At 39.9% G+C, this 67,169-nt stretch overlaps 1 protein-coding gene and 2 long non-coding RNA genes across 11 annotated transcripts; all 3 read right to left on the bottom strand.

Annotated features, from left to right (window-relative positions):
* Positions 1-14,065: 14,065 nt before the first annotated feature.
* On the bottom strand, positions 14,066-32,085 carry LOC147871316 (uncharacterized). Of its 3 annotated transcripts, none has more exons than XR_015532471.1 (4): positions 31,802-32,085; positions 30,820-31,347; positions 30,539-30,714; positions 14,066-15,216 (listed from the first exon to the last, which is right to left on the bottom strand). It is a non-coding gene; the product is annotated as an uncharacterized LOC147871316 (long non-coding RNA). The 3 variants fall into 3 exon arrangements; XR_015532472.1 differs by having other exon boundaries at positions 30,820-31,280; positions 31,802-32,080; XR_015532470.1 differs by lacking the exon at positions 31,802-32,085 and having other exon boundaries at positions 30,820-31,519.
* Positions 32,086-38,533: 6,448 nt separating this feature from the next.
* Positions 38,534-43,861, bottom strand: LOC147871315 (uncharacterized). Of its 7 annotated transcripts, none has more exons than XR_015532466.1 (6): positions 43,533-43,861; positions 42,040-42,109; positions 41,396-41,520; positions 40,481-40,632; positions 39,927-40,024; positions 38,534-39,057 (listed from the first exon to the last, which is right to left on the bottom strand). XR_015532466.1 is itself a non-coding variant. In XM_087339999.1 (6 exons), exons 4-6 carry the CDS (start codon positions 40,521-40,523, stop codon positions 38,683-38,685), a joined length of 516 nt encoding a protein of 171 aa, XP_087196125.1. In that variant the 5' UTR covers positions 40,524-40,632; positions 41,396-41,520; positions 41,853-42,109; positions 43,533-43,861; the 3' UTR covers positions 38,534-38,682. The 7 variants fall into 7 exon arrangements, 6 of the variants coding, with proteins under 6 accessions (XP_087196125.1, XP_087196126.1, XP_087196124.1 ...); XM_087339999.1 differs by having other exon boundaries at positions 41,853-42,109; XM_087340000.1 differs by lacking the exon at positions 43,533-43,861 and adding an exon at positions 42,356-42,427 and having other exon boundaries at positions 41,853-42,109.
* A 274-nt stretch (positions 43,862-44,135) lies between these two features.
* On the bottom strand, positions 44,136-44,985 carry LOC147871314 (uncharacterized). The gene is made up of 2 exons (XR_015532467.1): positions 44,712-44,985; positions 44,136-44,454 (listed from the first exon to the last, which is right to left on the bottom strand). It is a non-coding gene; the product is annotated as an uncharacterized LOC147871314 (long non-coding RNA).
* Between the last annotated feature and the right edge of the window lie 22,184 nt (positions 44,986-67,169).

Raw genomic sequence — 67,169 nt, 5'->3', positions numbered from 1 at the left:
GAATCTGAGAGACAAAACTTATGTCACTTTTAGGGAACGTATATGTCAACGTCCTGTCAGAGTCACGTCAATGTATGTCCAAGGGTTTGGAGGATAGAGACATTTAAATTCTTGGAGATTATTCGAAAGTGAATTTTTGAAAAGGCAAATATCTCCCGATCAATAGGAATCTAAGAGAGAAACCTTATGTCACTTTGAGGGAACGTATATGTCAACTTCATGTCAGAATCTCGTCAATGTATGTCCAAGGGTTTAGACGATAGAGACATTTAAATTTTTAGAGATTATTCGAAAGTCAACTTTTAAAGGCAAATATCTCCCGATCTGTAGGAATCTGAGAGACAAAACTTATGTCACTTAGAGGGAACGTATATGTCAACTTCATATCAGAGTCTCGTCAATGTATGTCCAAGGGTTTGGAGGATAGAGACATTTTAATTTTTCGAGATTATTCGAAACTCAATTTGTGAAAAGGCAAATATCTCCCGATCTGTAGGAATCTGAGAGACAAAACTTATGCCACTTTGAGGGAACGTATATGTCAACTTCATGTCAGAGTCACGTCAATGTATGTCCAAGGGTTTGGAGGATAGAGACATTTTAATTTTTCGAGATTATTCGAAAGTCAATTTTTGAAAAGGCAAATATCTCCCGATCTGTAGGCATCTGAGAGACAAAACTTATGTCACTTTGAGGGAACGCATATGTCAACTTCATGTCAGAATCTCGTCAATGTATGTCCAGGGGTTTGGACGATAGAGACATTTCAATTTTTCGAGATTATTCGAAAGTCAATTTTTAAAAGGCAAATATCTCCCGATCTGTAGGAAGCTAAGAGACAAAACCAATGTCACTTTGAGGGAACATATATGTCAACATCCTGTCAGAGTCACGACAATGTATGTCCAAGGGTTTGGAGGATAGAGACATTTAATTTTTTAGAGATTATTCGAAAGTCACTTTTTAAAAGGCAAATATCTCCCGATCTGTAGGAAGCTAAGAGACAAAACCAATGTCACTTTGAGGGAACGTATATGTAAACGTCCTGTCAGAGTCACGTCAATGTATGTGTAAGGGTTTGGAGGATAGAGACATTTTAATTTTACGAGATTATTCAAAATTCAATTTTTAAAAGGCAAATATCTCCCGATCGGTTGGAATCTGAGAGACAAAACGAATGTCACTTTGAGAGAACGTATATGTCAACTACATGTCAGAATCTCGTCAATGTATGTCCAAGGGTTTGGACGATAGAGACATTTTAATTTTTCGAGATTATTCGAAAGTCAATTTTTAAAAGGCAAATATCTCCCGATCTGTAGGCATCTGAGAGACAAACCTTATGTCACTTTGAGGGAACGTATATGTTAACTTGCTGTCAGAGTCACGTCAATGTATGTCCAAGGGTGTGGAGGATAGAGAGATTTAAATTTTTAGAGATTATTCTAAAGTCAATTTTCGAAAAGGCAAATATCTCCCGATCAATAGGAATCTAAGAGGCAAAACTTATGTCACTTTGAGGGAACGTATATGTCAACTTCATGTCAGAATCTCGTCAATGTATGTCCAAGGGTTTGGACGATAGAGACATTTTAATTTTTCGAGATTATTCGAAAGTCAATTTTTAAAAGGCAAATATCTCCCGATCTGTAGGCATCTGAAAGACAAACCTTATGTCACTTTGAGGGAACGTATATGTCAACTACATGTCAGAATCTCGTCAATGTATGTCCAAGGGTTTGGACGATACAGATTTTTTAATTTTTCAAAAGTCAATTTTTAAAAGGAAAATATCTCCCGATCTGTAGGCATCTGAGAGACAAACCTTATGTCACTTTGAGGGAACGCATATGTCAACTTCATGTCAGAGTCTCGTCAATGTATGTCCAAGGGTTTGGAGGATAGAGACATTTTAATTTTTCGAGATTATTCGAAAGTCAATTTTTGAAAAGGCAAATATCTCCCGATCTGTATTAATCTGAGAGACAAAACTTATGTCACTTTGAGGGAACGTATATGTCAACTTCATGTCAGAATCTCGTCAATGTATGTCCAAGGGTTTGGACGATAGAGACATTTTAATTTTTCGAGATTATTCGCAAGTCAATTTTTAAAAGGCAAATATCTCCCGATCTGTAGGCATCTGACAGACAAACCTTATGTCACTTTGAGGGAACATATATGTCAACTTCCTGTCTGAGTCACGTCAATGTATGTCGAAGGGTTTGGAGGATAGAGACATTTAAATTTTTAGAGATTATTCGAAAGTCAATTTTTAAAAGGGAAATATTTCCCGATCTGTAGGAATCTCAGAGACAAAACTTATGTAACTTTGAGGGAACGCATATGTCAACTTCATGTCAGAGTTTGGTCAATGTATGTCCAAGGTTTTGGACGATAGAGACATTTTAATTTTTCGAGATTATTCGAAAGTCAATTTTTAAAAGGCAAATATCTCCCGATCTGTAGGCATCTGAGAGACAAACCTTATGTCACTTTGAGGGAACGCATACGTCAACTTCATGTCAGAGTCTCGTCAATGTATGTCCAACGGTTTGGAGGATAGAGACATTTTCATTTTTCGAGATTATTCGAAAGTCAATTTTTGAAAAGGCAAATATCTCCCGATCTGTATTAATCTGAGAGACAAAACTTATGTCACTTTGAGGGAACGTATATGTCTACTTCATGTCATAGTCACGTCTATGTATGTCGAAGGGTTTGGAGGATAGAGACATTTAAATTTTTAGAGATTATTCGAAAGTCAATTTTTGAAAAGGCAAATATCTCCCGATCAATAGGAATCTAAGAGACAAACCTTATGTCACTTTGAGGGAACGTATATGTCAACTTCATGTCAGAATCTCGTCAATGTATGTCCAAGGGTTTGGACGATAGAGACATTTTAATTTTTCGAGATTATTCGCAACTTCATGTCAGAATCTCGTCAATGTATGTCCAAGGGTTTGGACGATAGAGACATTTTAATTTTTCGAGATTATTCGCAAGTCAATTTTTAAAAGGCAAATATCTCCCGATCTGTAGGCATCTGAGAGACAAACCTTATGTCACTTTGAGGGAACGCATATGTCAACTTCATGTCAGAGTCTCGTCAATGTATGTCCAAGGGTTTGGAGGATAGAGACATTTTAATTTTTTGAGATTATACGAAAGTCTATTCTTAAAAGGCAAGTATCTCCCGATCTGTAGGAATCTGAGAGACAAACCTTATGTCACTTTGAGGGAACGTATATGTCAACTTCATGTCAGAATCTCGTCAATGTATGTCCAAGGGTTTGGACGATAGAGACATTTTAATTTCTCGAGATTATTCGAAAGTCAATTTTTAAAAGGGAAATATCTCTCGATCTGTAGGCATCTGAGAGACAACCTTATGTCACTTTGAGGAAACGCATATGTCAACTTCATGTCAGAGTCTCGTCAATGTATGTCCAAGGGTTTGGAGGATAGAGACATTTTAATTTTTCGAAATTATTCGAAAGTCAATTTTTGAAAAGGCAAATATCTCCCGATCTGTATTAATCTGAGAGACAAAACTTATGTCACTTTGAGGGAACGTATATGTCAACTTCATGTCATAGTCACGTCAATGTATGTCTAAGGGTTTGGAGGATAGAGACATTTAAATTTCTAGAGATTATTCGAAAGTCAATTCTTAAAAGGCAAATATCTCCCGATCTGTAGGAATCTCAAAGACAAAACTTATGTCACTTTGAGGGAACGTATATGTCAACTTCCTGGCAGAGTCACGTCAATGTATGTCCAAGGGTTTGGAGTATAGAGACATTTATATTTTTAGAGATTATTCGAAAGTCAATTTTTAAAAGGCAAATATCTCCCGATCTGTAGGAATCTGAGAGACAAAACGTATGTCACGTAGAGGGAACGTATATGTCAACTTCATGTCAGAATCTCGTCAATGTATGTCCAAGGGTTAGGACGATAGAGACATTTTAATTTTTCGAGATTATTCGCAAGTCAATTTTTAAAAGGCAAATATCTCCCGATCTGTAGGCATCTGAGAGACAAACCTTATGTCACTTTGAGGGAACGCATATGTCAACTTCATGTCAGAGTCTCGTCAATGTATGTAGAAGGGTTTGGAGGATAACGACATTTTAATTTTTCCAGATTATTCGAAAGTCAATTTTTAAAAGGCAAGTATCTCCCGATCTGTAGGAATCTGAGAGACAAAACTTATGTCACTTTGAGGGAACGTATATGTCAACTTCATGTCAGAATCTCGTCAATGTATGTCCAAGGGTTTGGACGATAGAAATTTTAATTTCTCGAGATTATTCGAAAGTCAATTTTTAAAAGGGAAATATCTCCCGATCTGTAGGCATCTGAGAGACAAAACTTATGTCACTTTGAGGGAACGCATATGTCAACTTCATGTCAGAATCTCGTCAATGTATGTCCAGGGGTTTGGACGATAGAGACATTTCAATTTTTCGAGATTATTCGAAAGTCAATTTTTAAAAGGCAAATATCTCCCGATCTGTAGGAAGCTAAGAGACAAAACTTATGTCACTTTGAGGGAACGTATATGTCAACTTGCTGTCAGAGTCACGTCAATGTATGTCCAAGGGTGTGGAGGATAGAGAGATTTAAATTTTTAGAGATTATTCTAAAGTCAATTTTCGAAAAGGCAAATATCTCCCGATCAATAGGAATATAAGAGACAAAACTTATGTCACTTTGAGGGAACGTATATGTCAACTTCATGTCAGAATCTCGTCAATGTATGTCCAAGGGTTTGGACGATAGAGACATTTTAATTTTTCGAGATTATTCGAATGTCAATTTTTAAAAGGCAAATATCTCCCGATCTGTAGGCATCTGAAAGACAAACCTTATGTCACTTTGAGGGAACGTACATGTCAACTACATGTCAGAATCTCGTCAATGTATGTCCAAGGGTTTGGACGATACAGATTTTTTAATTTTTCGAAAGTCAATTTTTAAAAGGAAAATATCTCCCGATCTGTAGGCATCTGAGAGACAAACCTTATATCACTTTGAGGGAACGCATATGTCAACTTCATGTCAGAGTCTCGTCAATGTATGTCCAAGGGTTTGGAGGATAGAGACATTTTAATTTTTCGAGATTATTCGAAAGTCAATTTTTGAAAAGGCAAATATCTCCCGATCTGTATTAATCTGAGAGACAAAACTTATGTCACTTTGAGGGAACGTATATGTCAACTTCATGTCACAATCACGTCAATGTATGTCCAAGGGTTTGGAGGATAGAGACATTTAAATTTCTAGAGATTATTCGAAAGTCAATTTTTAAAAGGCAAATATCTCCCGATCTGTAGGAATCTCAGAGACAAAACTTATGTCACTTTGAGGGAATGTATATGTCAACTTCCTGGCAGAGTCACGTCAATGTATGTCCAAGGGTTTGGAGTATAGAGACATTTAAATTTTTAGAGATTATTCGAAAGTCAATTTTTAAAAGGCAAATATCTCCCGATCTGTAGGAATCTGAGAGACAAAACTAATGTCACTTTGAGGGAACATATATGTCAACTTCCTGTCTGAGTCACGTCAATGTATGTCGAAGGGTTTGGAGGATAGAGACATTTAAATTTTTAGAGATTATTCGAAAGTCAATTTTTAAAAGGGAAATATTTCCCGATCTGTAGGAATCTCAGAGACAAAACGTATGTCACTTTGAGGGAACGTATATGCAAATGTCCTGTCAGAGTCACGTCAATGTATGTCCAAGGGTTTGGAGGATAAAGAAATTTTAATTTTACGAGATTATTCGAAAGTCAATTTTTAAAAGGCAAATATCTCCCGATCTGTAGGAATGTGAGAGACAAAACTTATGTCACTTTGAGGGAACGCATATGTCAACTTCATGTCAGAGTTTGGTCAATGTATGTCCAAGGTTTTGGACGATAGAGACATTTTAATTTTTCGAGATTATTCGAAAGTCAATTTTTAAAAGGCAAATATCTCCCGATCTGTAGGCATCTGAGAGACAAAACTTATGTCACTTTGAGGGACCGTATATGTCAACTTCCTGTCAGAGTCACGAAAATGTATGTCCAACGGTTTGGAGGATAGAGAAATTTAAATTTTTAGAGATTATTCGAAAGTGAATTTTTGAAAAGGCAAATATCTCCCGATCAATAGGAATCTAAGAGACAAACCTTATGTCACTTTGAGGGATCGTATATGTCTACTTCATGTCATAGTCACGTCTATGTATGTCGAAGGGTTTGCAGGATAGAGACATTTAAATTTTTAGAGATTATTCGAAAGTCAATTTTTAAAAGGCAAATATCTCCCGATCTGTAGGCATCTGAGAGACAAAACTTATGTCACTTTGAGGGAACGTATATGTCAACTTCCTGTCAGAGTCACGTCAATGTATGTCCAACGGTTTGGAGGATAGAGAAATTTAAATTTTTAGAGATTATTCGAAAGTGAATTTTTGAAAAGGCAAATATCTCCCGATCAATAGGAATCTAAGAGACAAACCTTATGTCACTTTGAGGGAACGTATATGTCAACTTCATGTCAGAATCTCGTCAATGTATGTCCAAGGGTTTGGACGATAGAGACATTTTAATTTTTCGAGATTATTCGCAAGTCAATTTTTAAAAGGCAAATATCACCCGATCTGTAGGCATCTGAGAGACAAACCTTATGTCACTTTGAGGGAACGCATATGTCAACTTCATGTCAGAGTCTCGTCAATGTATGTCCAAGGGTTTGGAGGATAGAGACATTTTAATTTTTTGAGATTATTCGAAAGTCAATTTTTAAAAGGCAAGTATCTCCCGATCTGTAGGAATCTGAGAGACAAACCTTATGTCACTTTGAGGGAACGTATATGTCAACTTCATGTCAGAATCTCGTCAATGTATGTCCAAGGGTTTGGACGATAGAGACATTTTCATTTCTCGAGATTATTCGAAAGTCAATTATTAAAAGGCAAATATCTCCCGATCTGTAGGCATCTGAGAGACAAAACTAATGTCACTTTGAGGGAACTTATATGTCAACTTCCTGTCAGAGTCACGTCAATGTATGTCCAAGGGTTTGGAGGATAGAGACATTTAAATTTTTAGAGATTATTCGAAAGTCAATTATTAAAAGGCAAATATCTCCCGATCTGTAGGAATCTGAGAGACAAAACTTATGTCACTTTGAGGGAACGTATATGTAAACGTCCTGTCAGAGTCACGTCAATGTATGTCTAAGGGTTTGGAGGATAGAGACATTTTAATTTTACGAGATTATTCGAAAGTCAATTTTTAAAAGGCAAATATCTCCCGATCGGTAGGAATCTGAGAGACAAAACGTATGTCACTTTGAGGGAACCTATATGTCAACTACATGTCAGAATCTCGTCAATGTATGTCCGAAGGTTTGGAGGATAGAGACATTTTAATTTTTCGAGATTATTCGAAAGTCAATTTTTAAAAGGAAAATATCTCCCGATCTGTAGGCATCTGAGAGACAACCTTATGTCACTTTGAGGGAACGCATATGTCAACTTCATGTCAGAGTCTCGTTAATGTATGTCCAAGGGTTTGGAGGATAGAGACATTTTAATTTTTCGAGATTATTCGAAAGTCAATTTTTGAAAAGGCAAATATCTCCCGATCTGTATTAATCTGAGAGACAAAACTTATGTCACTTTGAGGGAACGCATATGTCAACTTCATGTGATAGTCACGTCAATGTATGTCCAAGGGTTTGGAGGATAGAGACATTTAAATTTCTAGAGATTATTCGAAAGTCAATTCTTAAAAGGCAAATATCTCCCGATCTGTAGGAATCTCAAAGACAAAACATATGTCACTTTGAGGGAACGTATATGTCAACTTCCTGGCAGAGTCACGTCAATGTATGTCCAAGGGTTTGGAGTATAGAGACATTTAAATTTTTAGAGATTATTCGAAAGTCAATTTTTAAAAGGCATATATCTCCCGATCTGTAGGAATCTGAGAGACAAAACGTATGTCACTTAGAGGGAACGTATATGTCAACTTCATGTCAGAATCTCGTCAATGTATGTCCAAGGGTTTGGACAAAAGAGACATTTTAATTTTTCGAGATTATTCGAAAGTCAATTTTTAAAAGGCAAATACCTCCCGATCTGTAGGCATCTGAGAGACAAACCTTATGTCACTTTGAGGGAACGCATATGTCAACTTCATGTCAGAGTCTCGTCAATGTATGTAAAAGGGTTTGGAGGATAGAGACATTTTAATTTTTCGAGATTATTTGAAAGACAATTTTTAAAAGGCAAATATCTCCCGATCTGTAGGAATCTGAGAGACAAAACTAATGTCACTTTGAGGGAACATATATGTCAACTTCCTGTCAGAGTCACGTCAATATATGTCCAAGGGTTTGGAGGATAGAGACATTTAAATTTCTAGAGATTATTCGAAAGTCAATTTTTAAAAGGGAAATATCTCCCGATCTGTAGGAATCTCAGAGACAAAACGTATGTCACTTTGAGGGAACGTATATGTAAATGTCCTGTCAGAGTCACGTCAATGTATGTCCAAGGGTTTGGAGGATAGAGACATTTTAATTTTTCGAGATTATTCGAAAGTCAATTTTTAGAAGGCAAATATCTCCCGATCTGTAGGAATCTGAGAGACAAAACTTATGCCACTTTGAGGGAACGTATATGTCAACTTCATGTCAGAGTCTCGTCAATGTATGTCCAAACGTTTGGAGGATAGAGACATTTGAATTTTTCGAGATTATTCGAAAGTCAATTTTTAAAAGGCAAATATCTCCAGATCTGTAGGCATCTGAGAGACAAAACGTATGTTACTTTGAGGGAACGCAAATGTCAACTTCATGTCAGAGTCACGTCAATGTATGTCCAAGGGTTTGGAGGATAGAGACACTTTAATTTTTCGAGATTATTCGAAAGTCAATTTTTGAAAAGGCAAATATCTCCCGATCTGTACGAATCTGAGACACAAAACTTATGTCACTTTGAGGGAACGTATATGTCAACTTCATGTCAGAGTCACGTCAATGTATGTCCAAGGGTTTGGAGGATAGAGACAATTTAATTTTTCGAGATTATTCGAAAGTCAATTTTTGAAAAGGCAAATATCTCCCGATCTGTAGGAATCTGAGAGACAAACCTTATGTCACTTTGAGGGAACATATATGTCAACTTCATGTCAGAGTCACGTCAATGTATGTCCAAGGGTTTGGATGATAGAGACATTTTAATTTTTCGAGATTATTCGAAAGTCAATTTTTGAAAAGGCAAATAAGTCCCGATGTGTAGGAATCTGAGAGACAAAACTGATGTCACTTTGAGGTAACGTATATGTCAACGTCATGTCAGAGTCACGTCAATGTATGTCCAAGGGTTTGGAGGATAGAGACATTTTAATTTTTCGAGATTATTCGAAAGTCAATTTTTGAAAAGGCAAATATCTCCCGATCTGTAGGAATCTTGAGAGACAAAACTTATGTCACTTTGAGGGAACGTATATGTCAACTTCATGTCAGAGTCACGTCAATGTATGTCCAAGGGTTTGGAGGATAGAGACATTTTAATTTTTCACTTTTATTCGAAAGTCAATTTTTGAAAGGCATATATCTCGCGATGTGTAGGAATCCGAGAGACAAAACTTATGTCACTTTGAGGGAACGTATATGTCAACTTCATGTCAGAGTCACGTCAATGTATGTCCAAGGGTTTGGAGGATAGAGACAATTTAATTTTTCGAGATTATTCGAAAGTCAATTTTTGAAAAGGCAAATATCTCCCGATCTGTAGGAATCTGATTGACAAACCTTATGTCACTTTGAGGGAACGTATATGTCAACTTCCTGGCAGAGTCACGTCAATGTATGTCCAAGGGTTTGGATGATAGAGACATTTTAATTTTTCGAGATTATTCGAAAGTCAATTTTTGAAAAGGAAAATAAGTCCCGATGTGTAGGAATCTGAGAGACAAAACTGATGTCACTTTGAGGGAACGTATATGTCAACTTCATGTCAGAGTCACGTCAATGTATGTCCAAGGGTTTGAAGGATAGAGACATTTTAATTTTTCACAGTTATTCGAAAGTCAATTTTTCAAAGGCATATATCTCGCGATGTGTAGGAATCTGAGAGAAACAACTCATGTCACTATGAGGTCACGTATATGTCAACTTCGTGTCAGAGTCACGACAATGTACGTCCAAGGGTTTGGAGGATAGGGACATTTGAATTTTTCGAGATTATTCGAAAGTCAATTTTTGAAAAGGCAAATATCTCGCGATCTGTAGGAATCTGAGAGACAACACTTATGTCACTTTGAGGGAAGGTATATGTCATAGACATGTCAGAGTCGCGACAATGTAAGTCCAAGGGTTTGGAGGATAGAGACATTTTAATTTTTCGAGGTTATTCGAAAGTCACTTTTTCAAAGGCATATATCTCGCGATGTGTAGGAATCTGAGAGACAAACCTCATATCAGTGTGAGGACACTTATATGCCAACTTCATGTCAGAGTCACGTCAATGTATGTCCAAGGGTTTGCAGGATAGAGGCATTTTAATTTTTCACGGTTATTCGAAAGTCAATTTTTCAAAGGCATTTATCTCGCGATGTGTACGAATCTGAGAGAAAGATCTCATGTCACTATGGGGTCACGTACATGTCAACTTCATGTCAGAGTCACGACAATGTACGTCCAAGGGTTTGCAGGATAGAGAACTTTTACTTTTTCGCGGGTATTCGAAAGTCAATTTTTCAAAGGCATATATCTTCCGATCTGTAGGAAACTGAGAGACAAAACTCCTGCCGTGTCTTCAAACTGTTGGTAACGTATCTGAAACACGCGTGTCATTGCTAAATGTACCTCTGCCTTTTCTTCACGGTGGTACTGTCTTGTCTCAATCTCGTACGTCTTAGGTAAATGTACTCTTGTCGTGTCTTATGGAATTCATCGGAATAAAGTATAAATATCACAAAACAACGCACTTGCATACAGCACACCAGCTCAAGGAACACAATACATCATCATACAGTAGCGTATGACACAATAAATTGCCATTTGAAATATTATAAATTCTGTGTGATGTGTGACTAATTTTTGTCTTAACAAACAAAATACGAGCTACAAAACATGCATGATGTGGGTGGGTGCGTGTTTGGGTTAATCTTCGTATGTATACATAGATTGGTAAATACATGAACGGATGGATAGTTATATAGATGGGTAAATAGATAAATAGGCAGACACATAGACAGGAGACAGAGAAACAGACACAGAGAGAGAGAGAGATAGAGATATTCAGATAGATAGAATAGATAGATTATATAGGTAGAGAAACCGAGATATCTAAAGCCGGCCTGATAATCTTTTATACTCCTACTATTCTGTGGCCTGAGTGAACAACCGTCTGTCATCAAATGTTATATGAGTAAGGATCGCTTTTCACTACATCCTCGAAGTTAATTCTGAAAATACCTAAACCCCATCTCTAATGAGTATTTGTATTCATAACATATTAATAATATAATTGGCTTCTTTCTCTAACTAACGAAACTAAAATATTTAATCCAAGAATGTATTCCACACATACTCAAGTGTATCCACTCATGTAGCCAAAAATCTATTATGTCATATGAAAAAAGTAACGCAGTCCTAATACACGCCATGTGGGACGCTTGGCTGGAGAGGCAGTACAGTGTATACACAAAAGAATGGTGCGGTTTGAAACGTTAATAAAAAATTTATTTACCAACTTAAATGTGCACAACATACACCGTCAGCGGCGGCAACTATCAAAGTTTCTCATGCGTTCATTACAATCCTTCAATGTGTGCATCCTGGATCACACGACACACATCCACACGGTAATCAAACTCATCCCAGACCAGCGCTGTGGAAAGACACGGTTGAGAAGCACTCGTACATTCCTGTGAAAATGTCCAGTTGTAGAATGTAATCGTCATAATTGGTATTCAGTTGGAGTAACAACCAGCTTTCCAACATGTCCAGAAATGAGTCGCTGTCTAAGTTGCTTCAGCGAAGAAAGATGGGCCGTGCACTTTTTTGCTGGACACCGCACAGAAAACGTTGACTTTTGGAGAGTCACGCTGGTGCTCGGTTCCCCAGATACGGACATCGTGTATGTTCACCTTGCCACTGATGTGGAATGTGGCTTCATCGGAGAAGATCAGTCTTTCGACGAACCGCATCTCCTCGCAAAAGCGTCGCCTTTTCACTTTGTCTGATGGTTTAAGGGCCTGCACCAATCGCAATCTTGTACGGTTTGGCATTTCCAATTCACTGCTTCCTCTGGCCACTGACTTGCGGGGACTTCGCTGAAACGCCTCACGAACTCTTTCAATGTTGTCATCAGTCATACGAGGTCGACCAGGACTCTTGCCTTTACAGCATCCAGTTTCTACAAACTGCTTATGTTATTCTTGTGTGGTGCGTCTTTTTGAAACCGTGCACGAAACTCACGCTCTGGACACCTCAAAACGGAGCACACAGAAAGCCTTCTCCTGCTGCAACGCCATCTTTGAAACTGGCCCCGCGGCCACGCAGTAAGCATGAGAAACTTGGACAGTTGCCGCCGCTGACGGTGTGTATGTTGTGCCCGTGTAGGGTTAGAAATAATTTTGTTATTAACTTTTGAAACCGCGCCATTCTTTCTTGTATACCCTGTAATTGTCCTCCTTCACTTCATACATGTCAAAAATTTAAAATTAAACTATATTAAGTACACATTTATTTCTGCAGTAATTTTTAACTAAATTATGATATCAATCTTATACCGCATTGAATCAAAGAAGCTACTCAGGCACCTAGTCTACAAATTATGTCTACCGATGTTCATTCCCATGTTCACAGCAGCTGTTAATATACATTATATTATCTTCACATCCAATTTTATGTCTTCCCTTCGGGGTTTTTTTCAGACCCAAAATCCGTATTCACTTGTAATTTCTAAGTCATCCCCGATTTTTACAACGATTAATACTTTATTTCTGGATCCTCTGCAAGTCCGCGGTTCAACTACCGACAGCGACACAATCAAGTTCGGTCCAATTCAATAATATACACAGAAGATACCGTGAATTTTTCCTTCGGGTAAAACCGGCTGGAACGTGATGCTGTCCACGTATCTCCATCTAGCTAGCTGTTAAAGATGCACGTACCTAAACCTTCAATAACCCATACGCCTTCATGCCGTAGTGCGTAATTAAACACGGACGCAACTTATCTTTAAAAAGAAATTAGTCTATCACGTGTAAGTAATAAGATGATGAGAAAGAACGAGATGATGAAGATTTGCAATTCGTTTTCCTTCAAGGATGGAAATAAAGACTTCATTAGATAAAACCTCTCAACTACGGGATACTGGCAAAAACTAAGCTACAAACTACTACGACTACTGCAACATTGAAGAGATAAATTTCACCCACCAGCGATGAACTGGAGGTTTCTTAGATGACGTCGTCGCTGGACATGGCAATCGTCCGTTGTTTCTCGTGTCGTCTGCTACAAGTTCACTCACGTTTCAGAGCTACGCGCTGCCTCCATTCACAAAGCAATGAGCAATTTGAGTTGACGTCTTTTTTTTGGGGGGGGGGAGGCTCTCTATGACTTCTGTATTATTTGATTTATATATAATATGAGCGACGTTCTTTGCAAATGACTTGACAATGCGAGCTTTCATAAGTCTGAAAGAACAAGGGAATTAATAGAAAGTGTCGGATGCAAAGTTGTATTTTTGCCGCCAAACTCGCTAGATTTAAATCCAATTGAGAACTTTTGGTTTGTCATCAATGCACACTTGAATTTGCTAGTACGCTAATATATAATTAATAATTATAATGTAACAAGTCATGGAAATTTTAGCTGCTGTTAAAATCTGATCTCATTTAAAGTCAACTCATATGCGAAAATTTAAAGACGAAATAGTGACATATGTCGTTCTTCTACCTGTTATAAAGGGTGATGGAAACAAAGGTATACAAGCAAGTGTTACAGTTTCCGTTGTTTCTACAATCGGAAAAAATAAAAGTACAAGTTATTTATTTATTTATTTATTAAATAACATCTTGAACATAAAACAATCTGAAAACTTCATTTAAAATCTCAGCGTCTGGCGTTTCACTTATTTCGCCTTCAAAAAGACTATATTATTTTATTCACACTTAATTTGCATGTGATTTCGTTGTCCACTACGTCTCGTCCCTAATTTCAGTGTGAATCTCCCATCAATCCACACTTTAATGTCCTAGTACCGATGCCTACGATACTATAAAATTTCAATCATTTCTCAATTACTTTCACTGAATGAACTTTGTCTACGTCAGAGGTGGTCAAATTTGGACTGTACGTCTGTCCTGCAATATGATTGTAATCTAAGGGCAAAGCTATGTAAATAAACAACGATTAGTTTTCAGCCCCATGAAATTTTCCAAATTGAAAATCTTCCCCGCTTTATAGTTTGTGTTAGCAGACGCTTAAGTCACCTCAAAATTACTTAACTTGAAAAGCTAGCCGTTACTCAGATCATCAAAACAGAAAATCCCCACTTTTTAAAATCCTCAATGTCTTCTATATATGCTTTACCGAAGCCCACCACTGCAACTTAACGCATGGTCTGTGACCTCACACCCTCAACATTTCTAATATTGTGGGCAAACTAACTGCGTCTTTGCTGGATTCCGCTGATATTCCGTTGCAGCGCAGCGGCTGGACTGCAGGGTCGATGATGTTGTTAGTGGTTAAGAATGCATGCAGCTACAACTCTACACTAACCCGTCCATCCTCTGAGGGTAGGAAGAAGGCGAAAAAGAAGAAAAGAAAGAAGAAAAAGAGTAAATAGAAAGAATCTGGATTCATTTTGCTCAAGGGATGGAAACAGCAAAACATTAATTGGAGACTCAAAATTAAGGAACATTGGAAGGAGTTTAACCCCTGCACCCCAGGCGTTAGTCGTGTGTTAATTTAAAATTAAAGTAATTCGTTTCACTCGCCAGCAAAGATGGTAGGAACGAAATATGCCGGAGAGATGACCGCCGACACTGGAAACACGACAAGAGTGCAGCGTCCGGGTGGAAGCGGCTGCGTGTAGACGCAACCGCACGGGTGAAAATGCCATGAAGATCCTCCTCTGAGTCTCGGAACCACGAAGATTCACTCGCTAGTGGAAAACCTGCATTTCCCCTGAAACCAGACAGAATGTCCCATATAATGACAAGAATTTATATGTAGGGTCTGAAGCTCCATATTATTTAACAGTTTATTAACATTAATTACGATGATAGCAAACCAAATTTAAACGTAACAGTGTGTTGTTCATTAATATTTACAACTTTTATTTATCAGACTAGAAGACAAAAGATTCTAAATTCATGGTCAACGTTATTTTGATTAGAACATACAAACAGCTTGGTTGAAAGTTATCTCCTAAACACAACACACTCTTTTCTGAAATGCTAGACTAATTATAGAAAAAGCACTCATTAAAAGCAGCTTGGGGGGGCGGGGGGATGCGGTATTATCTGTCCCGACACTACGCCTCGGCCTCGCAAGATAGAAATTTGTGCCTTACATCTTAAATCTGCGCGTAAATTGATATCTCCTGTTCTCACTGTGGTGATTGTGATGATTAAGTTTACCGACGTTTAGGAAGTGATATTGCTACCTCCATCATAACAGCGATGATGGTGGGCCCTTGTGATGACGCAACATCACAAAAGACATTCATAAAACATTCTTCGGTTATGATTATTTGCTCCCAAGTGATTTTGGACCTTACGGGATAACATTTATAAATAACCGTTGCCATGGTAACGCTGCTAAGAGATGTTGGGTCTAATCGGATAATTCTTATGATTATTATTGTTTACTACTTTACATTTTTGCCGTCATTCTTAGCGGGCAATTTATTAGTCTTAAAATTTTGTCCGTTATACCCCATAAAATGGCAGGATTCTTCTAAAATATGAACTTGAAATTACATTGAATAAAGCGATAGCTGTCTACATTTAATGTGTCTTAAAATCTGCTTCAAAATACTAAAAATCACGAGAAAGATCTCTAACGATAGTCTGTCGACGGGGAGAGATTCGAACCCGAAACCTATCGAGTAGGACAACTCAATATTTACTTCTTGTATGTTTACTTACCCAACACTCCTGATCTGTGGAACTAACCCTGACCGATCATTAAACAGACTACGTGCATGATGAGGGACCATTACATCAAAGGAAGACAGTGATTTCTATCTACACCAAGACATTCCAACAGCACCAGGTTCTAGCCAGTGTGCTCAACGGTTAAACGGGTACGGGGTTACTGCGACCTGCGGTAAACATCTGACCAGTAACGAAGTATTACGGAACAGAGAATGACGTCCACACGTTCATAATCCCATGCTCTGGCAAAACAGATACGGGTGTAATTTGTCAATATTCGATTTAAAAGAAATTGGACAATGATCATTTTATGCGGAAAAGTTTACAAAGATCTGAGAGACTCAAACAAGGAACAGAAATGTGATTAGTCCGTGAAACATTAAACAAGAATAATCTCTTTTAAAATTGACATATTGCAGAGGATATAGAGTCTGGATGTAATGACTCATACGACCCGGATTTAAAGAAATCAGATATTATTCGTTCAAGTATCATGTGGAGTAACAAATATTTCATAGGAACATATTTCTTCCATCCTCAGGGCTAAAGATTGGTGAGCATTAATGTTACATTCTACAACTGGGAGGATAATATTAAAATTGTTCTTACGGAAATACTTTTCAAGGTTGCGAAATGGATTAATATGGCTCAGGAAAGACACCAGTGACGGGATTTTGTGAACACTACGCTGAACTTTCCATTCAAGGCGGATAATTTGACTGGCTGAGCCTATTGTTAGCTCCTAACTCCCACCTCAGAAATTCTCAAGACTACCTTTGATGGTCATATCGATGGCAAAGCATGTAAAATTTAAAAAAAAAGTTGTACGGCATCTGGTGTCATTTCAATAAAATAAATTCTTTCTAAAATAATTAATAATGCCATACACGCATACGATAAAAATAGAAATTAAAGTCTCACTGATTATTACAGAAATTTGGACATATAATAATAATAATAATAATAATAATAATATTTGCTTTAAAGGGTTATTTTGATCTGGGACCATGCACAGCTACTGTATAACTCACAGTCGAACGCACGTATATGTACGATGGTGTCCGACGCTACCAGAAGCTTGCTGGAATATCGGCTGGATACCGGCCTTGCGATACGACCTTAAGGTCAAAACGTGGCCCCCATTTCCAAACAACCATTCGCAGTCAATACTCTTCGTTTCTAACACGTACTACTAACATTACACAGACCGATTTTCGTCAAATTCGATATTAACTGTATGTCACTATCTGTTACCATCCATTGGTACTATCAGCCATGACCCTCGTTATTAATTTATGTATTAAAAGTACAAATCCACGATTAAGAATATCCATAAATTTAAATTTGCATGCATCTAGGACAAAAAATTTCTGAATGGATTAGGCATTGGACAAGGCAGGTAGCTCCAAAATTGACTTTCGATATTACGCCCGTGCGCACAGACATGTTTAATTTGTTACCATGCACTTGGGCAAACATTACACGGATCCCTAGGGTCAAATCAACAGGTCACGCCGCCATTGTGCCAATTCTTTCAAGTACTGCATAATTTTTTGAAAGCGTCTCCACGAACAGCGGAGAATTTTATGGAAGTGCATTAAGACGCACTCTTTCAACCAAGGTCAACAGTTCATGACACGAAATAACAGGAAAAGATAATTATTTGTCTGAATTCGATTCTACAAGGAATTTAATCCATGGTTACACGTGATATGAGCAATGCGACAAAGTTGGAGAATGTGTAATATTCCTAAGAATTCCATTCACGCAGTGCATTTATTTTGACTATCTGCTGGTTTCTTCCAGCTTAAAACATGTTTTCAAACACAGCAGCAATTTCTTTCTCGTACTGAACACGTACACGTGTTCAACTTATCAAATGGGACACGAAGTGCTGGAAACAGCGACTTCTTCAAGTTTTGCTATTATTCTCGAGACAGTATTCAATGGCGCAACAAATATTCGAGCTGAGGAACGGCTGGATTTTAGAGCAACCCACACCTGAACGCGGTCCTAAATTCGTCAGAATCTGTCGAGAATCGATGAACCAATTTACTGTAACCTGAGTGTCAACCCATCCTAATCTTCGGAACTTATTAAAAACACAAACAGACAGAGAGAGAGAGATGCTTCAACTAAGTTAACAGTCCTATAATATTTCTTGATGATTCAGACAGGCGTAATACTTCGTTTCTCACTCTGTAAGACAATCCGAACTTGAAAACACTTAGGGAAAGAGATTCAAGAAGATTATTTACAAGCGAGTGGGGCGAAGTAATACTGAAAAAGAAAAAGGTATGTAAACGGTACATTAAGCCTTCAACAGAGAATGCTAAATACCAATTAGTTCAATTCTGAAAGTTTACTTCAACGTATGTACCAAGTGTTTTAATTATGATGCCTTTTATATTTATGGATTTTCTATGATTCTCGGAATAAACAGCGATCATTTCCTTAAACAGCGTTAACCAGTTGATCTTCGTAATGGTGAAGAGTTGTGTTTTCTTCGCGGTACGGACTGAATTCTTAAATATAATTCAGACGAACTACGATTCTCGGAATAAACAGCGATCATTTCCTTAAACAGCGTTAACCAGTTGATCTTCGTAATGGTGAAGTGTTGTGTTTTCTTCGCGGTACGGACTGAATTCTTAAATATAATTCAGACGAACTACAGCTTCATGGGGTTAATGATGCTTATTTTTTCATTTCAAAGAGCACACAAAATGTTAAGTTATGAACCCTCTTAGGAAGAAAATGAATTATTTCGGAAGATTTAGTAGCGGTGAGACTTAATATTAAACTGTGTTTTTGTATAAAGAGTATCTAGAGATGTGAATCAGACTGCAGTGACTCACGATAGACTCAAATTTCGGTTTCCTTGCACTTGTAAAGCTTCAGTTTCATTGATTAGGAAAATAGATCAGGTACTCAATTTGACGATATTTTATATTACTATACACAGAATAAACTGAAAGTCGACAAAACTGCAATTTTTATTAGCGAAGAGTAATTATAACTGTTATAAATTACGCCTTCATAATTTTCTGACTCGAGATACTGTAAACTGGTGCAGCTTTAATTCAATATATATCTCTACTGTGTTGCTACAAGTGGACTTGAATATCAACGCACTTCCTCTTGGTCTACGCTCCTGTATCCCATCACCATCCTTCGGGATACAACGCAGAACGATACTTCGTTCTGATGACTGCCTCAATCAAGCAAAGGATGTTGAAAATGTTTCTCCATATTTTGAGAACCTCTGCTCTACACAGCGCTACATTCTAGCAGCTCTGTCTAATTCCATCACCGCGTAAAGAACGCCTACTCAGTCGCGTCCCTGGCAGACGGCTAATCCAAATCAATACAGACTCCGTACGCAATACTCGGTCCACCTAACACCAACAGCATTTCCTTACGAAATTTATCCAACAGAAATGAAGTAAGGACGACCAGTCAGTTTTTAAAATTTCTGTGTCTATACACGAAGAGAAAGGCTTTGACCAGTTAAACGACTGTCAGCTACACGATGACTGCCGTACATGTTTACAACAAGACAGACGCAAGAAACTGGTCTCATACCGCAAGTGTGCAATGGTGAAGAGTTGTGTTTTCTTCGCGGTACGGACTGAATTCTTAAATATAATTCAGACAAACTACGATTCTCGGAATAAACAGCGATCATTTCCTTAAACAGCGTTAACCAGTTGATCTTCGTAATGGTGAAGAGTTGTGTTTTCTTCGCGGTACGGACTGAATTCTTAAATATTATTCAGACAAACTACGATTCTCGGAATAAACAGCGATCATTTCCTTAAACAGCGTTAACCAGTTGATCTTCGTAATGGTGAAGAGTTGTGTTTTCTTCGCGGTACGGACTGAATTCTTAAATATAATTCAGACAAACTACGATTCTCGGAATAAACAGCGATCATTTCCTTAAACAGCGTTAACCAGTTGATCTTCGTAATGGTGAAGAGTTGTGTTTTCTTCGCGGTACGGACTGAATTCTTAAATATTATTCAGACAAACTACGATTCTCGGAATAAACAGCGATCATTTCCTTAAACAGCGTTAACCAGTTGATCTTCGTAATGGTGAAGAGTTGTGTTTTCTTCGCGGTACGGACTGAATTCTTAAATATTATTCAGACAAACTACGATTCTCGGAATAAACAGCGATCATTTCCTTAAACAGCGTTAACCAGTTGATCTTCGTAATGGTGAAGAGTTGTGTTTTCTTCGCGGTACGGACTGAATTCTTAAATATAATTCAGACGAACTACGATTCTCGGAATAAACAGCGATCATTTCCTTAAACAGCGTTAACCAGTTGATCTTCGTAATGGTGAAGAGTTGTGTTTTCTTCGCGGTACGGACTGAATTCTTAAATATAATTCAGACGAACTACGATTCTCGGAATAAACAGCGATCATTTCCTTAAACAGCGTTAACTAGTTGATCTTCGTAATGGTGAAGAGTTGTGTTTTCTTCGCGGTACGGACTGAATTCTTAAATATAATTCAGACGAACTACGATTCTCGGAATAAACAGCGATCATTTCCTTAAACAGCGTTAACTAGTTGATCTTCGTAATGGTGAAGAGTTGTGTTTTCTTCGCGGAACGGACTGAATTCTTAAATATAATTCAGACGAACTACGATTCTCGGAATAAACAGCGATCATTTCCTTAAACAGCGTTAACTAGTTGATCTTCGTAATGGTGAAGAGTTGTGTTTTCTTCGCGGAACGGACTGAATTCTTAAATATAATTCAGACGAACTACGATTCTCGGAATAAACAGCGATCATTTCCTTAAACAGCGTTAACCAGTTGATCTTCGTAATGGTGAAGAGTTGTGTTTTCTTCGCGGTACGGACTGAATTCTTAAATATTATTCAGACAAACTACGATTCTCGGAATAAACAGCGATCATTTCCTTAAACAGCGTTAACTAGTTGATCTTCGTAATGGTGAAGAGTTGTGTTTTCTTCGCGGTACGGACTGAATTCTTAAATATAATTCAGACGAACTACGATTCTCTCTCATCCCAGTCGTGCGGCGGTCTTCAGGTAGTGAGGACTGTAAAGCCCGGCCAGGCACTCTGACTTGGTCCTTCGAGGGAACATCGAGCAGCGGAGAAGAATAGGACGCCAGCTTACGCCGTTCCCACCCGCGATTACCGAAACCTAACGGTGACAGCATAAGCAAAGGGACAACGCAGAAGCAAGGTCTGGCGGGCTGGTGCCCTCCAAACCGGCATACCAAAGCTAAGTGCAGAGGAAAGCGTTAGGGGCTTCCACCTCCTGGCAGGCGTGGGTGTTGGTGAGTACACCGCGTGAGTCAGGATGGTGAAACCCAAGGTGGTGAGACTTAACCCGCAGGGAGTAAAGAGAATGCTAGACGTCTCCGGCCCCTCAGGCCGACGAACCAAAACAAAACTGACTACTAAAACGGATAAAGACAAAGACATGAAACTGAAAAAACAGGCAAAACGCACACCTCGGTCGCCGTCAACTACTGACTTCGAAAATTCGTCGTCAGACCTTTCGGACACCGAAATGACGTCAATTTGGCCACAGGGTCAAGAAGGAGCTAGGGCAACGGCAACCTCGCCAGTAGCAGGCCCTTCTGGCACTAAAACTTTAATCGTAGAGGCGGAGGTCCACTGTTCCCAAGGCGGGACTAAAATTGATAAGGTCAGTGCGCAGAAAGCAACAGACTCTGCTACAGCGTCCTCTGAACGGTTGAATCCGGAGGAAATTGTGGAGGGAGATGACTTCACTGTCATTACCTCCAAAAAGAAATTTAAAAGAGCACCTCCAAAGCCCGCAATAACTGACGAAGCAATTAACGCTGAGTTACCTTCCTCTCCCACCCCTGAGACCCGTGATTCTGGGAAGACAGGACCCGCCAATAACCACTACTTAAACGCCCCGAGAGCAAAAATCCCACCGGTAATCATTCACCACCACTATGAAGGTGACATGACCCGACTCAACAAGGACTTCCATACAAAATTCCAGCCGCTGGGCTTCACTTCTCACAGAATAAAGTCCGGAATCGCTTGTCAAACGTCCACATACAAGGACTATCTGAACCTTCAAACCTTCTTGAAAGACAACAAGGTGCCGTTCAATTTACTCAGATCGAACGACTCCAAGCCCTTCAAAGTGGTCATAAAAGGCATTCCGCCAACCACCCCCCCAAAAACCATCCAAAACGAACTGATCGCACTGGGACTGGCAGTTCAAACCGTTATCCCAATGACCGCTTGGAGAGATAAAACCCCTCTGCCAATGCATATAGTCGAACTGGACAACGTTCCCCAGAGTCAAAAGATCTCTCAGCTGTCCCATCTCTGTTTTATAAATATTTCTGTCGAACCTTATAAGGGGCGAACCGTGCCGCCTCAGTGCGCACGGTGCCAACAGTTTTACCACGTGGCGGCAAACTGTCAGGCCCCTCCGGCCTGTGCCCACTGCGCGGAGGAACATTGCTCGTGGCAATGTGAAAATAGATTCCTCCCAAACTTCGTGCCGACCTGCGCCCTGTGCAAGATCGGGGAGCACGGCTCCAAGTACAGAGGGTGTCCCTTCTTCCGTGACCTCATGGAGAGGGAGACGAAGAGCAGACCTCCGCAGGAAAATTCAAAAAGAATTGCTGGAGCGCGGGTCTCAGCTCAACCCCAGCGACAGCCCCCCAAAACGTTCCGTGACTTCCCCCCTATGGGTGCTGCAAATGCCTGGAGCAGGCCACTGAACTTCGTCAGCTCACAACTAACACAGCCTCCACCACATCCCTACAACTACAACTTCCATCAACCACGGGACCTTTATTCTTCCTATCATTTTCCACAGCCGCACATCATACAACAACACGCCCGGCTTGCCCACAGTGCTAACTGTCCCTGCTGCGTCCGGTCCAACACATCAACACAGGCTGCAGCGAGCAAGCCTCCGAATTCTGTAACAGGCAGATCTTCGCCGGTTCCGGACAGACCAGTCTCTCCCGCTCTCTCTGTAGTAGCGCAGGACGTCACACCTGCCGAATCATCTCTCGGCCCAAAATCTAGGCCCTCAGGCCCCAAGACCAAAGTAACTAAGGGGAACAACACAGAACCACTCAGGCAGGGAAAAGAAGAACACACGAGCCAGAGAGAGACACACACATCTCATGAACGCACCCAACAATACCCACACCCTCCCGCGGGTCTGAGACTCGGAAATCCTCACACCCAGCAGCAGACAAGAGAATTTGTCGAAATTGTTCGGACTTTCAATCCGAACTTCTCTTTCCATTACCTTCTATCTTCCATCTCAGGAATGCTTTTACAATTCATGCAGCACCCTTATGAGAGCGCCCTCCCAATAATCTTTAATAACTTCCTAGCCACCCTCCTCGGTCTTCCTAATCATGGGTAGGTCCCTCAGCCACACTGACATCCTGTTCTGGAACGCCAGAGGCGTCAAGATTAAAAAATCAGAACTATTAGATTATTTGGAAACCAATAACATCCCCATAGCTCTAATTAATGAAACTCATTTACAATCTGCAACAAAATTTAAGTGCCCAAACTACACGACATTCCGGTCTGACAGGCTAAATCAGAGGGGTGGCGGAACGGCCATTCTAATTCGCCAGGGCTTCAAGCATTCGGAAATTCCCCTTCCCCCCCTCCAACACATGGAAGCGACAGCTATCCAAGTTAACATCAATAGGGAAACAATAGTACTAATCTCTATTTACAACCCCCCGGGCAGAATTATAGAGAGTGACCTGGACCATCTTTTGGAAACCGGAAACAAAGTAATTCTAGCAGGCGATTTCAACGCCAAGCATTTAACCTGGAACGCTCGGCAGAACAATGCAGCGGGACAGACACTTCTCACACATTACTATAAAAGTAATTACGTAATCTCGGCTCCATCCCACCCCACACACTTTCCAGATTGTAATCCTGGTGAAGCCGATATACTTGATTTTGCCATAATCAGTAACGTGCTTTCCAGCCACTCAATACGCACACAAGGCAGTCTTTCGACATCCGACCACAACCCAGTTCTTCTTAGAATACGTGGTCCACTAGAACCAGACGAATTAAAACATACATTCGTCTACAGCGAAGCCAATTGGAATCTTTTTCAAAATTACATTTCTGAAAACCTAAACACACAGTGCGTAGACGGGAACTGCTGTAACAGTGAGATTGATACAGCTGTTGACCACCTTACAGACGTTCTGAATAAGGCCACGCACCACTCTATTCCGCTCAGACGGAGAACTTTCAGGTCAATGCAAATTGCAGCAGCCACTCGACTTCTCATCCAAGAAAGAAACAAACTGAGAAATCAGTGGCAAAGAACCCACGACATAAGGCTTCGTCCCCTCATCAACGCCTTGAAACACAAAATTGACTCGGCCATTAAAGATCAAATTTCGAACACCTGGCAGCAAACACTCCAAGGCCTCGACACTACCAACACTAAAGACACGTGGAGGATAACAAAAAGCCTCACAAACACGGACACAAAAATCCCACCCCTGAAACACAATGGCAACGTTGCAATTACCAACCAAGACAAAGTGAATATTTTTGCTGATACTTTAGAAGAAATATTCCAAACGAACCCAAACGTAGACACCAACTTCACCGTTAGCACAGAGCAGGTAGTTACCGACTTCCTGATGCAACCTCCGCAGGCCTCCGTAAGGCTTACAAACCATTGCGAGGTCGAATGGATTATCCGCCACCTTAAACCCCGCAAGGCTCCTGGCCCTGATGGGATTCAGAACATAGTACTAAAACACCTGCCACGGCCTGTTTTCAGATTTATTGCAAAAATATTTAACAAGTCATTAGCTTCAAATTATTTTCCTACCCAGTGGAAAAACGCTAAAGTTATCATGCTCCCAAAACCAAAAAAGGACCATTCCTCCCCGTTAAATTATAGGCCAATAAGTTTATTAAATTCCCTAGGCAAAGTTTTTGAGAAAATCATCTTAAAAAGACTTAATTTTCAACTTAAGGAGCTCCACATTATCAGAAATGACCAGTATGGTTTTAAACGTGGACATTCCACAACGCACACACTATTAAGAAATATAGAGAGAATCACTCACGGATTTAACAATAAGAAAGCCACAGTGGCATTGTTCCTGGACATAGAACGAGCATTTGATAAAGTTTGGATCACGGGGCTAATAGCAAAACTCATTAAAGTCAAAATTCCGCCTCACCTAATCCACGTAATTCACAGTTACCTCCAGAACCGTTCATTTTCTGTTTCACATGGGAGCTCTCACTCAAGCTGCCGCCCCATCAGGGCCGGCGTTCCCCAGGGTAGCCTACTCGGGCCAACACTTTTTAACATCTACATAAATGACATCCCATCCATTGAGAATGACTCCAACGTGTCCATCTCAATCTATGCAGATGACACAAATATCAGTGCTCGCTCAGGAAAATTAGACATAGCGATAACGAAATTAAACAGAGCAATAGGCCTTCTGGAACCCTGGTTTCGGAGATGGAGAATTCAGATCAACATTGACAAGTGCACCACAACCGTGTTTTCAAAACGTTTACGCGACTATCGCTGCAATGTTCCCACCGTAAAATTTTTTAATAAAACCATAGCTTTTACCTCCGAAACCAAATATCTGGGTGTCACTCTAGATTCCAAATTGACGTACAAGGCCCACATATCATCCATTCTCCGTACAGCTAACTTCAGACTGAGGCAACTATTTCCTTTACTCAATAAATCCTCCAGAATGGATGTTAATTTATCGTTAATGATCTATAAATCACTCCTCCGGTCCATACTGACATATGCCTCCCCCGCCTGGGGCTACGCTGCTAACACTCATTTACAAAAACTTCAGACATTTCAGAACAAAGTCCTCAGAATAATAACCAAATTGCCAAGGGTTACTCCAATCAGTACCCTACACGAACAGACCGGAATGCCGTTGATCAAGAATTACATTAAAGGATTAGCGAATAGGCTATACTTGAAATCGGCCATCAGCTACAACAGTCAAATTCAAGAGCTAGGACAGTACGATCCCAGCATTGACAAATACCTCCGCCCCCGAGCCCTTCTTGCGAAGTGACCCAACCCGCGAAATCCTCCAATCCTTTTGCTCAATAAACGGTCAGAGGATTGCCTCTGTAGTACATTGTTCTGTAACATTAGCCCAACAGCACACCTTAAAATTCCTTCACCTCCTGCATAAACGCAGCTAAACCTCGGCTTTTCTTTTGTAGCCCCCACTACAGTGCACCACCAGCCCGTTATAGGTACCCCGGAGGGTCCAGTCCATAGGCGGTCACATCGACCACTCCCCTACGCTGGACCGACCGCGAACCAACGGACACAAGACGACCACGGCAAGAAAATGGAAAAATGATTTATGGAATGTGAATTGAAACTTTTTTTGTAATTGGATAAGCAACGAGCCAAGTTGGTCGTTTCTTATCCAAAACATATCTTTGTAAAAATGAAAAGAAAAAAAAAAAATGTATCAGTTTTTAATAAAGGAAGCGCACGGACAGAGGCTACCGTTAGGGCTCGCGATTTTAAATGCCGGACTGCTGGCTAGAAGTCAGCAGCACGCATCCGGAAGGTCCTGCGACCGGCCAACTCGACCAAGGTTTTCCGTGGTTTTCCTCGGTACTAGAGCAAATGCTGAGTTGGTACCCAAACTCCACGTTGCTCTGCATGCCTCCCATGCAGCCCTCTCAGAGTAATATCAAAATTCCGCTCTATAGTAGCCCCCCCCCCCAAAATTAACGTAAATTATTCCTAACGCCACCCCCAAGGCCAATATCAAAATTCAAAATTAACGCAAAGACCCGAATCAACTCCCCCCTACCCTATTTCTTACCCCATCCTGTCTCCTAAATCCCTTGTCCTCACTAAACTTATTCATACCAGAAGGACGAGCGGGCACTGCCTGGGAACCTTCGTAGCCCACAACCAACTTTATACCCCTCCCCCATTTATTGCAGTAGTGCCTATCGCTACTCCCCCCACTTTCTCTCTTCTCTCTCTCTCTTTTTACGATTCTCGGAATAAACAGCGATCATTTCCTTAAACAGCGTTAACCAGTTGATCTTCGTAATGGTGAAGAGTTGTGTTTTCTTCGCGGAACGGACTGAATTCTTAAATATAATTCAGACGAACTACGATTCTCGGAATAAACAGCGATCATTTCCTTAAACAGCGTTAACCAGTTGATCTTCGTAATGGTGAAGAGTTGTGTTTTCTTCGCGGAACGGACTGAATTCTTAAATATAATTCAGACGAACTACGATTCTCGGAATAAACAGCGATCATTTCCTTAAACAGCGTTAACCAGTTGATCTTCGTAATGGTGAAGAGTTGTGTTTTCTTCGCGGAACGGACTGAATTCTTAAATATAATTCAGACGAACTACGATTCTCGGAATAAACAGCGATCATTTCCTTAAACAGCGTTAACTAGTTGATCTTCGTAATGGTGAAGAGTTGTGTTTTCTTCGCGGTACGGACTGAATTCTTAAATATAATTCAGACGAACTACGATTCTCGGAATAAACAGCGATCATTTCCTTAAACAGCGTTAACTAGTTGATCTTCGTAATGGTGAAGAGTTGTGTTTTCTTCGCGGTACGGACTGAATTCTTAAATATAATTCAGACGAACTACGATTCTCGGAATAAACAGCGATCATTTCCTTAAACAGCGTTAAGCAGTTGATCTTCGTAATGGTGAAGAGTTGTGTTTTCTTCGCGGTACGGACTGAATTCTTAAATATAATTCAGACGAACTACGATTCTCGGAATAAACAGCGATCATTTCCTTAAACAGCGTTAACCAGTTGATCTTCGTAATGGTGAAGAGTTGTGTTTTCTTCGCGGTACGGACTGAATTCTTAAATATAATTCAGACGAACTACGATTCTCGGAATAAACAGCGATCATTTCCTTAAACAGCGTTAACTAGTTGATCTTCGTAATGGTGAAGAGTTGTGTTTTCTTCGCGGTACGGACTGAATTCTTAAATATAATTCAGACGAACTACGATTCTCGGAATAAACAGCGATCATTTCCTTAAACAGCGTTAACTAGTTGATCTTCGTAATGGTGAAGAGTTGTGTTTTCTTCGCGGTACGGACTGAATTCTTAAATATAATTCAGACGAACTACGATTCTCGGAATAAACAGCGATCATTTCCTTAAACAGCGTTAACCAGTTGATCTTCGTAATGGTGAAGAGTTGTGTTTTCTTCGCGGTACGGACTGAATTCTTAAATATAATTCAGACGAACTACGATTCTCGGAATAAACAGCGATCATTTCCTTAAACAGCGTTAACCAGTTGATCTTCGTAATGGTGAAGAGTTGTGTTTTCTTCGCGGTACGGACTGAATTCTTAAATATAATTCAGACGAACTACGATTCTCGGAATAAACAGCGATCATTTCCTTAAACAGCGTTAACTAGTTGATCTTCGTAATGGTGAAGAGTTGTGTTTTCTTCGCGGTACGGACTGAATTCTTAAATATAATTCAGACGAACTACGATTCTCGGAATAAACAGCGATCATTTCCTTAAACAGCGTTAACTAGTTGATCTTCGTAATGGTGAAGAGTTGTGTTTTCTTCGCGGTACGGACTGAATTCTTAAATATAATTCAGACGAACTACGATTCTCGGAATAAACAGCGATCATTTCCTTAAACAGCGTTAACTAGTTGATCTTCGTAATGGTGAAGAGTTGTGTTTTCTTCGCGGAACGGACTGAATTCTTAAATATAATTCAGACGAACTACGATTCTCGGAATAAACAGCGATCATTTCCTTAAACAGCGTTAACCAGTTGATCTTCGTAATGGTGAAGAGTTGTGTTTTCTTCGCGGTACGGACTGAATTCTTAAATATAATTCAGACGAACTACGATTCTCGGAATAAACAGCGATCATTTCCTTAAACAGCGTTAACTAGTTGATCTTCGTAATGGTGAAGAGTTGTGTTTTCTTCGCGGTACGGACTGAATTCTTAAATATAATTCAGACGAACTACGATTCTCGGAATAAACAGCGATCATTTCCTTAAACAGCGTTAACTAGTTGATCTTCGTAATGGTGAAGAGTTGTGTTTTCTTCGCGGTACGGACTGAATTCTTAAATATAATTCAGACGAACTACGATTCTCGGAATAAACAGCGATCATTTCCTTAAACAGCGTTAACTAGTTGATCTTCGTAATGGTGAAGAGTTGTGTTTTCTTCGCGGTACGGACTGAATTCTTAAATATAATTCAGACGAACTACGATTCTCGGAATAAACAGCGATCATTTCCTTAAACAACGTTAACTAGTTGATCTTCGTAATGGTGAAGAGTTGTGTTTTCTTCGCGGTACGGACTGAATTCTTAAATATTATTCAGACAAACTACGATTCTCGGAATGAACAGCGATCATTTCCTTAAACAGCGTTAACCAGTTGATCTTCGTAATGGTGAAGAGTTGTGTTTTCTTCGCGGTACGGACTGAATTATTCCTCTTGGTCTACGCTCCTGTATCCCATCACCATCCTTCGAGATACAACGCAGAACGATACTTCGTTCTGATGACTGCCTCAATCAAGCAAAGGATGTTGAAAATGTTTCTCCATATTTTGGGAACCTCTGCTCTATACAGCACTACATTCTAGCAGCTCTGTCTAATTCCATCACCGTGTAAAGAACGCCTACTCAGTCGCGTCCCTGGCAGACGGCTAATCCAAATCAATACAGACTCCGTACGCAATACTCGGTCCACCTAACACCAACAGCATTTCCTTACGAAATTTATCCAACAGAAATGAAGTAAGGACGACCAGTCAGTTTTTAAAATTTCTGTGTCTATACACGAAGAGAAAGGCTTTGACCAGTTAAACGACTGTCAGCTACACGATGACTGCCGTACATGTTTACAACAAGACAGACGCAAGAAACTGGTCTCATACCGCAAGTGTGCGTGTCTATCACCGGACACGCAACGTCTCTGTGATTGTCTGCATTTTCTCCTTTTCCAATCTTTCCCATCAACAATTCTCAAATGATCTGTAACTTTTCCTTTCTGTTTCCAACTCATAAAAGAACTCGATTCCTTACCGTACGTAGGGGGGGGGTTTCAAACATTCTTTGATTTTGGCGATATCGGTACCTTCGCGAAACCCCATCCACGCAGACCAGGCTTTACTCAGACACTACATTACCGTCGAGACATACTAATTTCTAATTTCCCACAGAACACTATCTACGAAAGTCATTATAATTTTTAATCAACCTCGAAATAATACATCACCGTACTCACCCGAGTCCATCGCTCGCTGGTGCCTCATCGTTTCAGACGTCTCGAGCCAGACGACGTCACAGAGCTGCGTCCAGGAGCGAGACGTGGTAAAATCTTCTGGTTCAGAGGTTCACGACGGCGATGAAGAATGATGATATCATAATCACCGTGAATGTGAAGAGGGCTCCGCCAATCACCTCAAAGCAGACATAATGACAAGAATTTATAATTACGTCGCTTCTGTACGTACGCTCTGAAACTCGATCAGTGGGCATTATCTGACAATTTCTCATTGTACTCACCGGAGTCCTTAGTTCGCTGCTGCTGTAATATAATTTTCGGGTTGTCGTGTTAGCGACCTCACGATGTAAGCGGCCGTCATCCTCACCGCTCCGTAAACCTCAAGTCTTGAACGAGTGTCACGTGGTTGTTACCACTGACCTAGAAGGAGACGGAATGCGTGGGCAGAATCACAGAACAATCAAAACGTAAAATAGAATAATATCTCAGAATACTTAGTTCAGTATTGCAACGTCATTTCGGCCATCTTGTCTTGTGTAACGTAGGCCAAGTCACGTTGTATCGGGAACAGCACGCAATATAAGTTTTTCTCTCAACGTACTTTCAAAACTCTCTACTTCAGAGGACGGAATATTTCATGCAACTCACCTTGAATGACTTAAGCGGGTTCGCGTTGTACAAGACGTAGCACCCGGGGACACACAACAGGACACATGTACTCTCGCATGTGCGTGTCACAGTCCTAGAGAAAAATATATAGACGATCTTATATCACTCCACTTTCTCCATGGAAAAGCGACGTAATTCACCTGTAAAGCCGCCAGACAGAAATGCCGATAAGTCAGGGTCGTTATCTATCCGACCAGGTTAAATCTGTATTCATTATGATAAGGTCAAATCCAGGAGTCAATTATAATCAATATTACAATTTTCATCGATTTGTGCTTACATTACACGTACAGTGAATGGCAAAAGAGGTGGAAATTCACACAATAAGAATTTATTATTATTATTTTCGCTTCAGATTCCAGGATTACATTTTCAATGGTGCAAGGGTTAATAAAATCTAACTCAAAGACGTTTGTAATTTCTAGAGAAAATCGGTTAGTATTTTCACTATCACGAAATCGCCTGCATTCTTTAGAGCCTCGTACTACCACCACGAAACCTTCAACAACTCTTTGGCTGTCGAATAAATCGAGAATTAAACCAAACACAAGCTGAGACGTAATATCAAAATGGCCGACTGAAGCCCCAACTTACCTAAAGACTGCGTACATACGCGCTGTACCGAAGCAGGAGACAGACAAACGGAAAGAACTCAACTTGTTCGAGGAAACAAGTTTCGCGGAGCATGCTGGGAAAGGCAAAGATGAAAAACTCATCCAACGCGTGTCGGCAGAGATGACTAAGGGGCAGATAAAATTATACGTCCAGTAATAAAACACTAAAAGCGAAAATACTACGAGCAGCGAAAACTCAATGATTTAATCGAATGAAACCAAATCGCGGGACGGAGGGTCAGCCTCAGACTGTAAATGGTCGTAGAGAATAAAACAAGGCTCGAAAAACGTAAAATAAACGGCAGCGTCCTCTGTGCGGGAACATCGGGACCCACCACAAGCGCCGTCCCGCACAGAGGGCGCAAGTTATTATTTTGCTTTAAGAGGTTTGTTTTAAGTTCCTATGACCACTTAGCGGCTGGGGTTGAGCCCCCCTGTCGGTATTATTCCATATCAATTACCGCGCTTTCGTTGCTGGTACTATTTTCGAATTTTGAGTGGTCCTCTCATTATACCTAATCTTACTATGTTCCTGCTATATCCCCTAGACAAGATCTGTTGCCAGGTCGGTTAGTCGAAAGAGTTGAACGATTCGCCTCGACCACGAGGTCCTGTTTTGCGTAGCGTGCGAGCGCAAAGCCAACGAGTTGGACTCGTCCGACTCGGGCGGTTCGTTGGAACCCGCCACCAGGCGCCCGGGCCATTGTCCGGAGCCGGGTCCGCGCCTCTGCTCGCTCAAGAAACGGCCTGGGCCTCCACCTCCCTTCGTGGGGCGCGGGGGGGTTAGGGCGCGGGGGTTAGGGCGCGGGGGTTTAGGGCGCGGGGGTTAGGGCGCGGGGGTTTAGGGCGCGGGGGTTAGGGCGCGGGGGTTAGGGCGCGGGGGTTAGGGCGCGGGGGTTAGGGCGCGGGGGTTAGGGCGCGGGGGTTAGGGCGCGGGGGTTAGGGCGCGGGGGTTAGGGCGCGGGGGTTAGGGCGCGGGGGTTAGGGCGCGGGGGTTAGGGCGCGGGGGTTAGGGCGCGGGGGTTAGGGCGCGGGGGTTAGGGCGCGGGGGTTAGGGCGCGGGGGTTAGGGCGCGGGGGTTAGGGCGCGGGGGTTAGGGCGCGGGGGTTAGGGCGCGGGGGTTAGGGCGCGGGGGTTAGGGCGCGGGGGTTAGGGCGCGGGGGGTTAGGGCGCGGAGGGTTAGGGCGCGGGGGTTAGGGCGCGCGTTTTGAATTCTGGTTGTAGATCCTATGTGGGATAATATGGGGATTTTTGGTGGGGAATCCTGCAGGATCGTGGGTAATATTATGTGGTGAATCCAGGGGAATATCCTGGGAATCATGGGTTGCGATCGTGGGAAATTCTGTTGGAAATGTTTGGTGGCAGATTCTGCTAGATCTGGGTAGGGAATCCTTGGTGGGGATCCTAGGAAATCTGTGGGGAATACTAGGATGGTCATGGGGAGTCCTGGTAAATCCGAGGAATCCTGGAGGGGGTTATAGGGGATCCTAGAGATGATTGTCTTCGGGGATCCTGCCGTGATCCTAGAGGGCAGTGTCCAGGGAATCCTGGGGTCCTAGAGGATCCTGTGGTTCCTGGGATATGGTGATGCTGCAGGGATCCTGAGGGGATGGTCCCGGGGGGGCGATCTTGGGTAGGGGTGATCATGAGGGTTGGCCCAAAGGGGATAGCCCTGGGAAGGGGTGCGACTGGGGTAGTGGCCCTGGGGTAAAGGGTGTGGCCCTAGGGTGGCTGGCTAGCAGAAATATTGGTGAGAAGATATAACCTTGAGATTTTTTAAGACCAGTATCTACGAAACTATTGGGCCGAATTTGTCGTGGCTTCCTTGACCTATACGTGACCTCATTTTGACATGAGTATGGTCAATCAGGTATTTGCCGTTTGGCATAAATACGTATGACCTTGAGAATTTTAAAGACCTCTATCTGGCAAACTATTGGGGCGATCTTGTCTTGACTTTGTCATGACCTTGACCTAACAGTGACATCAATGTTACAAGAGAATAATCACTCTGATAACTGATGAAGATGTGAGGGCGAAATAATGTACAACAGTGGTCCCCAACGCGGTGCCCGCGTTGATACGGAAAGAGGTTATACTGAATAATAAAGGCCGTTCAACCATGAACATTATAAAATCAAAGCACAGATCTCGACTTACTGACGCCCATCTTGACGATTGTTTGCGAGCAGCAACATCATCCTACTCTCCCAAATTTGTAAAACTGGCCGATAAAATGCAGCGCCAAACATCACACTAACTTCCCACTTGAGTAATAATAATTGTACTTATAAAAGTACGTATTTTTGATTGCGTGGTTTCTTGTATCAATAAACGTCGTGTTGTTTTGTGTATTATTTGGTGTCCATATCTTATTTGTCCAGAGAAAGGAAAAAAAAGGTTGGGGACCACTGACGTAGGGCAATACATGCCAAACATTATCATCAGTGCGTTTGGTGTAATCACGCACGTCTGCTGATATCGAAGTTTCAACGTTCCTACGTGCGGATATCCGTATATCCCATGTACACACAAGATCGAGATTAGATACATTTCTTTTGTACATTCATGTATGTCTGAAGGTACTCATGTTGATATGGGTTGCCATTATCCACACATTTAAGGCAGATTCATATTTATTTATGACGGACTTTGCCACAGTACGTATGTGTTTGCCGTGTGGTATTCTACGTCCATACAGCATCCAGTTGATGTGATGTGTCCAGATGGGGGGGGTGGGGGGGAGGAGGTCATAAATGCAGAGGGAGTTAAAGAGAGAAAAGTAATGCCGCACCAGCTTGGCCCAAAAGTTATATTCTGAGCAAAAAATTTCGAAAAGGAATTCCCACAGTGGCAAAGCGTGACTTCTTCAAAAGTGTTGGCCAAATCCCACTCCGGGATGGGGGTCAGGGGAGTTAAAACTTTGGCAGTTGAGCTTTTGGATCGTAATTTATCTTCCATGATGAACAATTAAGTGTTAGCAGTCGAGGTTTGGCTAGCATCTTAGCTTGGTAGGTCATGTAATCCCCTACTTACCCCCTCAAACCAGAACTATATTGTAAGATTTGAGGTTTCCACAGCAGATATTGTTTCTGTCATAATTGCGTTTGCGCAAATAGACGGGGAACTTACGCCTGAATGAGGTACCCATCAACGCTTGTAGGGGGAGGTATTCCCATGTGTCATTTCAGATAAATCCATTAAAACAGCACACCCAAGTTACTGCTATTCTTATGGGCACACACTCCAGAAGCATCTATACGTTAATGTGATTAAGTCAAGGTTGTTTACAATGTCTTCCGTGGTTTAATGCGTCACTGGGACACACGATTGTGTGGGTCGTATTAACCCGGTCAGTATCGCACTCCATTGCAGCACGCTGCCACTACAAACAGTCCTACATATCGGGTGGGATATCTAGTTGCTACAGGTTTCAGCGTGAACTTGTAACTTAATCAGTACACGAACTGTAAAGAAGTTCTTGACATAAACTCGCACAGTCCTAGGACAATGGATGTAAAATAAAATGTCATACCTTTAGTTGCAACGAAGGTAACTGTTGCGAGTAGCGCCAAATGGGACAATCATAATTAATAAGAAAGCTGGCCATGTCGTTGACCGATTGACTAACTAACTAGATGGCTTACCGAACCCGAAGGTTCATCACCGAATTAACCAAAGCCCTCCACCGGACCCTGTCCTGGGCCAACAAAATCCAGTCTCCTTCAACTCCTATCTCCCATAGATCCCGCCTCAGATTATCCTCCCATCTACGTCTAGGTCTCCCCAGAGGTCTCTCCCCCTCAGGCTTCCCGGTGCACACATCTTGTCCCATCCATGCGCGCTACATGCCCAGCGCATCTCATTCTTCTCGACTTAATCACCCTCACAATACTGGGGGAGCAGTACAGATTTTTAAGCTCGTCATTGTGCAGTTTTCTCCACGCCCCATCGTCTTCCCTCTTAGGCCCAAATATCCTCCTCAACACCCGATTCTCAAACACCTGCAATCTGTGTTCCTCCCTCTGAGTGAGAGACCATGTTTCGCACCCATACCACACAACAGGCAAGATTATTGTTTTGTATATTTTAATCTTCAGCTTCTTAGAAATCAGACGGAAGACAAAATATTTTGGACTGAGAAGTAGCAAGCATTTCCGGAATTTAGTCTCCTCCTAACTTCGTCGTGAGCATCATTTTGAATCGTTTTTGTTGTTCCCAAGTATTTGAACTTTGTCACACTTTCAAAGGATTTATGAGCCACCTTAATGTCTGTCGGGTACATCATCGTGTTCACAAAAGCCCGCCACCGGGGTCTATCCTGAGTCAGTTGCATCCAGTTCACTCCATTGAGACCCATCTTCATAAGATTCGTCTTAATGTTATCTTCCCACCTACGCCGAGGTGTTCCCTTCAGGCCTTGTAAACTTTCAACTCGCCCTCACAACATCGGGTGAGGAGTTCGTCAAGCATTTTTCTCTCTTATCTGTCCCACTCCCGTTTTGGGTCCAGACATCTTCCTCGACACTCTGTTCTCAGAGGCCCTCAGTCTATGTTCCTCCCTCAAAGAGAGAGACCACGTTTTGCACCCATAAATACTTTGCACTCAATAATAGCAATCATTCCCCGGATTTAATCTGCTGATGTAGGGAGATTCTTCAATATTTATTCTTCTAAATCCGGAATACAATTTCTTTCAGTTCCCTAAAACGCTTTAATAATGTCGATGTATCAAGAGATGAAAAGCGTTAGAATTATTGTTCAGAATACAAACCCCACTTCTTAGCATCCACGTATTTTTATTAAGATTCTGGGCCACGAAACACGTTTAATTCATTTAAAATTGTAAAAAGTTAATTGCCTACTGGAATATTCTTTTATTATAAATGTTGCCGTTAACAAACAGAAGTCAATCTAATGTTACTTGAAATTGTGTTAAAAAAGTTTAATTCTCTTACACGAGTTCACAAATGCAGACGAAAACATTAAATGTGATGAACAACAATATTTATAATTAGGAATCCCTTACCTCAAACTTTGTTCAATTGTAGGAGACCACGACGTCCACGGGCAAAGATCAGTTTAATCAAAATTAAAATGGAGAGAGTGGAGGGCGGTTTCACAGATTTCTTAATAATTCTTTTATAAGATAAGAACTTGTGATATTCTATATTAGTAAGAATTGCCACAAACAACATATTCCCTCCACCTAACATTTACCTGGGCAATACTCATTACAGCTGAATCTAAACGGTGACAAGCCGCTGCATCCAGTCTGTATTTCACGGTCACCAACTCTGAAATGACAAATGTTCGTGTAAAAGACAGATCAATGAAAATGTCACCTTATATTTTAAACTGCGGCGTAGCTCAGTCTCTTGTGTGGAAGGAAACAATCTTGGATGAAGATAAGTGCAAAATTCCTCTGACAGCATAGCCGAGTTTCCAGGAAATTCCAAAGTGCAATGGCCGTGACATTCCACATGAAACCAGATTCATTCAGAATGGAGTTGCCTCTTTCCACATCCTACGTCATTAGGAACCCTGCATATTCCAAACTGCATTACAACACTGATATTTAAACACCGCAACCTATCTGCTGTCACACCACAGCGACCAGAATGGCATATCCAGATCACATCAGGTGTTCCGAGTAAAGGTGACGATTCTGAAAAAAAAAGTAAGACAAGTTTACTGCAATTACTGTCATCATCATTATTGCCATCTTCTTATTCCAAACATCTGATCTGCCATATGCAACTTCCGTGCTCATTCTTTTCCTTTCTGACTGCCTCACTAGAATCGTAACAAACTGGTAATATTACCAACTACAAAACATCAGTGCCTTCCTGGACAAACACGAAGTAGCTAGTTTTAACACTTTGCTTAGTATTCAAATTGAGCCGAGTTGTTTTTTAACGATTACGAGGACGAACAAGACCTCAAATCAATGTAGAAACACACGAATTCTGTCGGCCAATGTACAAACGTTCTAGGCTACGCTTCAGGAAGTTGTCAAATGTCACTTTCATAAATTACAAAGGGACCCTTTTCCCCCGCCCAGTAACGTATCCAATGCAACGAATTATGGTCGTATCACGTAGGAAAATGGTGGGGACAAACGAAGTCAAATCAGACGACAAAACGATGAAATAAAGCAAACGCGAAAAGCCGTTCAATATGACCTTCGTGACTGTGTGTTCGTAAATAATTTGTTTCGGCTACGGTAAACAAATGATCATTTCCTTGTTAACCAAAGCAACGCGCCATTCATTATGCTAAACTACGTTCAATTTTTCTGCTACCCTTTTTAAAACAATCCGCACACCTACGCCCACATCTTGGGGCAGATTTTTATTCAAAGTCTTGGTTACTCGTATGGTCACATTTCCAGCAATTACAGAACCAGCAGACAACTGCCTGCCTTCTCTCCCTCGCTCCACACCCAATTCACATAACATGATGGAAGGATGACTGTAAGTGCCAAAGAAACTGGCAGGGTGCTGGGGCCACCAACCCGGTCGCAAATACTTAGACATTCTGTACTGTGGACGTGGGGATTCCCCACTAAGTAAAGGAGAGCCACCAAAAATTTCTTACTTTGAGGAAACATCTCTCCATGACACACCAGCAGCAGCAATCTCAATGTAACAAGTAGAAACACAACAAAATAAAGAAAGCAATTCTACAAAACAATATTTGGTATCTGACATTACGTCAATACACAGTTTTACTTCACCAAGCAGTTAACACTCCCACCTTAGCCAATGAACAAGCACCTTCCATTTTCAGAAGACAAATTCTGTCAAGTTCATTACAAACTCATTCACAAGTTAACTTTAAATACGGGTCACGACAGTGTCACAACCAGCGACCTGACAAATTCTGAACTCCCTCGCTTACAGATTCATACTGGAGCCTTTCTTTCCTCCCCCCCAGCAAATTTAAAACATTCGCCAAGTGGGCCATTATTCCACACGTCATAATACTGCAACTACAAACTCTACAACTCACACACATCACGTCAGACCCACGCAACTTCCGTTGCCACTGATTCAGTGGATATTTTACGAACAGTTCGCTTGCCGTCTGTTTGGAGCCGAGGATGTTGATCGCTGTCTCCAAGAAAAGAACAAGTGCCAGGTGTCCCGGCTTACAAGGCTCCCTCTCCTCGTGCCCCATTATGACAGCAAGGGAGTCTGTAAACACCAGTCGGTCCATGCCCTTCAGGTTCGCCTGTTTTGATGTCATGGAGAAAGGACGTAAATGAAAGATTAAGAAATGGCAAGCCTCTACAACACAGCCAACATCTGTAGCACTTCTACTACTAAGGTGACTTCAACCGACAAGGGGCAAGAGGTAGCCGTATCAATTAGATTTATTTTCCATATCACCATCAGTAATGCCACTTTATAATACCTTCTGGAAGCAAAGGTGGAAACTTCACCGTCAGTAATATAAATTGTTTCAATGTTGAACAATCTAAATTTATAAAACTGAACTCACCAGCTTCCTGTGATATCGCCACCATTGTGCAGTGACACACAAGGAACACTGTCGTAACTCTTTCATGGCTGCAGCAACAAACACTCCTACCAACATACACAACATTCCTTACTGGTTTTTCAGATATGAAGCAGAAATAAGTACGTCAGACGCTTTCAACAAGTTCACATACTAAATGTGGTTTTAAGAGAGATTTCAGGTTCTCACAGTGGTCGTTGGGTTCTAACACCACTTGGACTTACAGAAAACCAACACCGATTATGATTTTTAAACATTTAATGGTTCGCTATATCAGCTGAAGTTATCCTTGTGACTAAGCGCCATGCCATGAGGCAGTGGGAGCATGGAGGTAAACTCCATGCATTCTCAATTATAGAACTATGTGGAGGTCAGCCTCAAAATGTGGTTCCTTAAACTGGCAAAGAAAAATCACGTTCTTCATTGTTTCTTTGTAGTGTCAATAGAAGAAATAGACAAGTTCTTCATTTCATTAAAACCATTTGCTACTTTTCAGGACAAAAGGTCTTCTCATTTCAATAATGGCATTATAATTCAGAGAAGAAGTTTATTAAACAATTTACTCAAATGGATGAACTTGCCTGTGACTTCCATCTGGTGAGTGGCTCTGGCTTGCTTGTCCTGCAATCTGAACGGAATCCCATGGACTGCGGAGATCTCCACATGTGGATCATCAAAACTGCAACAGCGAATCACAATGAGTAAAGATAATTACACTCACATCCTAATGTTCAATGGTCACAACAGTGGCCAATGCAGTAGCTGCTTCCTAAATCAGCAACTGATGTAAGAGGCACAGAGCAAATGGGAAATCTGGGTTTATGATATGACAAAGAAATACATTACTTGTAGAAGCCTCCTGGTACTGGCAGGATACTAAACCCAAACTAATTGTGATACAGCCTCTAACGGGCTCACTGTACCAGTAAATAATGAGTTCTGGGTGCTCAGAGAAAAATCTATACCAGTGCCTCATAGACTGCCTTGGGACTCGCTTACAATTCTGCGAAGAAAAGCCAGTGATTAACAATCTGTTATGTCATGTTAGTACCATCAGGATGGCTGTACACTTTTTTAATATCAAGAATGAGGTTAGTTTGACAATATTCTTCTGCCTCCAACTGCTCTTATATACCTTGGACAGGAGAAAAGCTGCTGCGCTCTATTCTCATCATCATTAAAATTCAGGGATGCCACCAAGAAACAGCAAATTATTTCCCAGCACTGACGACGGTAGAACGGATCCGTCGTGCTTGACTTCAGAGCACTAGATGCTGTCTCCACGACCTGGAAAACACAAGCAACAGTTTCAAGTTATAACGAGTAAGGGAAGTCAAATGTTTTAGTTACAGTAACTTCCACGCGGCATTGTTATAATACTTTCACGTACTGCACTTACTGTAATACTCTAAACACCGTTTCTCCACATCAGGGCGCATGTCATATTTATTTCCAGAAACTTTGGGTTTCATGGACACCTAGACTTTTATTTTGCAAGTGGAAACAAGTTTGACAAATCTCAACAACACTGAAATAAAAATTAACTACAAGCATATAATTTTTGTATAGTCTATGCTAACCCTAATAAACGTCAAAAAGGAACGTACTATACGCGTACCAAGTTATTTAATAATCTTCCACCAACAATTTAAACTCTAAATGATTTAAAGGTGTTCAAGCGTGCATTGAGAGGTCACCTCATCACTCACACTTTCCATTCTGCAGTTTATTTCACCTCTGCTGAAATTTCTTCAGTTTTATGTATATCTATAATCTATATTTAAAGTGGTTTTGCATTTCTATTTAAAATTCTGAGGTTTATGTATATTAATTTGTAATTTTTTTTAATACCTGTATTGCAGAATCTGAAGGCTATGTACATTCACATGTGAAACACGTCCTTGCATTGTGTCAAAAGTACCGAGGTTTACATATATTGAATGAAGTCCTGAAGTTTATGTTTACTGTATGAAATGACTTGATCTGCATCCCATGGTTTAGTCCTAAGAAGGATCTATGGAATGCAAAGAAACTCTACTCTCTAACATACCTGAATAATGCAATTCCTTATCCAAGTCACAAACACTCCAGGTGCTTCGTTCTGTCTCGTTCTTCACATCTCCAACTCCAAAAAAGCTGCTTCCCCATCACGCACACAACTGATCTTCTGAAACGCTAATATTCAGACAAATTGGTCCTCCATGTCTTCGTTGATGCCAGTAAACACACACTACAGCTACAGTTCACATGAAAGTTGCTACTCAGCACATCCCCTGATCTCAAACTCCTCTTTGAGACAGACTAGGCACTCCCACTAAATCTATAACCGTACACCTCCTCGGAAAGCAAGGTATATAATCGCACGAGGGCCTGAGGTCTTCCTTGTGGCATTGTGAGGCATCATACGAACACCCCATACTTGGTCACTAGGAATCAAAAGTGGGCAACTGTGGTGTGGTCTGGTGGCCACATAACCAACATTACAACCTGTAACCCTAGCTGCTAACTTCTAGCTTCTTCACTGCGATAAGCTCTTGCACAAATTTAAATCAACAGCAACTGAATTTCCACATGCAAGCCACAAAAACAGAGGCTGCCACCACGAGTCTGTGGGTCATCCCAACCGCATCGACTGATGAAATGTGTCCATCATGCACAGTGGTCAAGTCAGCTACCGGAGCAAAGTCTTGCTACCTCCGTAGTAATGATGGACTCGAAACTGCATAACGGCTGAAGTATCCCATATGCTTGCATTCACGCCTACCTGAAACAAAACCATGTACAGAAATAAACATCCGCATTGAGAGACCAGTATTAATTCTTACTACGAAGGCAATCTACACCACATTAATAACCTACTGGCAACTAATCCGGCCTTTCGTGCAACCAAAATATTTCCCACTTTACGTACTTCACACAGGAGAAAGATGACAAACATCAGTTCAAATAAACTTGCAAGCCCTGGCAATATATGAGAGTAAAGCTGCACTCGACTGGGCAAGCATCCTACCATCACGCCGTCCGAAGTAAACAATAACAGCAGAGCAGCTGCGCCATTTTCTCGCACGCAGGGACGGCAACGTCTGAAAAACAGCGAACACTTCCCGCCACCGGCGGAGCATGAGGGATATTCAATGATCAATATGTGCGCACCCTGACGAACTGTCCTGTCATCTACCGATAATACACCTGAGGTACATGCCCGTCCGCGAACACTACACGGCACTGCCGAACCAAATGCTGACTGAAATACCACTCGAAAGACTGTAAAATTATGAAGACCTCAAACTTTATTTCGTGACTACCGTTACTGACATCTTCTGCCTTAAAACTAACAGGAAATAAAGAAAAAAATTAAGGCGAAACGAGCTACCAACTTCGCCTATAAGAAACCAACTACCAATCACTTCCATAACCTCAAAAATCATAAAATAATTTATGATTCCAACCACACCCAATAAACTACAGCTCAATCAACTTAGCACGAAGCACTATGAAACAAGTAGCCCACAATTTGCATCTACATCGCCTACATCCTAGGGCACATTTGTCACATAACCTGTCGGTCGCCGTTATGTTACTGCTCAGATTGATACCAGACACAACTCTTGAATACCTGCACGTCTACCTATAAATCACCCAGTGAAATCGTCCACGTCCTTTCCAACACGAACTTATCCTCGTCACATTTCATGTTGGCACTCAAGACATCACGCAAATTCAGCACCGACATTCTCCCTGCGCGATAATTTCTCACAAGTAATTTTGCAGAAGGGCGAAAACGTCTCGCGAGCTGAGTCATTTGAAAAGTACGACCAACATCACCTATAAGACACCAACTAATAAACATTTCCATAACCTAAATATCTTCCATCATTTTTGAAAACAGGTGGGATTTCGTAAACTACAGCTCAATGAACGAAGCACTATAAACGATTATTGCATATGTCGCCACTACACAGCCCCCCTGCCACCAGGTTCTACTTCACGAGCATCTATAACACACCCAACGACCCAGCCCACTGGTGGCCGTACTTCAACAACACCAACTTCCCTTCGTCAGACTTCATTTTGGCACATGCAGCAATCAACACTTAATACACTACCAACAAAATTAATGCCGGCAATATTCGCTGAAAACCACTTGCAGAAAAACACACACAATCCATAAAACTCATTGCACTTACCTGACTTACAAAAAGCAATCTCATCACTGGCAAGTCACACTTTTCGATCATAGGACAACTGCTATTGCGCATCTCCCGTTAACGACTGTTTGGAAACTCCCTCTCGGTGATGATCACTAAGTATTCCCGTTACCTCCCGCTTTGACATCTCTTTACAGATTTACATGAAGAAAATACAAACTAAGTAATGCGTGGTCAGCATACTTTTAAAGTCCTCCTGGGTCAGAGAACGGACACCCACTATTATCAAGACTGTCCAGTATAGCTATGCCAGAGATCTTCATCACCGCACTTCCTAAACGAGTGAAACTGCAGAGCCCCCCCCCCCCCCCCCCCATCTGCTTCAGAACAGATTCACAATGACTGACGTTTTGAAGATCTTCCTGTGGCATTAGCTTGAACTGAGAATGTGAAATGGGATGAAGCAGATAAAAGGAAATAACATATTCTTTCCAGGAAGAGGAATCACATCTTTGGTGACAAGCTGCGGCCAAAGCCAAGAGCACCTGCAACTTACAGCCTTTCACACAGGACAAACTCTCTCTCATTCCGAGATGTGTTGGCCACCACACTATGAAGCAGACTCTTATCAACGCAATGTGATTGCGGCCGACATTTCTACTATTTTACTACACTCCGTAGAACACCCCACACACATAACTAGACATCCACACCTTACACGTTCACATGATTCATATCTAAGTTGCTATCACACTTGCAACACAATTACCACAACAGAGCAAGCCCCTGTCAATGGGTTAAATAACAGAAAACTGCACCACCTCTCCAGAGGCACACAAAATTTACACGCTGCATTCAGTCCTCTTCTCCATGTACGCACTCAGCAACAGGACGGCCAACCATCGGGGACACAAGCGGTCTTCTCTCGGATGTCAGTCTGTCTAGTGTTGGTGCACTCCTCCTGCAATATACCAGGAAAGGTGTAAGATACACAAGAAATCTAGAATCTCAAGGGGCCACTTTCACAGACATTGGAGGCAAAGTCGTCTGAAATGGAACAATCTCATGCCAACTTATTTTATCTAATGGGTGCCTCCTGCTTATTCAAATATTTAATCTGAAATGGGGGCGGGGGAGAATGCCGTTCATAGACATACAGGGGATTAGACACGTAAGAACAAACATCCAACATGCAGTCAGCCTCTGTCAGAGCATTACCGTTGCTTGGCAGAAAAATTATTCCTCTTCCAACTTGGTACATATTCCGAATATTCATCCAGTTAATATTCTTTGTGATATGAAGTCAGAAGACAGTGTCCTACTTCTTGTACTGGTGCCTCTTATGAACAGACAGACACACACACACACTCACTCACATCCAGTTATTGTAGCTCTATACATAAGCTGCACTTTGTGAGCCAATTAATATGCTCTCTCTTTGAGAAATGTTGGTCCAACGCCCTATCTCGTGTCAGGCGCACAACACAGAGGTTTTACTCGCCAGTAACAGGTCATCTAACTGCGGCCAATATCGTTCTGGTTCTTCACCCCAGCCTTGTCAAACAGAACACCCGGAGGGAACTGAAGGAGGTAACTTCATGATGACGGCATGGCCGGTGTCCTAGAACATTAATGAAAATACATACTTCAGTACCCCAACACAGAGCAAGCGAGCGGACATCACGGCGCACGGAACGACATCCATCAACACTGCACAATACATATGCCCGAAAACGTGAGTACAGAAGGGATGTGGACTGCCTGCAGGAATATGCCGGGGCACCGACAATGTCGGCGTGAACAACTCTGTAAGCTCCCGAGGTGAGCATTCCACCCTAGGGAATGTTGTGAATGTGCATGTACCTACGTACAGAGGCAAAACGAGAGGTTACGGTGATGAGAAATTAATCGCGGAAGTTTAAACAAACAATTTCCTTGGCTTACAAGTTGACAACACCTCAGATTGGAAGAAGCACACTGAGTATATTATTCCCTAATTAAGCTCTGCGTGCCTTGCCATCAGAACAGTCATACCACCCTTGACAATAGATACTATAAAGCTAGTTTACTTTGCTTATTTCCACTCTGTGGTGTCTTATGGATTAATATTTTGGGGGAATTGAACACACACTAATAAGGCTTTTTACATGCAAAAGAAAATAATCACAACAATGGCAGGTGTCAAAAGCAGCTTACCTTATAGAGAATAATTTCGTAAATTTAATATACTTCCACTTGCAAGTGAATTTATACTCTGCTTGCTATCATTTGTGGTGGAAAAGTTGGATAATTTTAAAAGAAATACAGATGTACATAATTTAATTACAAGATGTAAACCCTGCTAAATGTCAAAGAGGAGTGTACTTTACACGTGTCAAGTTATTTAATAATCACCAACCAACAATTAAAACTCTAAATTGTGATATAAATGTATTCAAGCCTGCACTGAAATTAGCTTTCATACTTGAATTGCAAAATCTGAAGGTTATGTACATTCATATGTGAAACACGTTCTTGTAATTGTGTCAAAAGTACCGAGGTTTACGTATATTGAATGAAGTCCTGAAGTTTATGTTTACTGTATGAAATGACTTGATCTGCATCCCATGGTTTAGTCCTAAGAAGGATCTATGGAATGCAAAGAAACTCTACTCTCTAACATACCTGAATAATGCAATTCCTTATCCAAGTCACAAACACTCCAGGTGCTTCGTTCTGTCTCGTTCTTCACATCTCCAACTCCAAAAAAGCTGCTTCCCCATCACGCACACAACTGATCTTGCGAAACGCTGATATTCAGACAAATTGGTCTGCCATGTCTTCGTTGATACCTGTCCACACACACTACAGCTACAGTTCACATGAAAGTTGCTACTCAGCACATCCCCTGATCTCAAACTCCTCTTTGAGACAGACTAGGCACTCCCACTAAATCTATAACAGTACACCTCCTCGGAAAGCAAGGTATATAATCGCACGAGGGCCTGAGGTCTTCCTTGTGGCATTGTGAGGCATGCTACGAACACCCCATACTTGGTCACTAGGAATCAAAAGTGGGCAACTGTGGTGCAGTGGCCACGTAACCAACATTACAACCTGTAACCCTAGCTGCTTACTTCTACCTTCTTCACTGCGATAAGCTCTTGCACAAATTTAAATCAACAGCTACTGAATTTCCACATGCAAGTCACAAAAACAGAGGCTGCCACCACGAGTCTGTGGGTCATCCCAACCGCATCGACTGATGAATTGTGTCCATCATGCACAGTGGTCATGTCAGCTACCGGAGCAAAGTCTTGCTACCTCCGTAGTAATGATGGACTCGAAACTGCATAACGGCTGAAGTATCCCATATGCTTGCATTCACGCCTACCTGAAACAAAACCATGTACAGAAATAAATATCCGCATTGAGAGACCAGTATTAATTCTTACTACGAAGGCACTCTACACCACATTAATAACCTACTGGCAACTAATCCGGCCTTTCGTGTAACCAAAATATTTCCCACTTTACGTACTTCACACAGGAGAAAGATGACAAACATCAGTTCAAATAAACTTGCAAGCCCTGGCAATATATGAGAGTAAAGCTGCACTCGACTGGGCAAGCATCCTACCATCACGCCGTCCGAAGTAAACAATAACAGCAGAGCAGCTGCGCCATTTTCTCGCACGCAGGGACGGCAACGTCTGAAAAACAGCGAACACTTCCCGCCACCGGCGGAGCATGAGGGATATTCAATGATCAATATGTGCGCACCCTGACGAACTGTCCTGTCATCTACCGATAATACACCTGAGGTACATGCCCGTCCGCGAACACTACACGGCACTGCCGAACCAAATGCTGACTGAAATACCACTCGAAAGACTGTAAAATTATGAAGACCTCAAACTTTATTTCGTGACTACCGTTACTGACATCTTCTGCCTTAAAACTAACAGGAAATAAAGAAAAAAATTAAGGCGAAACGAGCTACCAACTTCGCCTATAAGAAACCAACTACCAAACACTTCCATAACCTCAAAAATCTTAAAATAAATTATGAATCGGACCACACCCAAAAAACTAAAAACTCAATCAACTTAGCACGAAGCACTATCAAACAAGTAGCCCACAATTCGCCACTACATCGCCTACATCCTAGGACACATTTATCACATAACCTCTCGGTCGCCGGATTGTTACTGCACAGAGCAACCTTCGACACCCTGCTCAGATTGATACCAGACACAAATTTTGAATACCTGCACGTCTACCTATAAATCACCCAGTGAAATCGTCCACGTCCTTTCCAACACGAACTTATCCTCGTCACATTTCATGTTGGCACTCAAGACATCACGCAAATTCAGCACCGACATCTTCCCTGCGCGATAATTTCTCACAACTAATTTTCCAGAAGGTCGGAGACGACTCGCGAGCTTCGTCATTTGAAAAGTCCGACCAACATCACCTATAAGACACCAACTACCAAACATTTCCATAACCTAAATATCTTCCATCATTTATGAAAACAGGTGGGATTTCGTAAACTACAGCTCAATGAACGAAGCACTATAAACGATTATTGCATATGTCGCCACTACACAGCCCCTCTGCCACGATCCAAACTTTGTGGTCTTATCGCGTTCCCTCAGTACTAATCTACACTTACCCACATGCTCCTGCCATCCTAAAGTGAACTGCGTTAATTTGTATTTTGGCTGCAATGTACCAGAGTAATAAGCATTTGTATAATCCATTTTCATCAAAATATTCTTTGCGTTACGGCAAACCTGACACTATTTTAAATGAAGTTATTTTAGAATCCCTTGACATTTTAGATTTCTTTATAGACAGTTACAGTGGTTATATGTGATTCCTCACGTAGCAAACGGAAAACGATTCACCACTGGGGGAGCCATCACACTTCTTACTAATGAACTGGTGAAATTGTTAAATGCAACTAAGAATATAAGGACATTATGCAGAGAGCTTATAACATTTCAATCTCTATCCCTCTCCTACCCTTATTCAAAAGACTGAAACCTCCATCATTTCACACACACGAAAGTTTAACGTTACGTTAGAACAGTGTGGGAACTGAAACCGATAAGTGAAGAGAACGCTGTGGCAACGCAAAGACAGTCAACATTTCAACATATTTCACTAGGAGACAGGAACAAAATTCGAATGTCTAAGATACCAAAGACCACGAACAAAAGTGCTTTCAAGTATTTAGGCTGGAAGAGGGTTAAGAATTTTGATTAAATTTTATTTATTAATTTGTGGTTTATATAAACACACTGTCAGAAGCTCTTACATTGTAGCATAGATGACAATATTTACATTCCTGCTTTTAGGTTCATGAACATGCTCTTTCTTGCATGGAAATTTTAGAATGCCGTCTTCTGACAAATTATCAACAAACTGTGAAAGTGTGGAAGAATGGAGTCATGTTTTCATATTTGTTATCTGTAATTTCCAATGCATTAATCTGTTACCAGAATAATGGTTAATTGCAACTGTTGGTAAACAAACTGCTAAGGAAAATATTGTTGAATGAAGATTTCAGTCTACAATTATTACACGTATAGCACAAAATTTCTCAGGTTATGTGCATCTCATGTTACTTGTAGGATAATAAAAGGAAGGAAGGTGGCATTTCAATAATATTGATGCACAAGGCATGCATGTACTGTGTTTGAAAGAATATTTATTGTAATTGGCCACTTCAGTGAAGGGGGGGAGGTGGCATGGAAACATTACGATGGATTTTAGGGAAATATTTTTTGAACCTCTGAGATGACTGGAAATGGCTGACCACGGATTCCCATGTGCAGGCGTTGTTATTACTCGTGATTAATCTTCCAACTGTGGGCTACGACTTATAGTGGCAATGACATAAGATATTCAGATAGTTTATTTTTTCTGTACTCCTTAGCTTTTGATTTAGGAATGATCATAATTTCCTGCATTGGAGAACATGACCACATTAAGCTACTGAAAATTTTATCAATGGATGGTACCACACCAATGACCATGGAGTTGTTAACCCAACATCCCCGAATTAGAAAATGAAGAAACACAGTAAATATTATTGAAGAGACAGCATTGGATACATAGGAAGATAATATTAAAATCATCTTCTAACTGGTTCGAACTCAGCAAGTACATGAATTATTGCTCCTGTCAGTATGAGATCTGAGTTCTGAAAAATTACCTCACAATTACACTTCACATTCTGACAGCAGACCCTACACAAAGAGGCGAAATAACACGTGACGTTTACAGAAATTTGTTAAAAAGAGTTACAAAAGACAGGATACTACTCTACCTGTACAAAGGAAAGCACATCACAGAAAAGCGTGGGATACGAACCCACGGTCCCTGCGACCAAGAGGCTACAAGGACCGCGCGGCCACTTTGACGCAATGTACGATGTGACATTTAAGGTCCTAAGGTTTTTTTCGTAATTTTGGTGGCATTTTTCCTCTGGACACGGCGATATTTTGCGAATGATTTATGTACTTTTCACAAAATACACACCGCAATGTAGAACTTACGTTGCCACTTATCAACTTCTCGTTACCTTGAACTTGAGGTCGCCGACAGGAAGTTTGGCGTACGGAATTCCAAAGAAACGCCACTTACTATTTCTTGTTTCGGATAGATGCTAAAACATTTCCCTTCAGCAAACCTTGTTGCACTCTGACCATTGGTTTTCTTGAGGTCTCCCATCTTCAGAGGCGAGGCTGCCAACGCGCAGATCCGACGGCCCACCATGTCTCCACGTCTGTGCGCTGGACTCCAGAGATCCAGATCCATTTTAAGTTACTGCATTATTTATTAGTAGCATAAATGGAAAGAAATCAATACTTTCGAATTGCATCGAGGACCAATCAGAAGACAGTCAGTACTGATTCTGTCTTGGAACAGTCGGCTGGTCCCATTTGAATAGTCGCCATTAAACTCCGGTTGGAATTATTTGATTTCAGTCGGTCAGTATCAACGTAACTTTGTGTTCTAGAAATAGAGTTCTACGGGACCATCAACAAGATTAATTACCACCGTTCAATCACGTATTAACGCGTGCTACCTACACTGAATCTCAGTGGAAGGATGTCTTCTCGGTGACGTGAGAGAATAGAAACAAGTGAAACAACAATCCAACATAACACGCAAGAATATGTGCGGTTCGCCACATTGAGACATACGACTTCAGTGAGAAGACATTTCCATGCCATGTGTGCTCAGTAAAGACGTTTGTAGGAGTTAGTAACACGTAAATCATATACAGACATCGCGTAACTGCAGAAGCTGGACTTATGTAATTTGAAAATATTTATTCTATATAACGATGACTGAGGTCACTGTAGTAATTACATGTAGTGTAATATAAAATTAAATAAATATTTTAATAAATTATTCTTCGTGTGACAACATATATACTTCCACAATAAAATATTCAATAACATCATATTTAAGTGATAAGTGATTGGTGTACTTGCAATTACTGAAAGTATGTGTCCAATAAAATATCATTGTAAAAAAATTAAATCAGGTACGAAAGTGAAGCCCAGAATATAATATATTTTTAAAGTGACGGAATCGAACTTTTAAGTGTTTAATAATATACAATTAACCATAACGAGCTCAAGGTGCCCTCACATGCGCAAGTCATACGACTGCACTGCGCAACAACGTCTGCGCAGGTGCCCCACTAACCTAATCTAACCTAACCTAACCTAACCCAAGCCAACCAAAACGGGGTAATCTGCATCAGTGTAAAATGGTTTCCTGCGCACGAATTTTGGAAAAAGCGAATGGATGCTCAGAAATTATTGAAATTTTGTATGGACGTCATGCCACAGGTAAGTTAATGATATTCATACTCTATTATGTCTTATCGCTTTTTAGAAATTCGTACGAAGGCAGCAAAGGCGTGAGGTAGAGGATGCGCAAAGTCGGCCACGACCACTTATCAATAACGATATTAAGCGCTCACACAATCACCATATAACACAATCAGTGCATATATGCGTGTAATATGTCATAACACGTCTAAAATTAAATAATGTTTCCACAAGAAATATTTCTTCCAAAATTGATGCAGTGTAGATGTTGACGCAAATACGTAGCAGATTCATGCGTAACGATGACTCAATCTAACTCACTATAAATAAGTATCATGTAACGAAAGAATCGGAATAAACATACGTGAATGATGGTACGTCATTTATTAATATAAATGGCCTCACAAAGAAACTGAATATAAAACTCTGGTACTTCAATTGCAATGTTTGGTGGACGCGGAATTCGTGGCGCACGTCAAACGTGTGGTAACATATTGGTATCCTATGACAAATGTCTACAAAATATATCGAAAATATTGCCTCACATTTACTCGAGGACACGAAGTACAAACACAAAGACGCAGTCTTTCGGAAAAATACGGAACTAAAGATAAGACGTGCCACCTGTGACGACCTAAATGGAAAAAAATCAATACTTTCGAATGGCATCGAGGACCAATCAGAAGACAGTCAGTACTGATTCTGTCTTGGAACAGTCGGCTGGTCCCATTGGAATAGTCGCCATTAAACTACGGTTGGGATTATTTGATACCGGTCGGTCAGTATCAACGCAACTTTGTGTTTTAAGAATAGAGTTCTTCGGAACCATTAACAAGATTAATTACCATCGTTCAATCAAGTATTAACGGTAGCTACCTACACTGAATCTCAGTGTAAGGATCTCTTCTCGGTGACGTGTGAGATTAGAAACAATTGAAACAAGAATCCAACATAACACGCAAGAATATGTGCGGTTCGCTACATTGAGACATACGACTTCAGTGAATGGACATTTCCATGCCATGTGTGCTCAGTAAAGACGTTTGTACAAGTTAGTAACACGTAAATCATATACAGACATCGCGTATCTTCTGAAGCTGGACCTATGTATTTTGAGAACATTTATTCTTTATAACGATGACTGGGGTCACTGTAGTAATTACATGTAGTGTAATATAATATTAAATAAATATTTTAATAAATTATTCTTCGTGTGACAACATATATACTTCCACAATGAAATATTCAATAACATCATATTTAAGTGATAAGTGATTGGTGTACTTGCAAATACTGAAAGTATGTGTCCAATAAAATATCCTTGTAAAAAATTAAATCAGGTATGAAATTGAAGCCCAGAGTATAATATACTTCTTAAAGTGACGGAATCCAATTTTTGAGTTTTTAATAATATAAAATTAACCATAACGTGCTCAAGGTGCCCTCACATGTGCAAGTCATCGACTGCACTGCGCAACAACGTCTGCGCAGGTGCCCTACTAACCTAACCTAACCTAACCTAACCTAAACTAACCCAAACCAACCAAAACGGGGTAATCTGCATCAGTCCAAAATGGTTTCCTGCGCACGAATTTTGGAAAAAGCAAATGGATGCTCAGAAGTTATTGAAATTTTGTATGGACGTCATGCCACAGGTAAATTATTGATATTCATACTCTATTATGTCTTATCGCTTTTTATAAATTCGCACGAAAGCATCAAAGTCGTGAGGTGGAGGATGAGCAAAGTCGGCCACGACCACTTATCAATAACGATATTAAGCGCTCACACAATCCCCATATAACACAATTAGTGCTTATATGCATGTAATATGTCATAACACGTCTAAAATTACATAATATTTCCACAAGAAATATTTCTTCCAAAATTGATGCTGTGTAGATGTTGACGCAAATACGTAGCAGATTCATGCGTAACGATGACCCAATCTAACTCAATATAAATAAGTATCATGTAACGAAAGAATCGGAATAAACATAGTGAATGATATTACGTCACTTATTAATATAAATCGCCTCACAAAGAAACAGAATATAAATTTCTGGTACATCAATTGCAATGTTTGGTGGGCGCGGAATTCGTGGCGCACGTAAAACGTGTGGTAACATATTGGTGTCCTATGTCAAACTTCTACAAAATATATCGAAAATATTGCCTCACATATACTCGAGGACACGAAGTTCAAACACAATGACGCAGTCTATCGGAAAAATACGGAACCAAACATAAGACGAGCCATCTGTGACGAACTCAATGGAAAGAAATCAATACTTTCGAATTGCATCGAGGACCAATCAGAAGACAGTCAGTACTGATTCTGTCTTGGAACAGTCGGCTGGTCCCATTGGAATAGTCGCCATTAAACTACGGTTGGAATTATTTGATACCGGTCGGTCAGTATCAACGTAACTTTGTGTTCTAGGAATAGAGTTCTTCGGGACCATTAACAAGATTAATTACCACCGTTCAATCAAGTATAAACGGGTGCTACCTACACTGAATCTCAGTGTAAGGATGTCTTCTCGGTGGCGTGTGAGAATAGAAACAATTGAAACAACAATCTAACATAACATGCAAGAATATGTGCGGTTCGCCACATTGAGACATACGACTTCAGTGAATGGACATTTCCATGCCATGTGTGCTCAGTAAAGACGATTGTACGAGTTAGTAACACGTAAATCATATACAGACATCGCGTATCTGCAGAAGCTTGACCTATGTAATTTGAGTACATTTATTCTTTATAACGATGACTGGGGTCACTGTAGCAATTACATGTAGTGTAATATAAAATTAAAAAAATATTTTAATAAATTATACTTCGTGTGACAACATATATACTTCCACAATGAAATATTCAATAACATCATATTTAAGTGATAAGTGATTGGTGTACTTGCAATTACTGAAAGTATGTGTCCAATAAAATATCATTGTTAAAAAAATTAAATCAGGTATGAAAGTGAAGCTCAGAATATAATATACTTTTTAAAGTGACGGAATCGAATTTTTGAGTGTTTAATAATATACAATAAACCATAACGAGCTCAAGGTGCCCTCACAGGCGCAAGTCATATGACTGCACTGCGCACAACGTCTGCGCAGGTGCCCCACTAACCTAACCTAACCCAACCCAAACCAACCTAAACGGGGTAATCTGCATCAGTGCAAAATGGTTTCCTGCGCACGAATTTTGGAAGAAGCGAATGGATGCTCAGAAGTTATTGAAATTTTGTATGGACGTCATGCCACAGGTAAATTATTGATATTCATACTCTATTATGTCTTATCGCTTTTTAGAAATTCGCACGAAGGCATCAAAGTCGTGAAGTAGAGGATGAGCAAAGTCGGCCACGACCACTTATCAATAAAGATAAAAAGCGCTCACACAATCATCATATAACACAATTAGTGCTTATATGCGTGTAATACATCATAACACGTCTAAAATTACATAATGTTTCCACAAGAAATATTTCTTCCAAAATTGATGCAGTGTAGATGTTGACGCAAATACGTAGCAGATTCATGCGTAACGATGACCCAATCTAACTCACTATAAATAAGTATCATGTAACGAAAGAATCGGAATAAACATACGTGACTGATATTACGTCATTTATTAATATAAATCGCCTCACAAAGAAACAGAATATAAATTTATGGTACATCAATTGCAATGTTTGGTGGGCGCGGAATTCGTGGCGCACGTCAAACTTGTGGTAACATATTGGTGTCCTATGTCAAACTTCTACAAAATATATCGAAAATATTGCATCACATTTACTCGAGGACACGACGTACAAACACAAAGACGCAGTCTATCGGAAAAATACGGAACCAAAGATAAGACGTGCCATCTGTGACGACCTAAATGGAAAGAAATCAATACTTTCGAATGGCATCGAGGACCAATCAGAAGACAGTCAGTACTGATTCTGTCTTGGAACACTCGACTGGTCCCATTGGAATAGTCGCCATTATACTACGGTTGGGATTATTTGATACCGGTCGGTCAGTATCAATGTAACTTTGTGTTCTAGGAATAGAGTTCTTCGGGACCATTAACAAGATTAATTACCACCGTTCAATCAAGTATTAACGGGTGCTACCTACACTGAATCTCAGTGTAGGGATGTCTTCTCGGTGACGTGTGAGAATAGAAACAATTGAAACAACAATCCAACATAAAATGCAAGAATATGTGCGGTTCGCCACATTGAGACATACGACTTCAGTGAATGGACATTTCCATGCCGTGTGTGCTCAGTAAAGACGTTTGTACGAGTTAGTAACACGTAAATCATATACAGACATCGCGTAACTGCAGAAGCTGGACCTATGTAATTTGAAAATATTTATTCTTTATAACGATAACTGGGGTCACTGTAGTAATTACATGTAGTGTAATATAAAATTAAATAAATATTTTAATAAATTATTCTTCGTGTGACAACATATATACTTCCACAATGAAATCTTCAATAACATCATATTTAAGTGATAAGTGATTGGTGTACTTGCAATTACTGAAAGTATGTGTCCAATAAAATATCATTGTAAAAAAATTAAATCAGGTATGAAAGTGAAGCCCAGTATATAATATACTTTTTAAAGTGACGGAATCGAATTTATTAGTGTTTAATAATATACAATAAACCATAACGAGCTTAAGGTGCCCTCACATGCGCAAGTCATATGACTGCACTGTGCAACAACGTCTGCGCAGGTGCCCCACTAACCTAACCTAACCTAACCCAAACCAACCAAAACGGGGTAATCTGTATCAGTGCAAAATGGTTTCCTGTGCACGAATTTTGGAAAAACCGAATGGATGCTCAGATATTATTGAAATTTTGTATGGACGTCATGCCACAGGTAAGTTAATGATATTCACACTCTATTATGTCTTATCGACTTTTAGAAATTCGCACGAAGGCATCAAAGTCGTGAGGTGGAGGATGCGTAAAGTCGGCCTCGACCACTTATCAATAACGATATTAAGCGCTCACAAAATACCTATATAACACAATTAGTGCTTATATGCGTGTAATACATCATAAATCGTCTAAAATTACATTGTTTCCACAAGAAATATTTCTTCCAAAATTGATGCAGTGTAGATGTTGACGCAAATACGAAGCAGATTCATGCGTAACGATGACCCAATCTAACTCACTATAAATAAGTATCATGTAACGAAAGAATCGGAATAAACATAGTGAATGATAGTACGTCATTTATTAATATAAATTCCCTCACAAAGAAACTGAATATAAATCTCTAGTACATCAATTGCAATGTTTGGTGGGCGCGGAATTCGTGGCGCACGTCAAACTTGTGGTAACATATTGGTGTCCTATGTCAAACTTCCACAAAATATATCGAAAATATTGCCTCACATTTACTCGAGGACACGACGTACAAACACAAAGAAGCAGTCTATCGCAGAAAATACGGAACCAAAGATAAGACGTTCGATCTGTGACGACCTAAATGGAAAGAAATCAATACTTTCGAATGGCATCGAGGACCAACCAGAAGCCAGTCAGTACTGGTTCTGTCTTGGAACAGTTGGCTGGTTCCATTTGACTAGTCGCCATTAAACTACGGTTGGAATTATTCGATTTCCGTCGGTCAGTATCAACCTAAATTTGTGTTCTAGAAATAGAGTACTTCGGGACCATTAACAAGATTAATTACCACCGTTCAATCACGTATTAACGGGTGCTACCTATAATGAATCTCAATGTAAGGATGTCTTATCGGTGTCGTGTTAGAATAGAAACAAGTGAAACATCAATCCAACATAACATGCAAGAATATGTGCGGTTCGCCACATTGAGACATACGACTTCAGTGAAAGGACATGTCCATGCCATGTGTGCTCAGTAAAGACGTTTGTACGAGTTAGTAACACGTAAATCATATACAGACATCGCGTAACTGCAGAAGCTGGACCTATGTAATTTGAAAATATTTATTCTTTATAACGATAACTGGGGTCACTGTAGTAATTACATGTAGTGTAATATAAAATTAAATAAATATTTTAATAAATTATTCTTCGTGTGACAACATATATACTTCCACAATGAAATATTCAATAACATCATATTTAAGTGATAAGTGATTGGTGTACTTCCAATTACTGAAAGTATGTGTCCAATAAAATATTCTTGTAAAAATATTAAATCAGGTATGAAAGTGAAGCCCAGAATGTAATATACTTTTTAAAGTGACGGAATCGAATTTTTGAGTGTTTAATAATATACAATTATTAAAAGGCAAATATCTCCCGATCTGTAGGCATCTGAGAGACAAACCTTATTGTCACTTTGAGGGAACGCATATGTCAACTTCGTGTCAGAGTCTCGTCAATGTATGTCCAAGGGTTTGGAGGATAGAGACATTTTAATTTTTCGAGATTATTCGAAAGTCAATTTTTGAAAAGGCAAATATCTCCCGATCTGTATTAATCTGAGAGACAAAACTTATGTCACTTTGAGGGAACGTATATGTCAACTTCATGTCATAGTCACGTCAATGTATGTAGAAGAGTTTGTAGGATAGAGACATTTAAATTTCTAGAGATTATTCGAAAGTCAATTTTTAAAAGGCAAATATCTCCCGATCTGTAGGAATCTGAGAGACAAAACTTATGTCACCTTGAGGGAATGTATATGTCAACTTCCTGGCAGAGTCACGTCAATGTATGTCGAAGGGTTTGGAGGATAGAGACATTTAAATGTTTAGATATTATTCGAAAGTCAATTTTTAAAATGCAAATATCTCCCGATCTGTAGGAATCTGAGAGACAAAACTTATGTCACTTAGAGGGAACGTATATGTCAACTTCATGTCAGAATCTCGTCAATGTATGTCCAAGGGTTTGGACGATAGAGACATTTTAATTTTTCGAGATTATTCGAAAGTCAATTTTTTAAAGGCAAATATCTCCCGATCTGTAGGCATCTGAGAGACAGAACTTATGTCACTTTGAGGGAACGCATATGTCAACTTCATGTCAGAGTCTCGTCAATGTATGTCCAAGGGTTTGGACGATAGAGACATTTTACTGTTTCGAGATTATTTGAAAGTCAGTTATTAAAAGGCAAATATCTCCCGATCTGTAGGCATCTGACAGACAAACCTTATGTCACTTTGAGGGAAAGTATATGTCAACTTCATGTCAGAGTCTCGTCAATGTATGTCGAAGGGTTTGGAGGATAGAGACATTTTAATTTTTCGTGATTATTCGAATGTGAATTATTAAAAGTCAAATATCTCCCGATCTGTAGGAAGCTGAGAGACAAAGCTAATGTCACTTTGAGGGAACATATATGTCAACTTCCTGTCAGGGTCACGTCAATGTATGTGCAAGGGTTTGGAGGATAGAGACATTTAAATTTTTAGAGATTATTCGAAAGTCAATTTTTTAAAAGGCAAATATCTCCCGATCTGTAGGAATCTGAGAGACAAAACTTATGTCACTATGAGGACATTTACATATCAACTTCATGTCAGAGTCACGACAAAGTACGAAAAATGGTTTGAAGGATAGATACATTTGAATTTTTCGAGATTATACGAAAGTCAATTTTTGAAAAGGCAAATATCTCCCGATCTGTAGGAATCTGAGAGACAAAACTTATGTCACTTAGAGGGAACGTATATGTCAACTTCATGTCAAAATCGCGTCAGTGTATGTCCAAGGGTTTGGACGATAGAGACATTTTAATTTTTCGAGATTATTCGAAAGTCAATTTTTAAAGGCAAATATCTCCCGATCTGTAGGCATCTGAGAGACAAACCTTATGTCACTTTGAGGGAACGCATATGTCAACTTCATGTCAGAGTCTCGTCAATGTATGTCCAAGGGTTTGGACGATAGAGACATTTTAATGTTTCGAGATTATTTGAAAGTCAGTTATTTAAAGGCAAATATCTCCCGATCTGTAGGCATCTGAGAGACAAACCTTGTGTCACTTTGAGGGAAAGTTTATGTCAACTTCATGTCAGAGTCTCGTCAATGTATGTCGAAGGGTTTGGAGTATAGAAACATTTTAATTTTTCGAGATTATTCGAAAGTGAATTATTAAAAGGCAAATATCTCCCGATCTGTAGGAATCTGAGAGACACAACTCATGTCACTATGAGGACATTTACATATCAACTTCATGTCAGAGTCACGACAATGTACGAAAAAGGGTTTGAAGGATAGAGACATTTGAATTTTTCGAGATTATTCGAAAGTCAATTTTTGAAAAGGCAAATATCTCCCTATCTGTAGGAATCTGAGACAAACCTTATGTCACATTGAGGGAACGTATATGTCAACTTCATGTCAGAGTCACGTCAATGTATGTGCAAGGGTTTGGAGGATAGAGACATCAAAATGTTTCGAGATTATTCGATAGTCAATTTTTCAAAAGGCAAATACCTCCCGATCTGTAGGAATCTGAGAGACAAAACTTATGTTACTTTGTGGAAACGTATATGTCAACTTCATGTCAGAATCTCGTCAATGTATGTCCAAGGGTTTGGAGGATAGAGACATTTAAATTTTTAGAGATTATTCGAAAGTCAATTTTTAAAAGGCAAATATCTCCCGATCTGTAGGAATCTGAGAGACAAAACTTATGTCACTTTGAGGGAACGTATATGTCAACTACATGTCAGAATCTCGTCAATGTATGTCCAAGGGTTTGGACGATAGAGACATTTTAATTTTTCGAGATTATTCGAAACTCAATTTTTAAAAGGAAATATCTCCCGATCTGTAGGCATCTGAGAGACAAACCTTATGTAACTTTGAGGGAACGCATATGTGAACTTCATGTCATAGTCTCGTCAATGTATGTTCAAGGGTTTGGAGGATAGAGACATTTTAATTTTTCGAGATTATTCGAAAGTGAATTATTAAAAGGCATTTATCTCCCGATCTGTAGGAATCTGAGAGACAAAACTAATGTCACTTTGAGGGAACATATATGTCAACTTCCTGTCAGAGTCACGTCAATGTATGTCTAAGGGTTTGGAGGATAGAGACATTTAAATTTTTAGAGATTATTCGAAAGTCAATTTTTAAAAGGCAAATATCTCCCGATCTGTAGGAATCTGAGAGACAAAACTTATGTCACTTTGAGGGAACGTATATGTAAATGTCCTGCCAGAGTCACGTCAATGTATGTCCAAGGGTTTGGAGGATAGAGAAATTTTAATTTTACGAGATTATTCGAAAGTCAATTTTAAAAGGCAAATATCTCCCGATCTGTAGGAACGTCAGAGACAAAACTTATGTCACTTTGAGGGAACGTATTTGTTAACTTCATGTCAGAGTCACGTCAATGTATGTGCAAGGGTTTGGAGGATATAGACATTTTAATTTTTCGAGATTATTCGAAAGTCAATTTTTCAAAAGGCAAATATATCCCGATCTGTAGGAATCTGAGACAAACCTTATGTCACATTGAGGGAACGTATATGTCAACTTCATGTCAGAGTCACGTCAATGTATGTGCAAGGGTTTGGAGGATATAGACATCTTAATTTTTCGAGATTATTCGAAAGTCAATTATTCAAAAGGCAAATATATCCCGATCTGTAGGAATCTGAGAGACAAAACTTATGTTACTTTGTGGGAACGTATATGTCAACTTCATGTCAGAATCTCGTCAATGTATGTCCAAGGGTTTGGACGATAGAGACATTTTAATTTTTCGAGATTATTCGAAACTCAATTTTTGAAAAGGCAACTATCTCCCGATCTGTATTAATCTGAGAGTCAAAACTTATGTCACTTTGAGGGAACGTATATGTCAACTTCATGTCATAGTCACGTTAATGTATGTAGAAGGGTTTGGCGGATAGAGACATTTAAATTTTTAGATATTATTCGAAAGTCAATTTTTAAAAGGCAAATATCTCCCGATCTGTAGGAATCTGAGAGACAAAACTTATGTCACTTAGAGGGAACGTATATGTCAACTTCATGTCAGAATCTCGTCAATGTATGTCCAAGGGTTTGGACGATAGAGACATTTTAATTTTTCGAGATTATTCGAAAGTCAATTCTTTAAAGGCAAATATCTCCCGATCTGTAAGCATCTGAGAGACAAACCTTATGTCACTTTGAGGGAACGCATATGTCAACTTCATGTCAGAGTCTCGTCAATGTATGTCCAAGGGTTTGGACGATAGAGACATTTTAATGTTTCGAGATTACTTGAAAGTCAGTTATTAAAAGGCAAATATCTCCCGATCTGTAGGCATCTGAGAGACAAACCTTATGTCACTTTGAGGGAAAGTATATGTCAACTTCATGTCAGAGTCTCGTCTATGTATGTAAAAGGGTTTGGAGGATAGAGACATTTTAATTTTTCGATATTATTCGAAAGTGAATTATTAAAAGGCAAATAGCTCCCGATCTGTAGGAAGCTGAGAGACAAAACTAATGTCACTTTGAGGGAACATATAAGTCAACTTCCTGTCAGAGTCACGTCAATGTATGTGCAAGGGTTTGGAGGATAGAGACATTTAAATTTTTAGAGATTATTCGAAAGTCAAATTTAAAGGCAAATATCTCCCGATCTGTATTAATCTGAGAGACACAACTCATGTCACTATGAGGACATTTAAATATCAACTACATGTCAGAATCTCGTCAATGTATGTCCAAGGGTTTGGACGATAGAGACATTTTAATTTTTCGAGATTAATCGAAAGTCAATTTTTAAAAGGCAAAAATCTACCGATCTGTAGGAATCTGAGAGACAAAACTTATGTCAATTTGAGGGAACGTATATGTCAACTTGCTGTCAGAGTCACGTCAATGTATGTCCAAGGGTTTGGAGGATAGAGACATTTAAATTTTTAGAGATTACTCGAAAGTCAATTTTTGAAAGGCAAATATCTCCCGATCTGTTGGCATCTGAGAGACAAACCTTATGTTACTTTGAGTGAACGCATATGTCAACTTCATGTCAGAGTCTGGTCAATGTATGTCCAAGGTTTTGGACGATAGAGACATTTTAATTTTTCGACATTATTCCAAAGTCAATTTTTAAAAGGCAAATATCTCCCGATCTGTAGACATCTGAGAGACAATCCTTATGTCACTTTGAGAGAACGCATACGTCAACTTCATGTCAGAGTCTCGTCAATGTATGTCCAAGGGTTTGGAGGATAGAGACATTTAAATTTTTCGAGATTATTCGAAAGTGAATTATTAAAAAGCAAATATCTCCCGATCTGTAGACATCTGACAGACAAACCTTATGTCACTTTGAGAGAACGCATACGTCAACTTCATGTCAGAGTCTCGTCAATGTATGTCCAAGGGTTTGGAGGATAGAGACATTTTAATTTTTCGAGATTATTCGAAACTCAATTTTTGAAAAGGCAAATATCTCCCGATCTGTAGGAATCTGAGACAAACCTTATGTCATATTGAGGGAACGTATATGTCAACTTCATGTCAGAGTCACGTCAATGTATGTGCAAGGGTTTGGAGGATATAGACATCTTAATTTTTCGAGATTATTTGAAAGTCAATTTTTAAAAGGCAAATATATCCCGATCTGTATTAATCTGAGAGACAAAACTTATGTTACTTTGTGGGAACGTATATGTCAACTTCATGTCAGAATCTCGTCAATGTATGTCCAAGGGTTTGGACGATAGGGACATTTTAATTTTTCGAGATTATACGAAAGTTAATTTTTAAAAGGCAAATATCTCCCGATCTGTAGGCATCTGAGAAACAAAACTTATGTCACTTTGAGGGAACGTATATGTCAACTTCATGACATAATCTCGTCAATGTATATCCAAGGGTTTGGACGATAGAGACATTTTAATTTTTCGAGATTATTTGAAAGTCAATTTTTAAAGGCAAATATCTCCCGATCTGTAGGCATCTGAGAGACAAACCTTATGTCACTTTGAGAGAACGCATACGTCAACTTTATGTCAGAGTCTCGTCAATGTATGTCCAAGGGTTTGGAGGATAGAGAAATTTTCATTTTTCGAGATTATTCTAAAGTCAATTTTTGAAAAGGCAAATATCTCCCGATCTGTAGGAATCTGAGACAAACCTTATGTCACATTGAGGGAACGTATATGTCAACTTCATGTCAGAGTCACGTCAATGTATGTGCAAGGGTTTGGAGGATATAGACATCTTAATTTTTCGAGATTATTCGAAAGTCAATTTTTCAAAAGGCAAATATATCCCGATCTGTAGGAATCTGAGAGACAAAACTTATGTCACTTTGTGGGAACGTATATGTCAACTTCATGTCAGAATCTCGTTAATGTATGTCCAAGGGTTTGGACGATAGAGACATTTTAATTTTTCGAGATTATTCGAAACTCAATTTTTGAAAAGGCAACTATCTCCCGATCTGTATTAATCTGAGAGACAAAACGTATGTCACTTTGAGGGAACGTATATGTCAACTTCATGTCATAGTCACGTCAATGTATGTAGAAGGGTTTGGAGGATAGATACATTTAAATGTCTAGAGATTATTCGAAAGTCAATTTTTAAAAGGCAAATATCTCCCGATCTGTAGGAATCTGAGAGACAAAACTTATGTCACTTTGACGGAACGTATATGTCAACTTCCTGGCAGAGTCACGTCAATGTATGTCGAAGGGTTTGGAGGATAGAGACATTTAAATTTTTAGATATTATTCGAAAGTCAATTATTAAAAGGCAAATATCTCCCGATCTGTAGGAATCTGAGAGACAAAACTTATGTCACTTAGAGGGAACGTATATGTCAACTTAATGTCAGAATCTCGTCAATGTATGTCCAAGGGTTTGGACGATAGAGACATTTTAATGTTTCTAGTTTACTTGAAAGTCAGTTATTAAATGGCAAATATCTCCCGATCTGTAGGCATCTGAGAGACAAACCTTATGTCACTTTGAGGGAAAGTATATGTCAACTTCATGTCAGAGTCTCGTCTATGTATGTCGAAGGGTTTGGAGGATAGAGACATTTAAATTTTTCGATATTATTCGAAAGTGAATTATTAAAAGGCAAATATCTCCCGATCTGTAGGAAGCTGAGAGACAAAACTAATGTCACTTTGAGGGAACATATATGTCAACTTCCTGTCAGAGTCACGTCAATGTATGTCGAAGGGTTTGGAGGATAGAGACATTTAAATTTTTAGAGATTATTCGAAAGTCAATTTTTAAAAGGCAAATATCTTCCGATCTGTACGAATCTGAGAGAAACAACTCATGTCACTATGAGGACATTTACATATCAACTTCATGTCAGAGTCACGACAATGTACGAAAAAGGGTTTGAAGGATAGAGACATTTGAATTTTTCGAGATTATTCGAATGTCAATTTTTGAAAAGGCAAATATCTCACGATCTGTAGGAATCTGAGACAAACCTTATGTCACATTGAGGGAACGTATATGTCAACTTCATGTTAGAGTCACGTCAATGTATGTGCAAGGGTTTGGAGGAGAGAGACATCTTAATTTTTCGAGATTATTCGAAAGTCAATTTTTCAAAAGGCAAATATCTCCCGATCTGTGGGAATCAGAGACAAAACTAATGTCACTTTGAGGGAACATATATGTCAACTTCCTGTCAGAGTCACGTCAATGTATGTCCAAGGGTTTGGAGGATAGAGACATTTAAATTTTTAGAGATTATTCGAAAGTCAATTTTTAAAAGGCAAATATCTCCCGATCTGTAGGAATCTGAGAGACAAACCTTATGTCACTTTGAGGGAACGTATATGTAAATGTCTTGTCAGAGTCACGTCAATGTATGTCGAAGTGTTTGGAGGATAGAGACATTTAAATTTATAGAGATTATTCGAAAGTCAATTTTTAAAAGGCAAATATCTCCCGATCTGTAGGAATCTGAGAGACAAAACTTATGTCACTTTGAGGGAACGTATATGTAAATGTCCTGTCAGAGTCACGTCAATGTATGTCAAAGGGTTTGGAGGATAGAGAAATTTTAATTTTACGAGATTATTCGAAAGTCAATTTTAAAATGCAAATATCTCCCGATCTGTAGGAATGTGAGATACAAAACTTATGTCACTTTGAGGGAACGTATATGTTAACTTCATGACAGAATCTCGTCAATGTATGTCCAAGGCTTTGGACGATAGAGACATTTAAATTTTTCGAGATTATTTGAAAGTCAATTTTTAAAAGGCAAATAACTCCCGATCTGTAGACATCTGAAGACAAACCTTATGTCACTTTGAGGGAACGCATATGTCAACTCCATGTCAGAGTCTCGTCAATGTATGTCCAAGGGTTTGGAGGATAGAGACATTTAAATTTTTAGAGATTATTCGAAAGTCAATTTTTGAAAAGGCAAATATCTCCCGATCTGTAGGCATCTGAGAGACAAACCTTATGTCACTTTGAGAGAACGGATACGTCAACTTCATGTCAGAGTCTCGTCAATGTATGTCCAAGGGTTTGGAGGATAGAGACATTTAAATTTTTAGATATTATTCGAAAGTCAATTTTTGAAAAGGCAAATATCTCCCGATCTGTATTAATCTGAGAGACAAAACTTATGTCACTTTGAGGGAACGTATATGTCAACTTCATGGCATAGTCATGTCAATGTATGTCGAAGGGTTTGGAGGATAGAAACATTTAAATTTTTAGATATTATTCGAAAATCAATTATTAAAAGGCAAATAACTCCCGATCTGTAGGAATCTGAGAGACAAAACTTATGTCACTTTGAGGGAACGTTTATGTCAACTTCCTGTCAGAGTCACGTCAATGTATGTCCAAGGGTTTGGAGGATAGAGACATTTAAATGTTTAGAGATTATTCGAAAGTCAATTTTTAAAAGGCAAATATCTCCCGATCTGTAGGAATCTGAGAAACAAAACTTAAGTCACTTTGAGGGAACGTATATGTCAACCACATGTCAGAATCTCGTCAATGTATGTCCAAGGGTTTGGACGATAGGGACATTTTAATTTTTCGAGATTATTCGAAAGTAAATTATTAAAAGGCAAATATCTCCCGATCTGTAGACATCTGACAGACAAACCTTATGTCACTTTGAGGGAAAGTATATGTCAACTTCATGTCAGAGTCTCGTCTATGTATGTCGAAGGGTTTGGAGGATAGAGACATTTTAATTTTTCGATATTATTCGAAAGTGAATTATTAAAAGGCAAATATCTCCCGATCTGTAGGAAGCTGAGAGACAAAACTTATGTCACTTTGAGGGAACATATATGTCAACTTCATGTCAGAGTCACGTCAATGTATGTAGAAGGGTTTGGAGGACAGAGACATTTAAATTTATAGAGATTATTCGAAAGTCAATTTTTAAAAGGCAAATATCTCCCGATCTGTAGGAATCTGAGAGACAAAACTTATGTCACTTTGAGGGAACGTATATGTCAACTTCCTGGCAGAGTCACGTCAATGTATGTCGAAGTGTTTGGAGGATAGAGACATTTAAATTTTTAGATATTATTCGAAAGTCAATTATTAAAAGGCAAATATCTCCCGATCTGTAGGAATCTGAGAGACAATCCTTATGTCACTTTGAGAGAACGCATACGTCAACTTCATGTCAGAGTCTCGTCAATGTATGTCCATGGTTTTGGACGATAGAGACATTTTAATTTTTCGACATTATTCGAAAGTCAATTTTTAAAAGGCAAATATGTCCCGATCTGTAGACATCTGAGAGACAATCCTTATGTCACTTTGAGAGAACGCATACGTCAACTCCATGTCAGAGTCTTGTCAATGTATGTCCAAGGGTTTGGAGGATAGAGA

Source organism: Zootermopsis nevadensis, unplaced genomic scaffold (genome assembly GCF_977971745.1).
Source record: "Zootermopsis nevadensis isolate Lab colony 2312 unplaced genomic scaffold, Znev_1.0 Znev_ptg000059l, whole genome shotgun sequence".
In the NCBI taxonomy this organism is placed as follows: domain Eukaryota; kingdom Metazoa; phylum Arthropoda; class Insecta; order Blattodea; family Termopsidae; genus Zootermopsis; species Zootermopsis nevadensis.
This window is presented reverse-complemented; position numbering and strand designations above follow the sequence as displayed.

Bases quoted from the DNA above. Each gene is read 5' to 3' on its own strand.
- LOC147871315 (XM_087339999.1), bottom strand. From the start codon at position 40,523: ATGATGATGAGAATAGAGCGCAGCAGCTTTTCTCCTGTCCAAG. The intron at 40,025-40,480 runs GTATATAAGAGC...TCGCTGTTGCAG, and splicing joins CAGCTTTTCTCCTGTCCAAG to TTTTGATGATCCACATGTGG. The intron at 39,058-39,926 runs GCAAGTTCATCC...ACATCAAAACAG, and splicing joins TCACCAGATGGAAGTCACAG to GCGAACCTGAAGGGCATGGA.